The sequence below is a fragment of the Coptis chinensis genome, chromosome 2 (assembly GCF_015680905.1).
Source record: "Coptis chinensis isolate HL-2020 chromosome 2, ASM1568090v1, whole genome shotgun sequence".
Classification (NCBI taxonomy): Eukaryota; Viridiplantae; Streptophyta; class Magnoliopsida; order Ranunculales; family Ranunculaceae; genus Coptis; species Coptis chinensis.
In genome coordinates this window covers 87,750,900-87,811,847 of record NC_141457.1, presented here as the reverse complement: position 1 = coordinate 87,811,847, position 60,948 = coordinate 87,750,900, and the positions used below count along the sequence as shown (strand labels likewise).

At 37.2% G+C, this 60,948-nt stretch overlaps 2 protein-coding genes and 2 long non-coding RNA genes across 5 annotated transcripts; 2 read left to right on the top strand and 2 right to left on the bottom strand.

Moving 5' to 3' along the window:
• Positions 1 to 447: 447 nt before the first annotated feature.
• LOC147518644 (uncharacterized) lies at positions 448 to 1,266 on the top strand. The gene has a single exon (XM_086593971.1). It carries the CDS (start codon positions 448 to 450, stop codon positions 1,264 to 1,266), a length of 819 nt encoding a protein of 272 aa, XP_086450097.1.
• A 98-nt stretch (positions 1,267 to 1,364) lies between these two features.
• LOC147518643 (uncharacterized) lies at positions 1,365 to 2,063 on the top strand. Its single transcript, XM_086593970.1, has 2 exons — positions 1,365 to 1,662; positions 1,795 to 2,063. The coding sequence occupies exons 1-2, from the start codon at positions 1,365 to 1,367 to the stop codon at positions 2,061 to 2,063; spliced, it is 567 nt and encodes a 188-aa protein (XP_086450096.1).
• Positions 2,064 to 24,828: 22,765 nt separating this feature from the next.
• Positions 24,829 to 27,949, bottom strand: LOC147518642 (uncharacterized). The gene is made up of 4 exons (XR_015214098.1): positions 27,624 to 27,949; positions 27,377 to 27,495; positions 26,280 to 26,322; positions 24,829 to 25,719 (listed from the first exon to the last, which is right to left on the bottom strand). It is a non-coding gene; the product is annotated as an uncharacterized LOC147518642 (long non-coding RNA).
• Positions 27,950 to 52,646: 24,697 nt separating this feature from the next.
• Positions 52,647 to 57,578, bottom strand: LOC147518641 (uncharacterized). Of its 2 annotated transcripts, none has more exons than XR_015211848.1 (3): positions 56,852 to 57,578; positions 56,603 to 56,668; positions 52,647 to 53,535 (listed from the first exon to the last, which is right to left on the bottom strand). It is a non-coding gene; the product is annotated as an uncharacterized LOC147518641 (long non-coding RNA). The 2 variants fall into 2 exon arrangements; XR_015211849.1 differs by having other exon boundaries at positions 56,616 to 56,668; positions 56,852 to 57,565.
• Between the last annotated feature and the right edge of the window lie 3,370 nt (positions 57,579 to 60,948).

Here is a 60,948-nt window from a genome sequence, read left to right as displayed (position 1 = left end):
CAAGAAATGCCAACTTTGACAAAGCCAGATGAGGGAGAAAGTTTGCTTCTTTATTTGGCTGTATCAGATTTTGCGATAAGTTCTGTCCCCATGAAAGTAGAAAATGGATTGGAAAGACCAGTGCATTTTCAAAGTAAAACAATGCTCGAGGCTGAGACTCGATATTCGATGATAGAAAAGTATGCCTTGGCACTTTTATTCTCATATCAAAGATTAAAGCCATATTTTCAAGCACATTCGGTGATCGTGATGACGAATCTCCCATTAAAGCAAACTTTGGCGAAAACTGCTAAGTCATGAAGGATGTCTAAATGGTCTGTACTAATAAATGAATTTGGAGTCGAGTATCGAAACCGCGTATCAGAAAAGAGTCAGGTACTAGCTAACTTTTTGGCTGATTTTCCATCTGAGGATGCTAGTTGGGGCATGGAATAAGAAGAATTTGCAATGCTGCAAGAGCCTGAAGATGTTATCGATGCAGACAATCCATGGGTTGGAACAAATGGTTGGAGACTATTTGTCGATGGATCCTCTGGAAGAAAGGGGTGTGGCATTGGAGTGGTGTTAGTTACTCCTGAAAATCAAAGACTCAAGACTGCAATAACATTGGGTTTCCATGCGTCCAATAATGAGGCTGAGTATAAAGCCTTAATAGCTAGTCTCGAGATGGCTAAATCTTTCAATATAAAAGAGTTATCGATTTTTAGTGACTCGATGCTCGTGGTAAGCCAGATCAATGGGGGATACTCGGCAAAATTTGAAAATATGGTCGATTATTTGAATTTTATAAAATCCAAGTTGAAAATTTTCAGTAAAATAAGACTGCAACATCTCAATAGAAATGAGAATAGGCATGCGGATGCCTTGGCATATGTTGCAACGATGCTGGAAAACACAGAGGGTGGTACTATACATATCGGAGTTCAAGAGAAGCCAAGCACCGACATTGACGACTCAGCAATCATGGAAATTGATACACTGGGGGCGTCATGGATGGAAGCATATATCTCATATTTAGCTGATGGGAAAGTAGTGGAGGACAAAAATGAGGCCAGAAGAATCAAGTCTGGAGCCCAAAGATATGTATTGGTTGATAATGAATTATATCGAAAGAATCCTGGAGGCCCACATTTGAAATGCATATTGTATAAGGAAGCGCAGCTAATCATTGTCGAGCTTCATGAAGGCGAATGTGGAAACCACTTAGCTGGTAGATCGTTGGCCAATAAAATCACGAGACAGGGATATTTTTGGCCTCAAATGTGAAAGGACTATCTTCGATATGCGAAAAAGTGTGTACAACGCCAAGTTCATGGGAAAGTCATACATGCTCCTGCTGAAGAGTTACATTGTGTCTCAAACCCATGGCCTTTTGCTTTATAGGGTATGGATATTGTCCGTTTGCTTACACCTGGGAGAGGCAAAAGAAAGTTCATATTGGCAATCCCAGATTATTTACAAAATGGGTAGAATCTATAGCTCTGCAGCATATCAAAGAAAAGGATGTCATAAATTTCCTTTTTGAACGAGTCATATGTCGATATGGATTGCCTTATACCATTATATCATATAATGGTCCGCAGTTCGAAAGAGGAAAGGTGAAAGCTTTCTTGGAGTCTTACAAGGTTAAGCACTTCACATCTGCGACATACTACGCTCAAGGTAACGGGCAAGAAAAGGCAACAAATAAGACCATTATGGATAATATTAAGAAAAAATTAGAAGACAAGAAAGGTCTTTGGGTGGATGAGCTAAACAGCATTTTATGAGCTTATAGAATAACACCTCGAACAGCTACAGGTGAATCACCTTTTACTTTGGCATATGGTATGGAAGCAGTAACTCCATCTGAGATGGTGGTATCGACATCCAGAACAAAGATGATAGAGAATGGCCAAAATAATGAAAGAATGGCTTCAGAAGTTCTTAATCTCGAGGAGACAAGGGATCAAGCAAGGCTAAAGCTCGACACCTATCATAGGCAGCTTAGAAAAGCTTTCAACAAGAAAGTAAGAGAAAGGCATTTTCAGGAAGGTGACTTGGTATTGAAAGTGGTCACTTAAGCTACTAAAGAAAAAGGGGCTGGCAAACTAGCAACAAGCTGGGATGGGCCTTATATCATTCACAAGGTCAAAATCAATGGAGCTTATTACTTAAAAACGGCTGAAGGTGTAATATTACCAAAGCCTCAAAATGTAAGCAATTTGAAAGCATTTTATCAATAAAGAATATTTCAAGTATCATGGTGTAATTTTTGTTATCAAGGTTATACATTCAATAAAGATATTGTCATTATCGAAATCAATAGTCATACATGTATAACAAATATTTGTATCTCTAGAATTATATGATTGATAATAGGTCAAGCAAAAGCCTGGTGATCTGTAGATCTTCATCTTGGTACTAGATCAAGAAAAATCTTGGTGATCTGTAGATCCTCATCTCGATACCAGGTCAATAAAATCCTGTTCTTGGCAGAAATGCAAGTTCAGGTCAATAAAATCCAGTTCTTGGCAGAAATGTCAAGTTCAGGTCAAAAAATCCTGGTGATCTGTAGATCCTCATATCGATACCAGGTTAATAAAATCATGTTCTTGGCAGAAATGCAAGTTCAGGTCAATAAAATCCAGTTCTTGGCAGAAATGTCAAGTTCGGGTAAAAAAATCCAAGTGATCTGTAGATCCTCATCTCGATACCAGGTCAATAAAATCATGTTCTTGGCAGAAATGCGAGTTCAGGTCAATAAAATCCAGTTCTTGGCAGAAATGTCAAGTTCAGGTCAAAAAATCCAAGTGATCTGTAGATCCTCATCCCGATACCAGGTCAATAAAATCCTGCTCTTGGCAGAAATGCGAGTTCAGGTCAATAAAATCCAGGTTCTGACCAGAATCAAAATATTCAATTCCTGGCAGCAATGAGAGGTGAATTAATAAAGGTATGTATTTATAAGTGATATTTTAATACAAGGTTGATGTCAAGATATATTCAAATATATGTTAAGTATCGATACTGCTTTTAGTTGGAGTGGTATCGAAACTCATTTTTTATATTCAAATATATGTTAAGTATCGATACTGCTTTTAGTTGAAGTGGTATCGAAACTCTTTTTTTATATTCAAATATATATTAAGTATCGATACTGCTTTTAGTTGGAGTGGTATCAAAACTCGGTTTTTATATTCAAATATATATTAAGTATCGATACTACTTTTAGTTTGAATGGTATCGAAACCCATTTTTTATATTTAAATATACATTAAGTATCGATACTGTTTTTTAGTTGGAATAATATCGAAACTCGTTTTTTATATTCAAATATATGTTAAGTATCGATACTGCTTTTAGTTGGAGGGGTATTGAAACTCATTTTTTATATTCAAATATATATTAAAGTATTGATACTGTTTTTTAGTTGGAATGGTATCGAAACTCGTTTTTTAGATTCAAGTATATGTTAAGTATCAATACTGATTTTTTAGTTGGAGTGATAGCAAAACTCGTTTTTAAATTCAAGATTAGGAGTGGTATAAAAAATGAGATTGTCTCTTGTTTAAGTATGATAAATATCAGATGTATTGCATACACAATGAGATTATAAAAAGCAAAAAGATTTATTTTCCATAATTCAAAAAAAGTGTTAAGCATTTACAAGTTTTTTTTAACCAACATCAATATTCAAAATTCAACATCAAGATCATTGTCAAGAGATAGCCAAATCATTGTATCAATATTACAATTACAATGCCTTAAGATAAGGAAACTAGAGCTGGGTAGAGAACTCGGTATTTGTATCAAGTGTTTTCGTCTCAAGAAGGGTATTGAGACCAGCTCGAATCTAATGATCGTCCAAGCAGCTACGAGTGCTAATGAAGGAATCAGGATTGAATACTGGGGTAGACATGTTAGCCTCGACAGTCCCAGCAGCAGGGGTTGCAGAGTCAACAACATCGGTATCCAAGTCCTAAGTAGCAATACCGGAGGGCACCTCGCTCTCGTCATCCGAATCAAGGTTAGATTCTTTGATAAGAGCGGCAGGTACATATGGTCTGAAGCTTTTCATGGTGTCCACACAATATTGCATGTTATCAACATAAGTAGGCACTTGGAGATGGGCCTTCTCCAATTTAGCCTCCAATTCATGGTGTCCACACAATTGAATGTTATCAGCATAAGTACCCATTCCGTTTTCTCATTGGCAAAGGTGGTTCGTGTTTGGGCAAGTTCCTTCTCCATAGCCTCAAAAGAGCTTTGCAATTTCTTGTGCAGCGCCGTGTGTTCGGGGAAGTATTTCTTCATCTCGACAACATGGTCTTGCTGAATTTTCTCAAGAGTTTGTTGAAGATTTTCTTTGTCTTTCTTCAATTGTTGGTTCTCATCTCTATAACGACGGAAGCTGGCCATTTCGCTATCAAACTACCCCACAGCAGCAACTTTAACCTGGGATTGACATAGATATAGTTAAATTAATACAAAACAAGTAAATTGAGATAAGAGTAAGGGAAATGATAGATACTTACTTTTTTAATAGAAGAACACAGAAGTTAGAATCGTTCATTGATAAGAGCCCAAAATTGTAGTTTTAACCCATTAACAATATTACTTTTAAACCAATTATGTGATTAAAACTGTTATCGTGTTATTATGTATTTCAGGCATTGGAGTCGAATATGTGTAGAAATACGTCCCTTTTGCGAGATAAAAGAGAAAAGGTTGGTTGCTAAGAAGTTCTATGATTAAAGACCAAGATTCAAGGATAAAAAGCATTTTTAAAGCCCGGTCAAAGCTGAAAAGTCAAAGTCAACGCGGGTAGAAATAGTGCATAAAAGTCAGTAGAACTTCCGAAAGCTATATCTTTGGACTTAGATCTCGAAATTGGGCCTACCATATGTCAAAACGACCGGCTCGGAAAGAGCTTTCTAATGGTCCAAGCTTTGACCCAATCAAAGGAGCAAAAGTTGACGAAAATTCTGTTGAAATTATTTCCAACTGAAAACCCCCTTTGTGGACTGAAGTAATGAGATTTTGGGCTCGATTTTCCGGCCCAAAACATAGCTCCCAAGCCCATGCACGAAATTGTGGATCTAGTCTCTTCTATATAAAGAGACTAAGACTTAGCTCTTAAGCTACTTAGTTACTTAGTTAGATAATTCATAGAATTAATTTTTTTACATTCCAATAATTAGTTTTGAGAACAAAGAAATGAATTTTATTTAGAATTAGATTTAGTTTTATAATAAAGAATTAGTTTTTCATTTCAACTTAGTTTTATGATTCAATACTTAGTTAGCTTTAGGTTGTCTTAATTTCATAATTAGTTATTCAATAACCTTAGTTTTAAATTCAGTTTTATTTCATTTTAAATCATTATATTATTGTTCAATTAGATTGATAAAGTTTAATACTTATTCAATAATGACTTGTTTTTGTTCTTGTGTTAGAAATGATAGCTTAATAATTCAAGGCTAAAACCTCCATTAGAGGGGTTTGAAGAAGCCTTGATGAAACTTGATTGGATTAGTGTAGAAATGGTTGTAGTAATCTATTCCATTCTAGAAAGTAATTAGTTCTCCATGAGAATGGGTTTGATTGTTCCACAATGCTGATTGTTAGTTGGTAGAGATTACCATGAACAATTAGGGATTAGAAAGACACAATTGTTATGCGAAAACATTGCAATTCGGATTACAATAATTCTTCATTAGTTTATTAAGTCCAATCAAGGTGGAATCAAATTTCCCTAATTCATTCTCATATTGTCAATTTGGTATTGAATTTCCGTCATTTCATTTATCGCATCTTGATTAGTTGATTCACCATCGTAGTCAATTTCAATTGCATTACTCTCACGACTTTGTTAGCTTACACGAACTAGGAAACTTCACATCTAAACGACTAGGAGTGGAACGAATTCTCTACTCTAAACATATTGCATTGATAACGAGAGTAGAAAACTTTGATACATAAGCATTAAAATAGTTTTAGTTTTACTTACATTTGAGTTTCATCACTTATTCGTAGGTAAAACTATCGTTTTTCCTTTTATCAAATGGCGCCGCTGCCATCTTAGTTGTGTTTAGTTATATTTCCATTAGTAGTGTTAATCCTACCAAAGTCCCATTAAACCCACCCACCTTTGTTTGGTTCTACCTGTGGTTGTTTGCTTCAGAACTGATTTTTTCTCGTAGAAATACACTGAGCGTGCCACGCGCCTCTTTGGCCTATTTTCCAAGCGTGCCCCGTGCTAAATTGCCTGGACATCGTCCAAGGCAAGAGTGCACCACGTGCCTTTCCAAGGCAAATTCAGAGCGCACCCTGCGCTAAAGTGTCTGGACTTCGAGTCAGGCAAGAGCGCGACCCGCGCCCTACCTAGGCAATTTCTGAGCGCACCACGCACCCTCTTCTGAGCAGCCCGATTTTCACAGGTTAGTCCAAATTTCCATTTCTTCAAGTTATTCAGTGTTTCTAACTTGTTAATTACACTGAGCTCATGTATACAAGACGCTATTCATAAGTGAAGCCAAAGAAGCATTCAGGTACTTCTTTCTTCCATTCCTCGTATCTCCTGTTAGAGGATTTATACTAGTATATCATGGTTGTTTTGGTTGTTGCCGTGTTTCTTTAATATTGGACTTAGCCTTGCATGAGATTAAGGTCAGGTAGAGAAAAAATTACTAACGTAATCTATCGTGAACGTCAACACACGCACACCTATCTAGTATACCACACACTACACCTGAAATAATGGCTGAAGAAAGAGAGTCTCCTATCTCTAACTTTTACAAAGCCCTGAACAATAGCCCAAAATCTTACATCATTCTTGCAGACCCAGTGGGGGATTTCCGAATCCCCCCGAATATATTTAATTTGTTACCAGCTTTTCATGGGTTAGACCATGAAAAACCTTATCAGCATATGCGTAGGATTGAACAAGTTCTTACCACATTCCATCATCCTATGGTAGGTGCAGAACAAATTAAACTGAGGGTGTTTCCTTTCACCATAGCTGATAAGGCGGCGTCTTGGTTAACTGCCCAAACACCTAATTATGTGGACTCCTGGGCCAAACTTGTTCAATTGTTTATGGAACATTTTTACCCACCACTGAAGATAGATGAAATGCTTTCCAAGATTCATTTTTTCTGCCAGAATCCTCATGAATTCTTTTTAGAGGCTTGGAATTGTTTCACTGATCTTCTTATAGAGTGTCCACATCATAATCTTGCGAAAGACACGTTAGTTCGTGCCTTTTTCAAGGGACTGTTACATAACCATAAAGAGGTCCTTGATATAATGAATGGGGGTAGTTTCCTCAGTAAAGGAGTCGCAGAGGCTTATAGGTTTTTAAAAGATCAAACAAAGCATAATAATAACTGGGGGGTAGTGACGATATCCCCCGCTCCGCTAGTTCTTCTTCAACAGTTAGGGCTGCCGGTATATTTGAGATTAAACCCGATCATGAGCTTAAAACTTTAATCGAATCTCTCACTAAAAGGGTAGAAGCTATTTCTATTCAACAAAAGCCTATCCCCATCATGAATGTCAACTCTATTCCATGTAATTTCTATTTGAATCCAGAGCATCCCGACTCCTATTGTCCTCTCGCCTATGAACAACAACAATTACAACCAGATAATGTTTGCTCCATTAATAGCTATCCTATTCCTAACGCCCCTTGGAGACAAAATCCCAACTTCAAATGGAGAAATAATCAACAAGTTACACCTCTAGGGTATAATAATCAAAATGTTAGGCTAGCAAACAATTACAACCAAGCTCCACCACGACAAGGACAAGGACAAGGGAATTATAATAATTATAACAATAATAATTATAATGCTAATAGAGGTATCGTTCCGGTAAATAATAACTATCACAACCTACCCATTAATAATCAACGTGACATAGTTCCTGTCACACAACCTGCAACAAACATTCCTCCACTACCGGATCATTTCGATGCCTTTATACAAACCCAACAACAGATTTTACAGTCCATCCAACTTTCCTTACAGCAGTTAACACAAGAGAAAGTATAACCTAAATGTGTGTTTTCAGGTTAAGCGATACCTAACCCTAAAACACCAAGCACAGCCTTTGAGGTAAACGATAATACTAGTAATGAAAATGGAAACGTAGGTGAGCTAAATGCCATCACCACTCTCCATTCTGGCAGAGTGGTTAATAACGCCGTAATTATGTCTGTAGTTACCCCACTAGTAGTTCCTACACAGAAGATTTTACTAGATACCGAAGTAATAACTAAAAATCCTACCCCAGTAGAGGTACCAGTTAAACCACAACCTAAGAAACAAAAAGCCAAGGTTAAACATCCTGTTGATCCATATGCTAAATATAAAGAGAAACCACCGTTTTCCCAAAGATTAGCCATGTTAAGCAAGGATACGAATTTCGATGAGATTAGGGAAGTCTTCAAAAATCTAATGATAAACCTACTTTTTCTTGAAGTGATTAAAAAGTTACCTCACCATGCTAAGTTTCTTAAAGAGTTGTGCACTACTAGGTGTAAAACAAATATTCCAGAAGACGCCTTTCTAACTGAACAATTTCCAACTTTATCCAAACATAACGGAATCGGTAAGTACAAAGACCCTGGTCGTCCTACGGTACAATGCACCTTAGGAGATTTCCACACGACGACCACGTTATTAGACCTAAGGGCGAGTGTTAACTTACTCCCTTATTATTTTTATAAACAAATAGGTCTACAAGAGATGCAACATACTAAAATGACGTTGCAATTAGCTGATTGGTCTATTAAGTATCCTAAGGGTGTGGTTAAAAACGTGCTTGTTAAGGTTCAGGATTTCTACTATCCTGCAGATTTTGTTATTCTCGATACAGAAGTCGCTAACGACTCTGTTCCGATCATCTTAGGGCATCTTTTCTTGGCAACTGCCAACACACTTATAAATTGCCGCGATGGTTCGATGTCCATGTCTTTTGGCCACCTTTCTGTTGAGGTAAATGTTTTTAAAATGATAAAACAGTTACCAGACTCGTCTATAGATAGGGAGGTTAGCATGATCGAGAGCTTAGCTCAAGACTATTTTAATAACACATTTCCAAAAAATCAGATGCATAAATTCCTTTCCTTTGGAAGTTCAAATTTTGCCGATGACTCCTACTTAGAGGAAGTCAACACCATTTTCAAGTCTACTCCTATCATAGATCCTTCTGTTGCTCTATCTACCGAGTATGAAGACCTACTACCTAAACAAGTCTTCACTACTCAAGATGAGGAACCACTAAAAGCCTTTATCGACATACCTCCCACCCCTGAGTTGAAGTATATTCAACTTGATTCGGATGGTAGTCATCCGGTAATTATATCTTCTCTGTTGTCTGCGGATGAAGAGGCACGGTTGATTAGGGTAATTAGGGAACATCGTTCAGCGATTGGTTGGTCCCTAGACGACATTAAGGGGATTGACCCTAATGTTTGCACTCATCGTATCCATTTGGAGGATAATGCAAAGAGTTCTCGTGAACCTCAACGTCGCTTGAACCCTGTCATGAAAGAGGTGGTCAGGAAAGAAGTCTTACGGTTACTCGATGCGGGTATCATATACCCAATCTCCAATAGCAAATGGGTAAGTCCCATTCATGTAGTTCCTAAGAAATCGGGGGTTACCATGGTACTTAATGCTAAGGGTGAATATGTTTCCACACGTGTCCCTATAAAATGGAGGATCTGTATTGATTACAGACGTTTAAATGCCATGACACAAAAAGATCATTTTCCTTTACCCTTTATAGATCAGATGCCCGAACGTCTAGCTGGTCACGTTTATTATTGTTTTTTAGATGGCTACTCTGGCTATTTTCAAATTATTATCGATATTGATGACCAAGAAAAGACTACCCTCACATGTCCATTTGGAACATACACCTATAAACGAATGCCTTTTGGCCTTTGTAATGCTCTTGGTACTTTCCCGCGGTGTATGCTTCATATATTTAGTGACATGGTAGAGCGCTTCATGGAAGTTTTCATGGATGATTTTTCTATCTATGGAGATTCTTTCACTGACTGCTTGAATAACCTGTCTAAGGTTTTGATACGGTGTGAAGAGAAGAGTCTGGTTTTAAATTGGGAAAAATGTCATTTCATAGTGAAAAAGGGAATAGTGATAGGTCACATTGTATCTAGTAATGGCATCGAAGTAGATAAGGCCAAACTAGACAAGATAGCATCTCTACCTATGTCACGGAATGTCCGTGATATTAGAGCCTTTTTAGGCCATGCAGGTTTTATAGGTGTTTCATCAAGGATTTTTCAAAAATAGCTAGGCCTTTAACTAATTTGCTTTTAAAGGATGCCATTTTTTATTTCAATATAACTGTAAACAGGCTTTTGAAACTTTAAAAGCCGCTTTAATATCTGCACCCATTATATAGCCTCCCGATTGGTCTAAACCTTTCGAACTCATGTGTGATGCTAGTGATTATGTCGTTGGTGCTGTGTTAGGTCAGAAAGTAGATAATAAGTCCACTGTCATTTATTATGCTAGTAAAACTTTAAACGATGCTCAAAGGAATTATACAACTATGGAAAAAGAATTCTTAGCTGTCGTTTATACTTTAAATAAATTTTGTCCTTATTTGGTTGGTACTAAGACTTTAGTTTACATGGACCCTGCAACCCTTAGGTACCTTCTCGCAAAGATGGATGCTAAGCAGAGATTGATCTGGTGGATTCTTCTCCTACAAGAGTTCACCTTAGAAATTAAGGACAAAAGAGAGGTCTAAAATGTAGTTGCCAACCACTTATCTAGACTAACAAATGACGATGATAGTGATTCTGAGTCCATACCTGACTTTTTTCCTGATGAGCATCTGTATGCTATTTTTTCTGCACCATGGTATGCTGACATTGTTAATTATTTAGCTTCTGATATTATTCCTGATGTTTGGTCAAGAAATGAACGTAAGAAGTTCTTGGCCAGAGTTAAGCTATACTACTGGGATGAGCCCTACCTTTTTAAGTATTGTGCGGATCAAATTATTCGTCATTGTATTCCCCAGTGGGAATACAATGAGGTTCTATCGTTCTGCCATGACAAAAAGTGTGGTGGCCATTTTAGTAGTATGAAAACAGCTGCAAAAATTATTCAATGTGGGTTTTATTGGCCTATCCTTTTTAAAGATTCCTAAGTGCATTGCAAGACGTGTGTTCATTGCCAACAACTTGGGCGAATCACTAAGCGTAATATGATGCCATTAAATCCCATCATAGTAGTAGAAATTTTTGACGTATGGGGCATTGATTTCATGGGTCCTTTTCCTGTTTTCCACCACTTCATTTATATTCTAGTTGTCCTGGACTACGTGTCTAAATGGATAGAGGCCATGGCTTGCCGTAGCAATGACCATAAGACAGTGGTGTTTTTTGTTAAGGAATATATTTTCTGTCGATTTGTCATTCCTAAAGCCATCAATAGTGATGGCGGAACACATTTTTGCAACAGAGTTGTTGTGTCCCTAGTTAAAAAGTATGGAGTTACACATAAGGTGGCAAATCCTTATCATCCACAAACTAGCAGGCAAGTAGAAGTTTCTAATAGGGAAATCAAAAAAATCTTAGAAACAACTGTAAATCCTGATAGGAAAGATTGGTCTAAGCGTCTAACTGATGCCTTATGGGCGTATAGGACTGTTTTTAAAACTCCTATAGGTATGTCTCCCTTCAGACTTGTATTTAGGAAACCTTATCATTTGCCAGTTGAATTTGAACACCGTGCTATGTGGGTTATAAAAAGCCTTAACTTCAATTTTGATGATGCGGGTGTTAAGCGCAAGTTGCAATTGAATGAGCTTGAAGAAATCCGTGGCAATCCTTATGATCTCGCAAAGGATTATAAAGCTAACATGAAACGTGTTCATGATAAGCAAATCTTGCGCAAAGAGTTTGTGGTTGGTCAAAAGGTTTTTCTTTATAACTCCCGTTTGCATATTTTTCCCAGAAAATTAAAAACCCGTTGGTCTGGTTCTTTTTTGGTTACTGAAGTCACCCCTTACGGGGCAATCACCTTGGTAAATCCTAAGGACAACAATACCTTTCAAGTCAATGGCCAACGGTTAAAATATTTTTACGAGTTAATGTCCCCTAATGTGGAGAAAGTCCTTTTACAGGACCCTGTCTATGAGAACTGACCTTTGTTGTTTGGTGTACTTCCTTTCACTTCCATATATTGGTAAGTGGACCATTCAGGTAACCGGGCCCTCCTATTAGAGTGTGTGGCTGTAAGTACCGGATTCTAAGTCCACGTTTAACGTAATTCACGTTTTCCACTCTCGCATGTTTTCTCGGTTTTTGAGTCATGTTTATCTATGGTGTGAATTATGTCCTTATTGCTTTATTGTTTTTTTTCCTTATATTAATCCGTATTCATAAAAAGTATAAAATATTAAAACCTTAAAAATAGTAATCTAGCAAGTCTCGGGAATTTGACTTTAAAAGACCCGCGTTTAAAATAAATTTTCTGAACTCTGTTCTATAAATTTTGTTTGGGGGTGGGGTGTTGGTCTTTCCATTCTTGATTGTTTCCATTTTTGTTGCTTATTTCGTTTAATCGTATTTTGATTCTGGTTAACTTTATCTATGAATTTAGATTTCATTTGTTCGCATAATTTACGTCATTCACGCACTTCGAGACATTTTCCACCGTTTTATATGTCAACCACGGTTAGAATAGAGTATTTAATGGATCATTGGATTGGAAATTCTCTCCTCATCATTTTCATATCTCATTCACAAAAATCGGACCGGTAACGAGTCGAGAATTTCAAATTTTAATTTTGCATACGTAGGGACAAAATGGGTATTTCCAAAATTGTTTGGGCTTGGGCCCAAGTCCACAGTAAAACCCAAGAACGCATCGCGTTCTTCTTCTCCACTCCGCCATCAGCTCCATTAACGACCAAACCCTAAAGAAAAAAAAAAAAAAAAGGAAAACCACTACTGAATTTAACCTCCACAGATTCTTCTCCACTCAAATCAACCACCCACACCAAATTTCGCCCCCTCCAGTTCACTCTCTCTCTCCAAAAAAAAAAAAAAATCACCCAAATCAAACGAGCAATCAAACTCCAAGTTCGATTCCTTGTTCTATTTACTCTCCCCCCACCTTATTCAAACCCACATTTCGAATACCAATACTCAATGGCCCAAAAACTCAAAATCCTCCCAGAACAATTTTTCAAGTCGGATCATTTTGCGCTGTTTTACGATGACGAGATGAAACGTAGGAGTTGGAAGAGGTTGTGGTATACGTAGAATGATTTTTACCATGAGGATTTGGTTTTGAATTTTTATAAGAAGCGGGAAATCGAGGGTAGGAAGATTTTTGTAAAGTTGAATGGCGCGAAGAAAGAAGTGTGTGCTTCGATGTTGACTCATGTTCTAAACATTATGCCAAAATCCCAGCTTGTAGCAACCACGCAGGAATCCCGGTATGGGGGAGAGGCGTTGATAAGAGACAACCGTGTGTTGGAAGGACAATATAATACCAAGTCGATTGTGTCCGACAGCCGTCGCCTCGAGAACCAACCACCGATCAGTATCTCGATTGGGTTGGTAAGAATGTCATTGGGAAAGAGAAGTTGGTGACATAAGTCTTAAGCGGCCCCGCGTACGCACGGATATTACAAAGAACAAAGGTATGATTTTTGTATAATTGACTTCTTGTTAACTATGATTCGAGGAGTTGGAGTGAGTACCGCACCTTTTTCATGTTACGATTACTAAGATTATGATGTCTTATGGTGAGAAACCAAAAACTGAGCGGACTATGTTGAAGTTGCATGCAAATGCAATTGCTTATACGGAATGTATTAAGAAGGTGTGGAGATTGCCTGGAGATAGGGTTGTGGAAAATGTTAATTCGGAGGAGGAGGAGGAGGACACATGTTTTGATGCCAATGCCTTGGAGAGGTGTAATTTGGATATGGTTCTCATCTCTATAACGACGGAAGAGACGTTGATAAGAGACGTTGATAAGAGACGGTAGAGACGTTGATAAGAGACACTGTGTTGGAAGGACAGTATAATACCAAGTCGCATTGTGTCCGACAGTCGCCTCTGAGAACCAACCAGCTGACTGTATCTCAGTGGGTTAGTAAGAATGTCATTGGGAAAGAGAAGTTGGTGACATCGCCTTAATCGCCGCGACGCATTCACGGATATTACAAAGAACAAAGGTATGATTTTTGTATAATTGACTTCTTGTTAACTATGATTCGAGGAGTTGGAGTGAGTACCGCACCCTTTCATGTTCTGATTACTAAGATTATGATGTCTTATGGTGAGAAACCAAAAACTGAGCGGACTATGTTGAAGTTGCATGCAAATGCAATTGCTTATACGGAATGTATTAAGAAGGTGTGGAGATTGCCTGGAGATAGGGTTGTGGAAAATGTTAATTCGGAGGAGGAGGAGGAGGACACATGTTTTGATGCCAATGCCTTGGAGAGGTGTAATTTGGATATGGTTCTCATCTCTATAACGACGGAAGAGACGTTGATAAGAGACGTTGATAAGAGACGGTAGAGACGTTGATAAGAGACACTGTGTTGGAAGGACGAAGATAATACCAAGTCGCGATTGTGGTCCGATGCGCCTCGAGAACCAACCACCGATCAGATCTCAGTGGGTTGGTAAGAATGTCATTGGGAAAGAGAAGTTCAGTGACATCAGTCTTAACTGTCTGCACGTACTCTGGATATTACAGCAACAAAGGTATGATTTTTGTATAATTGACTTCTTGTTAACTATGATTCGAGGAGTTGGAGTGAGTACCGCACCCTTTCATGTTCTGATTACTAAGATTATGATGTCTTATGGTGAGAAACCAAAAACTGAGCGGACTATGTTGAAGTTGCATGCAAATGCAATTGCTTATACGGAATGTATTAAGAAGGTGTGGAGATTGCCTGGAGATAGGGTTGTGGAAAATGTTAATTCGGAGGAGGAGGAGGAGGACACATGTTTTGATGCCAATGCCTTGGAGAGGTGTAATTTGGATATGGTTCTCATCTCTATAACGACGGAAGCTGGCCATTTCGTTATCAAACTGCCCCACAGCAGCAACTTTAACCTGGGATTGACATAGATATAGTTAAATTAATACAGAACAAGTAAATTAAGATAAGAGTAAGGGAAATGATAGATACTTACTTTTTCAATAGAATAACACAAAAGTTGGAATCATTCATCTATAGTAATCTCAGTCATGGCTGTCCTATCTCGAGGAAGTATAGTATTTAGCATAAGAGCCTCTCCCGAGGCCTGGTAGTGGAGGTTCAGAAAATAGAGATGCAGTTTTGGGGACTTTGGTTTGATCTCAAAGGACGAGTTTCACCTCGAAATCACTAGCTGAAGAAGAGGAATCAGAGGCAGTAGTTTTTGGATTGGCGGGAATAGTTGAAGATTTGGATGGCATATTAACAGGTGCAATGGTAGTAGTTTTGGCAGTTTTGCTCGGTTTCGAGGCTAGTGATGCTGGAATATAGCAGGGTTCTTTTCTTTTCTTTGAAAGAAGTCCGGTATCGACATTCTTATCTTTGGAAGAAGTGGGAGCTTGGGAAGAACTGCCATCTGTTGGTTTTCTGTTGTGCAGAAACTTATTCAGAGATTTTGATGATTTGACTGGAACTTGGGGAATTCGAGATGCCATATCTGTGAACAATAAGCAGTGGTGATCAAGCACATCGTTCAAAAGAGGATAATTATAGAAATCGGGAATTTCTTGTTTGATTTTAGGAAAAAGATCTTCAGTCATTTTAAAACCATTAAGCATATATTCAAAATAACATCGAGGAGTATTAGAAGGTAATTCAGTGGAATCAAAAGTTTTTCTTAATACTTTTTCAGAGGAACAAGGCTGTAAGGGACATGGAGTAGTTTTACATGGCATAATAGATTGGGGAGGTAAAGAATCTTGACCTCGAAGGACAGTACTTTTTAAGAAATATAAGGGAGCGACATAGTTGTCAATATCTGGAAGGTCGACAGTCAGTTTTGGATTCCCATATTTATCAGCGCCAATTCGAGTAGTGATTTCTTCATCAGTGCCTCTTAGAAGATCTGTTACTCTAGTGGATTCTCCAAGACTTTTCATTAAGGCTGGTTTTGGCACTGAAACAAAGTCGCAACGACAGACCAATCAGATAGCAGCTCTGAGATGGAGGAGGGATGGAATGTTGTAAAATAACGTACCTCTACTGTTAAAGACAGGATGTATCAAAGATGGAACAGCGATCACAACAGATGATTCCCATTGCCCAGATATGACGATAGGGTATAATGGCCATCTGAAATTGCTATCTCGATTTATCCTTATGATGCCTGCGCTGTTCATTTGTTTTTTGGGATAAAAATAACCATTGGGTTCTTTTATACCATGTTTATTCTTCTCATTACGTTCAATAAAGGAGTAATGTTTTTGGATGTCGATAAGACGAATTCTTTGGGATGGCCGGACATTGGGTGCAAGGTGAGAATTATATAAATTACAAATGTACAACAATCTCCAAAAATTGCCTGTGCCTTGGCCAGGAGAAATGGCCAAGTAGTTCAGTACTGCTCGATTGAGGTTAGATAGGGGAAGGCGCAAGCCAGCAGCTAGTTGCCCAACAGTAATAATGGTGGTTTTGAGATCACCACTTTGGCATCGAGTTCCTTTGATACCTCCAGCATAATGTCGAAGATGGACAGAGTCTAGTATTTGGTAGGCAGCTTTAACTATGTCTAAGTTGGGTCTTTTTGGAAAACAAGGGTTCAAACCACTACTCTATATGCTATGATCGTCCATAATTTCATGGTCAGATTCAGATTCCACAGTCTCGAAGGGATGGCAAGGTAAGCCATCAGCCAGATACGTGGCATGCCATTCTGGTTCGTCAGTCTCGGTCCTTTGTGATGATGAGGCTGAAGAGGACGAGTTGGTTCGAGTTGCAGATTCAATACTTTCGGTCGACATGTCGGTATCACTAGAAACAATAAATTTTTTATTAGAATTGTATCATTTATCTGAGCCACTATCGCTATATATAAGATCTTATTAATTAAACACGTATTGAGGTTTCTTGGGGATAATGTCAGGTTTCGAGGTGAAGAACTATATGTCAAAAGCATACGTTCTTGACGTTGAAGCCAGGATTATTTCGAGAGGGTGCGTTTAAAGTTAACACAAGTTTTTCTCCTAGCCATACTGTCAAAAATTATAATTCAAGGTCTAGTTAGTATTGAGATACACAAATAGCACGGTTAAGATCAAAACCCTAACCCTAATTTTTAGTAATTTAGAAAGAGAAACAGGTGTAATTTTTCAAGAAGATTAAAGACAACGATGAGTTTATTGCAGAAAATCCCATATTAAGTGTTTATGTTGACTAATCTGACAAGTTTGTAGAAAGTTTTGATGATGGAGACAGCTGAAAAATCCAAGTTGAAGCTTTTTCAGTTTGTTAATGGTGGTGGGGTTGGAGTGTCTCAAACTCTTTGTGAATAAGTGAAGAGAGAGAAAGCGATTGGAAGCTTTTATATCTAATATTTCGTGATAACTGTTCATTTTCTAGATGTAACCGCTTGATATTTTGAAATTTTGAATTTTGAAAATTTTAAATTTGTGTTGGTTTTCGAAACATTCAAATTTTCATAGTCGAAATTTGAAAGTGTCGAGAGGGGGCGATGTCGTGGGCAAATATCGTCAACCTGATATTCCAGCCCGTATATCGTGACTAATAAGAGATATCGATGTAATAATTGATATTTCGCAAATATAGTTTGTGTATTGCAGGTTTAAGGCGGGAAAATGAGGAAGAAAAAGAGGATGGACACGCCGATGATTGGACAAAGCTAGCCTTACAACACTATATAAAGACTGGAAGTGGGAGAAATGGATTCATTCCAATTCATTATACAAAATCTGTAAACTTAGAACAAGAGAGAGAGAGAGAATGTTGTAGCCGATACTTTTATTCAATAACAAATTTCTCTCGATTCAATCTTTATCATTTACCTTTAGCAATTCAATCTTGTTGATCGTAGTTAGTTTCTCTGATCACTACAACCGCCACCTGGCACGATTAAAGCGAATATCGATGTTTGCTCAAAAGTCAATCCTGGAACTCGGGTTGGGGCTATGTTCTGAGAGATCATGAAGGAAACTTCCTTGGTAAGCCTGCTGGTGGGTTAGGTGTAACGAGATTAACTACATCGCAGAAACAGTGGCAATCATTCATGCCATTCAAAAAATAGTGGAGTTGGGGTGGGGTGGACAGAAATATGGATAGAAACGAATTCCACAACAGTAGCTAAAGCTTTCCAAGGAAACAAGGTTTGTTGGAAGGCTAGGTCGGCATGGTTATTACTGAAGACGAGACCTAGGTGGATCAATGTCATGGCAGCATGGAGATAAGTAAACACAGGCGCAAACAAGTGTGCTAGGCATGGTGAGAATCTAGGTAATGGGGTCAATGAGTGGTGGGACGTACGACCCAGATTTCTGGCCAATCTTGAGAACTAGCATAGCGCTTACTACCATTTTGTTAACTAAGTTGCGCAGCTAGCTTGTTAGCTTTGCACTACATGTACTCTTTTCTTTTCTTGTAACCTATATTAGTTTTTAATAATATCAATTATCTTACAGCAAAAAAAAAAAAATACTTTTGCTTTCTCATATTTCGACCAATTTCTCTTTGTGGAAAGCATGAATTCACAGAGAAATATCTTGATTGAATTTGAAAAAACAATTCGTCTTTAGGAACTTGCCTTGCCTTCTCTTTTGAAAAATGTTCGGTTGTACGTAGTTGAGAAAATTTAGGCTCCTAGAGCAACATTATATTAATCAGATTCACTCTTTTTTTTATTTAAAAAGTGAAAATTGAAATAAAAGTCCAAAGTTCTAGTCCTAAAAATCCATGGTAAAGCTTATTTGGACAGAAAATAAAATCTAAGATAGTGATTATCTGACAATGCTGGATTCCAAATAAAATTTGAAGAACTCCATAATAAATGTGGAAAGCTAATTTAAGCTTCCAAATTTTTGAGAAAAATTTAGGCTAATAGCAGTAACATTGTCAAAACAAATTACCGTACCGCTCCTATACTAGTATACTGCTCATTGTTTTATTAAAATAAAATAAAAATAAAAGTCCACAGCATTAGTCCTAGAAAACCATGGTAAAACTTATTTTGGGCAGAAATGTAATCTAAATAAAGTAATTATCTGACAATGTTAGATTCCAAATTAAATTTGACGAATTTCATAGTAAATGTGGACAGCTATTTAAGCTTCCGAATATTCAAAGATTGATACCATTTTTAGCTCTTTCATTATTATTATTATTAATTTTTTGTATTAAATAGATTTTTGTATTATTAATTTGCTGCCACAGGCCCACAGTGAGCACATTACACCTCATATATATATAGTCCCGATCTTAGAAGTACATATTTATTTTAAATTAAAATAAGTACGCAAGTAAAATTTCACTAAGAAAATGAATTCAACCATAATTTTTTGTAGATATGACCTACTCACCATAAATATCATCGCCACAAAATTTCATATCATTTGGAAACCTCTAACCTAAGCAAAAGATGATTGCACAAACTCGATATTTCTTGACCGTTGGATTTCTTTTTAAAGATGACAACAATTTTTAGCTAAGTTAGAGGTTTTCAAATGAGTTCAAATATTGTGGAGATGATCTTTATGATGTGTAGGTAATACCCACAAAAAATTAGAGTTGAATTCATTTTCTAAGTGATATTTTACTTATGTACTTATTTTAATTTAAAGTAAGTATATACTTTAAGATCGGGACTATATATATACAGAAATGCTCTAGTCAGGACCAGTCCACACAAAATAAAGTCAAGACTTAAAAACAACACGTGACTTCCCCTATTCTCTCTCTTATTTTCTCTCTCTCCACTAAAAAATAGCCGAACTCCCACTTTCTCTCTCTTCCTCCACCAAAATTTATATCATAAACAAATAATATCATTCCCACTTCTTTGTCTTATCATTAATTATCTTGTACTCCACAGCCATTAATGGTCACTAAGGTAAGGAATATCATACTATTATAGTTTGATTCTTACCAAAGAAACTTGACGAGATATTCACAGTAAAAGAATCAACTCTTGATTTGCAATTTCATTTAGATTGGAATAAGCAAACCGAACTTTGAAACCTTTTTTTTTTTTTTTTGAAGGGCAAGTTTGAATCCATTTACATAAACTATGAATAATTTGACCAACACTAAGCCAAACCATAAAGTAAATTCAAGAGATCGAAGAAGAAAAATAAAGCAATGCAAACTTGCTCCCTTTGCTTGTTTCAAGCCCAATTAAATTAGAGTAATCTCTTTTATCTCTTTTCCTTTTCTTCCATAGATTTTAAGAAAAGTGGGCATGGAAGTGACAAAAGAGACAAAGATTGGAATTACCAAAATTTATCTCTAAATTTTCGCTATTATTAAATTAGAGGAAAAAGAGAGGATAAGTTTTCACTATTATTAAATTAGAGGAGAGAGAGAGAGAGGAGAAGAGAGAGAATAAGGAAAGTCACGCTATTTTTTATGAACCTGATTTTAACAAAGTTAGGCTATTTTTTTAGTAGAGAGAGAAAATAAGAAAGAGAATATATAGGAGAAGTCACATGTTGTTTTTAGGTCCTGACTTTATTTTGTGCGGACCTGAATAGAGCATTTCTATATATATATATATATATATATATATATATATATATATATATATATATATATATATATATGCACGTGCCTACAAGCACGGATGTCATTAATGTTGCTTTTCATAGAATTATATCAATCGTTAATGGAAAAAATAAAGAATTATATCAATCAAATATTTTTTATTTGAGTCATATATATTCGCGCACTATGACAATCAAACCATGCATGTGATCGAGTGCTTAAACATACTCATTCCTACACGGAGAAAATATAGATATTTTTAATAGTAAGTACGACACATCTTCACATGTTTACAAATTGTAATACTATGATATAATAATATTGTAACTTTATTAGAGATACTATGAAGTTGTCTATAAAAGATAATACAGTTAAAGCATTAGTGCCATGGAACATGCGACATAGTATGCTTAGAAGAGAAAGACATAACATATGAAATATAATCACAAACATATGATTGAAAATATGAGAATGAACATGTTGCAAGGCTATACATATGGCAATAGTTCTCCTTTACATTACAATATCAATAAATAAATAAACAATTCACCAAGAGAAAAAATAAATAAATAAACTACAAAGATAGAGAATTTTATCTATCTCATACATGTTTTGATGGAGATACATTCATTCCCCTCTCTCTTACTTCTTCATACATACCCATCAACTTAGTCACTGCCTTCTCTATCTTTTCACTTAATTTCATGTAACCATGTGCTTGAACAAACAGAGGCCATTTCGCAACACCCACTTTCCACAACAATTTTATCAAAGTAACGATGTGCTTGAACTAACAAAGGTCATTTCGCAACACCCACTTTCCACAACAATCTTATCACTTAATAATAATAAGTTTTTCGCTCTATAACAACTCTACACTGCAAGTGGCCAAGTTATCATGCATTAGTACACCTACAATTATCATTGGCAAAGTAATGTGGATGTCTTGGGGATTCATTGCATGCAAGAATAGTTTCGGAAACATAAATTGATTGTCAGCCGATAGTCAACCAAATTGCAATGAAATGTATTTAATGCATATTCGTCATGCTTGCTATGTTGGTTAGCATCCTCATTCGACACTTTCCTGTGACAGTTTACATTTCCGAATGATTCAACTATCTCGATATGAATGGAAACATTTTATTGGTTAATTTTTGCATGAAAGATAATTGATTTAATTTTGCACTAACCCAAATGGAAACGTTTAAAGATGATTAAATTTGTCTTAACCCAAATGGAAACGTTTTATTGATTAATTTTTGCATTAAAGATAATTTATTTAATTTTGCACTAACCCAAATGGAAACGTTTAAAGATGATTAAATTTGCATTAGCCCAAATAAAAACGTTTTATTGATTAATTTTTGCATTAAAGATAATTGATTTAATTTTGCACTAACCCAAATGGAAACGTTTAAAGATGATTAAATTTGCATTAACCCAAATGGAAACGTTTTATTGATTAATTTTTACATTGAAATTAATTGATTTAATTTTGCACTAACCCAAATAAAAACGTTTAAAAATGATTAAATTTGTATTAACTCAAATGAAAACATTTTATTGATTAATTTTTGCATTATAGATTATTGATTTAATTTTGCATTAAAGGTTGAGAAGAGATCAATGCAAATCTCCACGCACATCTAACTTAGATCCCAAGATGATCTCCACCACTCTTTGTCCTCCCATTTTGTTTTATTATAATAGACTAGTTGTAACCCGTGCCTACGGCACGATTGGTTATGAGGTGCATATTATGTTGTTCGTGCTATACATCTTTCTAAGTATTTTAAAATTTGTACACATTTTCTTTTACCTACATGCCTACAAATAATATAGCTCGAATTAGTTATATATTCATATTCTCCCATGTATTACCTGAATCAACTCTTACGTCCATCGAGACTTACAAATATAATTTAAGTTCAATGTCCATTATCATTTAGTAAATATGTCTGCCTTCTGGGCGTTAAGGTCTTGAGATGTTTTGGTTCAATGCTAGTGTGTGCATCTTATTTAATTTACTTATAATTTCCTACTAAGTGTACCATCATCTTCTGAACATATATGGGAATCATTAAGTATAAAAGTTTTAAACAACATAATTTATTTATTGGAAAAACCAAAATCATTCTTTTTTTTTTTCTAAATATTTACCCTCTTTTGCTGGCCATAATTAAGGTATAATATGGTTATATATATGAACAATAAAATACTGCAATATTCATATACGCTAATGAAGATAAATAGAATAAAATAACAAATATAACAAAAAAAAAAGTGTTATATATAAACCACTGATCAAATCATTCTTCTTGTTAACATTAAAGATTGGATTGATTATTATTTATAATCCACCAAAACTACTAAAAGAAAAACTGGGAATGAACTCCAACTTGCAACATCTCTTAAACTCTTGAAGAACAGAAAAATTGACGGAAAACTTACAAATTGAATAGGATAACCTGGTTCTACTCTCTCAATTCCAATTCGTAAAATTCAAAGAATCTTTTTCCATGCAACACAATGTCAATACCATGCTTCAACAAATAAGCTATTCTTTGAGTACATTCACACAACATATCCAGATTACTTCACCTCTTTTCTCTAATATATGAAGAAAAAACTCAATAAGTGTTGTAAGCATTTAGCGCTTCAATCCTTATTTACTTTACTATAGGAAAATCTCAATTGGATCCAAATTGTTGGCTCAAAAGTTTGGCTTAAACCTTTCTAATGGACTGGATCAACCATTTGCAAGTAACATTGCATAATTCTTGTACATCAAATGAAGAAAACCATGGCACACATGAAATTCTTTTACATTAAACAAATCATGATGCCTATTAAAATAGAATATAAAATTTGTAAAGACTTCGACATGGATGACATTTCTAAGTCTTTGTGCTCTATTAGCAAAAGTTTAGTATGCACATTAGTCTGCCAATTGGAATGATACGATGTTCCATTATGATTCTAAGTGTAACCTATGGCTCCATTACTCCCAAACAAATTATTTTGTAGAACTATTAGGTATCTATATCCATGGTTAATTGTAACCTATAGTTCCTGGCACTATTTTTCTCACCTTCTAGACAATTATAAAGTTTAAATTGGATCCTACCCAAAAATCAAATAGTCATCCTGCAATTATTGAGCTCACAATGCCTTACAAAACTTTGATGTTCATACAAATGAGACAAATTTTCTACAAATTTCAATATGCCTTTGGCATGCATTCAACATATTAAGAGCGAATGCTCCTTCGAAAATTTAACATTTTGAGTGAGTAGATCAATTAAGCAAAATTCAAAGAAATTAAAACTTGCCAAGGTTAAAAATAGAAAGAACCTGAATAGGTGGATTTTTCTCAAATAGCATTGTCTATACGACTATACCTTATTTCCAAAACAATTACAATCCAATTGGAGACATCTCACATTTAGTGTAATCATTAGACATTAAAACACAAAAAAGTTACAAATGTTTTAACAATAACATAACTGTTTCGTTGCTTTTAGACCATTAATGTAAGGTCTTCAGAACTGAAACCAAAGTAATAAAGTACACATACACTTTCATAGAAAATTAAAAAAGTTCTCTGTAATGGTGGCAAGAATTCACTATGTTGGATCTTGCAAAGCTATTTGACATGAAGACTCCCAAGCAATACTGGTTGTTTGCCTTACCTAATATGTGAGCGATAAAGTTAAAATACATGAACTACATTCTAAAATAGCATATATGGTGTAAAATACCCAATTCGAATATGGATATGATATATATTATTAAATACAAATTCAACTTAGTTAAAAAAAACTAAAATTGGGGTTATGAACTCCCAGTTCTAGTCGTTGGATGAAGAACCTTTGACTGTCAGTACTTATTTGCAAAGTTACTATCACAACAGAAAGCAAAATATGGCAATAAAAATGTAAAATGCAAGTCTATCAGTAAATATAGGTAATTTTATACGCTGAAAATTTCACGTGCTGTTTTTTTGTTGAGATTCTAATTTCAAAAAACAAATTGTTTAATTACTCGCTTCACATGTTGCCAGAGATTTGCAGTGGGTGGTACTTGTGAATACTGGTTGAACCGCACTCCATGTCATTAAGAGACACCACTAACCGATCAAGCATGATTCTTTAGTAGATATTGGTATCCTAGAACAACAAAACCTACATGATAAGATGAGCGCTGCATTATTTGTACAACCAAGGAACATTCTTCTTTCTAGCTTTGCCTTGCACCGACTTGGTTGCCTCTTCATTCGAATCTAGCCATTGCTTTGGTGCACTCTCTGGCCAGTCCTTTGCCTTAGACGATTAACATCATTATAACAGTTGATTCATAAACACCACTAAACAGTTGGTGACTTTTAATAGATTGCATAAGTTGAAGAACCTATATAATCTTAGCCGAAACATCGCGCTTGTAAATTTTCATATGTTTGACTACCCCCAAAAACTCTAAACGTTGGGATAAAATTAGAAATCCATATTGTACTACACACGTAGAATAAAATTCCACAACCTCGTTCTCCTATCATAATGAGGCCTGAACGGTGGCATGTAAACCTTGCAACTGCTGCAGTGCCTGATTCAACTCGCCATTATTAGGCAATTCCTTGTTTGCACATTAACTACTTATGCACATTACCTTACTTCCTTAACCAAAAAATAATAGTCATAGGAGAACATAAGCTAATTATGAGTACCTAGCTTGAATGGATCTATACATCTATACAGACTGGGAGCAAATTCGACTCGGATGTGAACAAATTCTTAAAAGAAAGCGAGTGAAAATGAGAGACATTTTTATAAACAAACTGAAACGATGAACCAAATTGAATCACATAGACTATAAAACTGGTAAAGTAATGGAAGTAGTCTCAAGAACCATTATTGTTGCAAGCTTTGCATTCGAAAGCAGAGTTGGAGAAGAAACTTCCTCAAAGAGAGCAATCTGTAATATAATGAAGAAAAGAAGAAAGTGTTATTATTGTCTTTAAGAACCAATCGGTTCCGAATTGATTTGAGTTCCAAAGGAACCTCATATCTACATATAACAAATCTGATTTGAACTTCCAAATATTTCAAAACGGGAACCAAATCAATATGATCATAATAACCTCGGTTTCCTCAACAAGTGTGAAGTTGTTGCCAGCTCGTGCTTACCAATCAATCAAGTTGATGCATTTTTAAATCATTAAACCTCTAAGAAATAAAATTAATATTTAAAATAGTTTTGGTAAAAAGAATGTATATGTGATACAATAGCAATAGCATTATAGAGTGAAGAAAAGGGAAAACCCCACCGACTCAACTTCAAACTCAATCAAGCTAAGTCGATTCAATTAGAGAAATTCCATATGAATTCGGCGTTGTGTTTATGACATTTCAATACAAATGGCCCTATCCCTATAATTCATGCAATATAAATCTCATGAAAATGCATATTGATTTTACATTTCTTCTAGAGAAAATACATCAAATGAAAGAAAGAGTTCGTGAGAGTGAGATTACTTGAGAAGGGATGATTTCACTTAGGTAGAGATTCTCTGCACAACTACAAATAAGAAAAGAGATGAATAAACGGACAAAGTAAATATCAAACTTTGAGTTGAGGAAGTGAGGGAGATTGTTGTTTGTACTTTGCCAAGCCAATGTAAGGTTTCAAGGCAGTCCATAGGTCTTCATGGTATTAAATACAAATGTTTTTGGATTTCAGATTGAAATCATTAAGTACAACAATTCCATCATTTCCATATAGAAGAAGCTAAATCAGTGATCATTAACAAAATTGAAACATTAATGAGGTTGATCAGTAATGCATTAGAAACATGAAAACTGGAATTTAAACTCTAAAAAGATGATGAAAAATTGAAAAAATCCTAGATGGATGACAAAAACCACTGTATTTCACTTCTGCAATAACAAAAGGTATTGCACATGTGAAATATCTCAGAAGTACCATGGTTCGTAACTAATTACATGGAGTGCTATGTAAAGAAGATGTCCTTCTGGATATGGAATATATAGAGTTCGATCCTTATCAACATATTTTCTAATCAAAATATGATATTCTCAGTAAGCTTATAATAATAATACATTAATGTCGCCGAGCACATTGTTACTTCATATATATGTCAATGTACGTACAACCAATATATATATATATATATATATATATATGGAGGATTTAATGTTGATGATTTAATTTGTGATAACAGATAGTCATCTTCTAATTCCAATCAAATTGCAAAACGGTTGTTCAATTCTTCAATGGAAGTTAAAAGCACAAATTGGCTTCTTTCACCGAAGTTTATAGATGTTGTAGCTAATCCAATCAATTCAACCCAAAAGGTCGTCAATAATCATGACTCACCCGTGTTACCTTTTCTATGACTTCTGTTCTGCCTTCCGAAGTCTTCTATGACATTAATTGTGCTAATCAGTACCAACATAGAAGTTTTCCAACTAAATATCTTACAGGTGATGGTTTTGTCTATGTTAAGCTAACCTCGGAGTAGGAATTACATAGCATAAAATTTTGAAAAATGAAATAGAATCAAAGCCCTAATAAAGAAGTTGATAAATATTCAAAACTCTTAGTCACTTACCCGAAGAAGGAGGGTGACCTTTTACCATCCAATTTTTATCTTTGCAGACCCCAAAAAATTGGAGGGCTTTGCACTCTCATCAATCACCATTTTGCCGAAAATGCAACCAATTCCATGGACTGAAATTGAGAGATTATTGGAAAAAAATTGAAAACAAAGTTATATGAGATTAGGAATACTGAATAAGAAAACATGATATAATAGAGGACAATGACAAAAGCAAGGGGGAGAAAACGAAAAAAGGGACCTGAGATCTTCTTTCTTATAGCAATTGAAAGAGCTATGTGTATTAGAGCTATTTCGTTTTCCATTTGGATCGTTTTTTTGCTTTGAAAGTTTTAATACAATCCAGGGTTAAAGGGAAAAAATTAATGGAAGGGAATGGAAGTTGGATCGTTTTCTTACAATTTATTGTGCTTTAGAGTGTAAGGTGGTAGAAACCCAAGCCCAAGCCCAAGCCCATTCAAAGTCTTTACGGTATCTCGAGTTCTCGACCACCCACTGCAGTTGTCGGTCTCCCACCAATTAATTAGAATCGGATGTCATTGTTTAAAATGTATTTGAGAAAAAACTTTTGGGTTTCAAATCGTAAACCATTTAATTCATTTAAAAGCCATTCAAGCTCATGAAGTAAATAATTTAAATGCTATTGAGAAAATTCCTCAAAGGTGTTTTACTTTCTATTAAATGCAATAAATAGGAAAGAAGAGCAATTTGATTTATGCCTATTATTTTTTTTATTAATTGAAAATTTTGATTATATTAGGAATCCAATGTACAACCAATGCATGCATTGAATTTGTATTAAAAAAATTCTCTCATTAATAAGGGCTACACAAAGCCCCATGCACATTTAACTCAGATCCCCACAAAATCTCAACCACCCTTTGTCTACCCTTTGTCTGCCCATTTTGTGGCATTAATCTTGATACATCCAAGTATTTTCAAACGTGTGGTCCATGTGAGAATTTGTAGACATTTTATTTTGAAGTGGTTGTTTATTTTGTGGATGTCAGTATGTGGTGGTATCTTAGACTAAAGCATTGTGCCATTTGATAGTTGGAGCCTTGGAGGTATTTTACAATAAAAAGTTGATCTAGTTATTCAATTTCACTTTTTTCTAAATGCATCTACTCCTTCATTTCTGATTACAAAGCTAAATTGTAATGAACTGAACATTTGAATATTGATATGTGCAAACTAATTTGATCAGTCAGACATGAATGATAGTTGGGTATGTAAATTGTACCTATCAATATTATAGAATCTAATCACAAATTATTGGGAAAAAAATGAACAAAAACAACTGAAAGTATATTTAGCAAAAAAAAAATGACATGGATGTTGTTCTCTACCACGCCTTCAACACTTTTTGATGAACTTGTTCATAACTTCATAAGTTCATATGAAGCCATATGAAACATTGTCCAGTACATCAATCGTGGAAAAACGTAAAATAATCACCGCTTTCTTGAGCAATAGACACATAAATATTGATTTTCAAAACAATCTTCTAATCTTCAAAATAAATTTACATTGAGTAGTCTGAGCACACTGTGAGCCATATTCTCAAATAAAATTACACACTCACATAACCAAACAATAGGCATGAATAAATTACTTGATTGAGGCAAAACCTTAAGACTATAAAAGGAAGCTTGTTTAGTTGTTTTTAAGGCTATCCTTCATCAATAACTATAGAGTATTACTTTTCATGAGATAAAATCTAGTAATTGCAGTTTTGTCTTTATAGTATGGACCTCATTGAAATATTGAATTAGTGAAACTGGTTCTTTTTGTCGCATGTTTTCAGATGTGTTTACCCAAAGTAAAAGACTATTGTACATGCCATAATAATGTTGCAAAAAAAAAAAAAAAAAAAAAAGTCATTACGGAATTGACCATAGATAAAAAATAATTATGAAGATTCATTATATCTTAACTTTCTTTGGTAATTGAGATAACAAAGCCTCTTTGCCAAACAAACTTTTCAACAAAAACAAACTACAACGTCGAACACATGAATTTACTTCTCAAGTCAGTTATAATGCAAAACCTTTGTTAGATATATCTACTGAAACATCAATCAATATTTTCACCAAGATAAATGAAATATTTTGAAGCATTAGTAGATATCTACTGAAACCTTTCTTTGATAAATGAAATATTTTCACCAAAAAATATCAAAATTAAGCATCAGTAACGGATAATATGTGAAAGTGAGCTAGAGGAATACTTTCCAACCAAGTTCACGTAGTCCTTCAAAACACTCCTTGCACTTGGAGTCTGGAAATATACAAAATGGCATGCAACTATATCAGAATAAAGAAAAATCAATTCAATGCATATGAGAGAGAGAGAGAGAGAGAGAGAGAGAGATGGGATGGATTAATGGATCACCAACATTTCATGGTTTTCACTGAAGCATCCGACATTGTATATACACTGAAAAATCTATTCATGTCGGTTGGCATCAGCACAATCTCTAGTGAATTTGAAACAACAAAAAAGCTAAACTAATTAGTTGTCATTTCTTCTAATATACTCGCAAACCGAGTATATTTAACACCTCGATGACCTGTGGTTTATAGAAGTAAGATGGAGCACACATACTGCATCATCAGTTCTCAATATTGTACTGACAGATAATAACACAAAAAAAAATCTACAGAAACCTTTAGTTCCTATAATGATCTGGACGAAATGTACGAAATTAGAAAACACAAAACAATCTGTATCAGTTTATTAGTTATCCAAGTTGAACGATGCAATCTAAAACCATTTAGCAACTTGAAATAAGGTTTGCACAGTTTCATTCAAACTAAAATAGATGAATTCAAAATGAAAAAAAAAATGAAATGATCAAAAATGAAAACTTATCAAACGTGATGGAATTCGTTGAACTTGTTCAATTGTAGAGATCAGAAAATAGAAAAACTGGTAAATGAATTGGAATTGTATAATTGTATTGTTAATAAAAATAAAAAATGAAAAATTCTGCAACTAATCAAGATTCTCCCAATGAACAATGACTGTAAAAAGTTCCAAGAAATTGACGAAGACAAGAAGATTTAGATAATGATATTGGAAATTGCAATTGTGTTATACCTTATCGAACCCTTCTAGAGTTATGGGGGATGGTTATAGCAAGTGAGTTTGAGCAAATTCAGGAATGCGATCTTGGGAGAGAGAGTGGGGGAATTGGGTTTTTATATTGGAGTTGTGGTTCTATTGAATAATTGAATTGAATGGGAGAGGAAAACAAAGAAACGGAAGAGGGAGGAACGGCTATACTAATGGCAGTCTTGAATAATCCAATTAATTTTCTGGTGAAGAGAAATGAAACTTTGGATTTAATAATGAGGGAGAAGAAGCTGAAGGAGTAACAACTGCGTCTAATGGGAGTCTAGAAAAATCAAATAATTTTCCTCGTGAAGAAAAAGGAAACCTCAATGATTTCGTTTAGAATACAAACTGCACACGTTTGTGTATCATTACTATCAAAGAATTGAGTGTTTGGTCTTATTTCTAAAGTACTCTACCGTTTCAAATTTCGTTATTGTAAATTTAGTGATGCTAAGGTCATAGGGTTTCAAAATTAAATATAGGGTTAACTAGTATTACCCCCCCACTAGATGAGCCAATTAGGATTCCCCTAGATGGGAAATTAGGGTCTCCCCCCTAAATACACACACACAAAAAAGTCAAAGTGGGTTGACCGAAATTTTTTTGTGTGTATTTAGGGGGGAGACCCTAATTTCCCATCTAGTGGGGGGGGGGGGGAATCCAAATTGGCTCATCTAGTGGGGGGTAATACTAGTTCACCCTTAAATGTATTCATTTATGGCCTACTCAAAGTTTTTCTCAATACAACCTTCCGCACGGAGGTACTTAAGGTTAGTTATGCACTTAGCTTATGCATAATCCGGGTAAGAAGTGGGGCTTTATTTTGGTATTATAGATTTTTCTTTCTTTCTTTCTTTCTTTTTCCGTTTAACAGTTGATAATGCAAAAGCTATGTCTTAAATTTAAATATGAAGAAGTTTACACTTGAAGATAGCATGAAGAGAGATAAAATAGTTGGAACGATGAGAGTAATGAAAATCTACTCTTGGAATAAACAATTGGATACGTACAAATGTTTATACATGTGTAAATAATTGACCTACACAATGCTAACACATTAGTAGTCCTTCCATGGTTTGAACCCTAATTTTTTCATATCTGCCTCCAATCATCTACTTTTCAACTTGGTAGCTTGAAGTTGATTTGGTTAGCATACTCACCCGGAGCTTCAGTTGTTTTCATTTGTGTGGCTTTCTCAAGGAAAGTTTTTGTTGTATGACTTAATCCTTTAAGCAATTGGCTTGAAGTGTAGTTGCAGGTTAAATCACATACAAAAAGAAAGAGCGCCTTAAAGTTACTTACACTACAGCCTTAACAAACACGTCAAAGGCAGATGGAAATGTGTGTTAAGTGTTGCACACCTAATAGCATACAAATAGTATACCAAGCATATCTTGGCATGATTTTCAGGCTTGTTAAAGATCATGAATTAAGTGTCTGGAAAAGGGTCAACAAAATCTATCTTGTGCATGCACATCATTTGTATGCTACACCGAACAAAAAGTTGATATTATACCGAACATCATTACCTATACCGAACAAATAGTTGATATTATATATATATATATATATATATATATATATATATATATATATCGGTTTGTCTAGGGTGCCACTCTTAGAGTGCCACCCTTATCTCACTCTTCATTTGAGCCGTCCGATCGAGCCCTCTAGATCTTCAGATCTAATTCACCAAATTTACTGATATTTACCGATATTTCGATATTTCATCATCTTCTCTTAAAAAAAAAAACCGATCTTCTCTTAAAAAAAAAAAAACCGATCTTCACCAAAGAGTTCAAACCGATCTAACCAAAAAAAAAAACCGAAATTAAATTTCTCTCTCTCGACGGCTCGGCTCTCTCGGCTTCTTCTTCTCATCATTTGGCAATTAGGTTTCTTCACTTGGTTTCTTCTTCTCTGACAGGTATCATTTGGCACTTCAACTATAGTCCACATTTGGTTATGGTGCTTGCCTATTAATAATGCTTTAATTGACACTTGGATTGTCATTATACCATAAAACCTTGAATTTTGATTTAATTTAGGTTGCTATGATTATAGTTATGATTAATACCCTCGTTTAAAAGCGGCGACAATTTCGGTGGACTCGTCATGATTCGGCCGAGTTCGGGTGAACTCGTCAGATTCTTTTCGTGATTCGTCGGGAGTTTTGAACTCGCCGAGTTCGGTGAACTCGTCGAGTTTTGAACTCGTCATGATTCGTCGGGATGAAACTCGCCGAAGTTGGTGAACTCTGTCGAAGTTTTGAACTCGTCCGTGATCTCGCCGATGAAACTCGCCGAGTTGGTGAACTCTGTCGAAGTTCGGTGAACTCGTCGAAGTTTTGAACTCGTCGATTCGCCGATGAAACTCGCCGAAGTTCGTGAACTCGTCAGATTCTTCATGCCGATTCGCCGAGTTCGTGAACTCGTCGTATTCTTCATGTCGATGATACGTCGAGTTTTGAACTCGTCGAGTTCGGTGAACTCTATCGAGTTTTGAACTCTTTTCGAGTTTTGAACTCTGTCGAGTTCGTTGAAGTAGCATATTCGGTGAACTCGCCGAGTTAGTTGAAGTAGCATATTCGGTGAACTCGCGGGGTTTTGAACTCGCCGATTTCGTCGAGTTCAAAACTCTTTTCGAGTTCGTGAACTCTGGCCGTATTCTTCATGCCGTGATTCTCGCCGAGTTTTGAACTCGCCGAAGTTCGGTGAACTCTATCAAAGTTTTGAACTCTTTCGAAGTTTTGAACTCTGTCGAGTTCATTGAAGTAGCATATTCGGTGAACTCGCCGAGTTTTGAACTCGTCGTGATTCGTCGCCGAGTTCAAAACTCTTTCGAGTTCGGTGAACTCGCGTATTCTTCATGCCGTATTCTATCGAGTTTTGAACTCGCCGAAGTTCGGTGAACTCTATCAAAGTTTTGAACTCTTTTCAGAGTTTTGAACTCTGTCGAGTTCGTTGAAGTAGCATATTCGGTGAACTGCCGAGAGTTTTGAACTCGTCGATTACGTCGAAGTTCAAAACTCTTTCGTGAGTTCGGTGAACTCGGCCGTATTCTTCATGCCGTATTCTATCGAGTTTTGAACTCGTCGAGTTCGTGAACTCTATCGAGTTTTGAACTCTTTTCGAGTTTTGAACTCTTTCGAGTTTTGAACTCGCCGAGTTCGATTGAAGTAGCATATTCGGTGAACTCGCCGAGTTTTGAACTCGTCGTATTTTCGCCGAGTTCAAAACTCTTTCGAGTTCGGTGAACTCGCCGTATTCTTCATGCCGTATTCTATCGAAGTTTTGAACTCGCCGAGTTCGTGAACTCTATCAAAGTTTTGAACTCGTCAGATTCGCCAGGAGTTCGTGAACTCGGTCGTATATTCTTCATGTCGATACGTCGAGTTTTGAACTCTGTCAGAGTTCGTGAACTCTATCGAGTTTTGAACTCTTTCAGAGTTTTGAACTCTGTCAGAGTTCGTTGAAGTAGCATATTCGGTGAACTCTGTCAGGGTTTTGAACTCGTCGATTGATGCGGCGAGTTCAAAACTCTTTCGAGTTCGTGAACTCGCCGTATTCTTCATGCGTGATTCTCGTCAGAGTTTTGAACTCGTCGGAGTTCGGTGAAGTATCATATTCGTGAACTTTGACGCCGCCGAAGTTTTGAACTCGTCATATTCTTCATGCCAGATTCGCCGTGGAGTTCGGTGAACTAACATATTCGTGAACTTTGTCGAAGTTTTGAACTCTGTCGGAGTTCGTGAACTAGCATATTCGGTGAACTCGTCGAGTTTTGAACTCGGACGAGTTCGTGAAGTAGCATATTTGGTTAACTCTGTCAGAGTTTCGATGTTTAAGTTATTTACACTGTTTATGTACATTGGGATTTTTGACTGTTTAAGTTATTTATATTTTTAATTTTTTCGATTTATAGAAATGGAGACAGAGACATCAATCAATATCGAAGAAGACGAGTTGGTCTTCGTCTACTAAAGCCCTCGCTCAAGGCACGCAAACATTAGTCGCTTCCTTATATAGGAATGACTTTTACAAGTATTGACGAGGCAAAGACTTATTACAAAGAGTATGGTCAACAAGAGGATTTGAGAGACGTGTGTTCGGACGACTTCTAAGCAACAAAATCAGGTGGATTTGGTTAGTGGTTGTTTCTTGGTTTGCTCACGGAAGGGTTAAGACTCCTAAGAGAGATGAAGTCCGATCAAGAAATACATCAACTATCCGTGTGGTTGCCAAGCTAGAATTTCAGATAAGAAAAAAAGAATGCATGAAGAGATATATGAGGTCGGTTGTTGCTCATAATGACCATAGTCACGGTCCGGTGACCCCATCGAAGAGAATTTGCATGAAAACTAACAAACATATGCCCGAAGCAAATGGGTGCTTGACCGAGATATTTAGTGATAACAGTTTATCCGGTTGGGAAAGTGGCATCCTGTTTTCCATGGAGAGGAAGTTGGGTTTACACGTAAAGATTGTTGGAACCATTATTATGGTTTGACCAGAAAAGATGCCTAAAGAAGGTGATGCAACCGCCGCCGTCGCAATATTTTATCGTAAGAGAGCCGAGGATCCCGGTTCTATTACGCTTATTGATTTAGATGAAAATGGGATGCGGTGAACTTTTTTACGGGTTCATGGGAGGTCTCGATGCCAAGATGAATATTTCGGAGATGTTGTGGTCTTTTGATACCACATATCGCAATCAATGCATATTCCATGCCTTTTGCCCCTTTTATCGAGTCAACCATCATTATCGGTCGATTCAGTTTGGTTTGGCGCATTGTTGCTTGATGAGACGTAAGATACATTCATATGGCTATTTAAAGCCCGGCTTGCACCATGGGTGGTCGTGGCGCCAACCGCAATCATCGACCGGGATAGAGCGATGACAGCACCATTGCCAAAGTGTTTCCTAATACTCGCCATCGTTATCGCCTTTGGCATATTATGCAGAAATTCCAAGAGAAGATGTCATTTACCAAATTTGAGACATTGGTAACCGAAGTTGAAGAACACTATTTCTTTTTCAGATAGGATTGTTGATTTTGAGAGAAGATGGTGTACAATCATTGAGAAGTATGAGTTGTCCGAAAATCCTTGGTTGAGAGATATATTCAATGCGGGAGAAATGGGTTCCTTGTTATCTCTGGCACCTTTTTGTCGGTATGCACACGATCGGGGGAAAAGTGAATCGATGAATGCTCATTATGACCAGTTTGTCAATTCGACGACTCACTACTTTATGCAGTTTGTACATGGTAATGAGAAGTCTTTGACTTTGCTTGCTAGGAAAGAAAGAGATTCCGATTACCGCGACCGAAAGCATAGTTCACGGATTGTGCCTAACGATGCTTTCATCCTTATGCATGCCGCGAAGGTCTATACGATCTCAATATTCAATAAATTTAAAGAGCAACTAGAAAAGGCAAAGATGGAGTACAAAATTGATGGGGAACAAATTGACAGGTATGGAACCGGAAGCTACATGGTGAAATGGAGAGACCCGCTGAAGAATTCAGTTTGGAGAGTGAGTTTCGATAGAGGAACCTTAGAGGGAGACTGCGAATGCAAGTACTTTCAGTTTATGGGTTTGCTTTGTGGTCATATCTTAAAGGTTTTTATGCGATACGAGATTGAAGAGATTCCAAACCATTTTAGATTGACGCGGTGGATGCAAAAGTCTAACACTTATAGAGCGGAGTTTGATACTGGATTTGTGGTCGGGAATGTCTCAAATGAACCTTTGAGAGTGGCTCATTCTATCAAGGTTGCTTCTCAAGTGGCTTACGACGATCGCGATACTTTTGAGGGTTATTCATATTTTATTGAAAAGATTGGTGAAATGGCTATTGAAATTTCAAAGTTTAATGAGACTTCCTACAAAGGAGACGAGAAGTTGCAGAGCCTCGATTGCGAGCCCTCCAGGTTGCAAAGCCTCGAGTTGCAGAGCCTCCGGTTGCGAGAGCCTTCGATACCTTCGGTTAATACATCACAGGTTTTTTTTATTTGAATGTTTAATTTGATATAAATTTAGTGTTTAATTCGGTGTTTAATTTGATATAAATATTTATTTTAATTCGGTCTTTATTTCAGCTATTGATTTTGAATCCCAACATTTCTCAAACAAAAGGGAGGGGAAGAAGAAAGCGGATAGATGGAAATCCCCAAAGAGATAGCCCTAAACAATTCGGGAAGAAAAGTGTCAGTGATGTGGATGATTGCTAACCATGACTCGAGAAATTGTCAGGAGAAAAAAATAATAATGACCGGCCGATTGTAAGTATAGATTTATTCAAAACTCTTTGATTCTAAATGTTCACTAGTTCTAATGATATTTTTATCCGCTGGCCATGGACTTCATTGATGTCCGGACTTGTTAATAGTGGTTTAGATATGGCAGCCTTGTTAGAGTTTTATCAAGTGTTGTTAAGTTGAACTGCGGTCGAGGGTTGTGTTCTATTGCATCATTATGTCCATTGGATAGTATCTAATGTTGTCCGTTAGGCTCTAGATATGAAACATCATAATGATAGACCGGTGCTTTTTTGATAACTTCTTTCTCCTTTTTATTTTCAAATTTTAATATTGCCTTTGGTTTAGGTTACATTTGGGGAGTTTAATTAGACCGAAGTTCTAATCTCATTGATATTGTAGAAAAGAGAAGTATGGCTCAAGGAGAAATGGAGAATCGGAGGCAAAGCTTTGCTTTAGGTAAAAATATCGCCTTCTCATCCGTTTCGTTTCGCCCCTCGACTTTGCATCAATCGATCTTGGCTCTTTTTCATCATTCTCTGCGGTTATGTTTCTTATCGCATAGTTCCACAAGATGCCACAAGATCACCGCCACCTTGACTATGCACCATTCAAGAAAGTGCGCCAAAATTGAGTTATTAGCTATAACGGGAGAAATTGTCGAAAAGAAAAGAGAGAAGAAGCGTATGTTGAAAGAAGGTGGAGAAGTTGAAGAGAGCTGAAACTTGGAGTGAAAGGCTTGAACAAGCCAAAGCTAGGTGCAAAAGCGTGCTATACTTGTTGCTAATTCATTCCGATGTGCTTAAATGTTGTAATACGTAACAATAATATTTGGGATTGCATAAAGCATTTTGATGTGCTTATTATAAATGTTATCTTTGTTGTTTACAAAGGCGTGCCACTTGCAATTTTGTTCCGTAAGTTGATATGATGTATTGATGCGATACTATACCACCAATATAATGCCAACGTTTGTCAACAACAAATTTACCTCAACTCATATGATCATCAATGAACATCAACACAAACAAACCAAACTGATAAATTGCCAAAACATCAACATCAACGATATGGACTTAGTACGGCGATATCGTTTGGATTTGAATTTGGATAAAAAAAATGGCGTGTCTGTTTGGACTTTGTCCCAAACGGCATGGCCACACCGTTTGGCCTTAGTACCAAACGGTGTGGCCATGCCGTTTTGGACAAAGTCCAAACAGACACTCTATTTTTTTGCAAGTTCAAAGTCCAAACGACATGGCCAGACCGTTGGGCCTTAGTCTCAAACGGCATGGCCACACCGTTTGGAATTAAGGCCAAACGGTGTGGCCATGCCGTTTGGACTTTGAACTTGCAAAAAAATGGTGTGTCTGTTTGGACTTTGTACCAAGCGGCATGGCGAACCGTTTGGACTTTGTCCAAAACGGCCCGCCACACCGTTTGAACTAAGGTTAAACGGTGTGGCCATGCCGTTTTGGACAAAGTCCAAACGGTCTGGCCATGCCGTTTGGGACAAAGTCCAAACAGACACACCATTTTTAACGCAAGTTCGAAGTCCAAACAGACACGCCATTTTTGACGCAAGTTCGAAGTCCAAACAGACACGCCATGCCGTTTTCTAATGCAAGTTCGAAGTCCAAACGCGGAACCCACACGCCATGACGCAAGTTCAAGTCCAAACAGACACGCCATTTTTGACGCAAGTTCGAAGTCCAAACAGACACGCCATTTTTGACGCAAGTTCGAAGTCCAAACAGACACGCCATTTTTGACGCAAGTTCGAAGTCCAAACAGACACGCCATTTTTGACGCAAGTTCGAAGTCCAAACAGACACGCCATGCCGTTTTCTAATGCAAGTTCGAAGTCCAAACAGACACGACACGCCATGACGCAAGTTCGAAGTCCAAACAGACACGCCATTTTTGACGCAAGTTCGAAGTCCAAACAGACACGCCATTTTTGACGCAAGTTCGAAGTCCAAACAGACACGCCATTTTTGACGCAAGTTCGAAGTCCAAACAGACAAACCATTTTTTTTGCAAGTTCAAAGTCCAAACGGCATGGCCACACCGTTTGGACTTTGTCCCAAACGGCATGGCCACACCGTTTGTCCTTAGTACCAAACGGTGTGGCCATGCCGTTTGGTACAAAGTCCAAACGGTCTGGCCATGCCGTTGGGGACAAAGTCCCAAACACGCCTTTTTTTTGCAAGTTCAAAGTCCAAACGACATGGCGGACCGTTTGGCCTTAGTTCAACGGCATGGCCACACCGTTTTGGTACTAAGGACAACGGTGTAATATGCCGTTTGACTTTGAACTTTGCAAAAATGGTGTGTCCGTTGATTTTGTACCAAACGGCATGGCGCACCGTTTGACTTTGTACCAAACGGCATGGCCACACCGTTTGGAACTAAGGTAAAACGGTGGTTATGCCGTTGACAAAGTCCAAACGGTGCCGCCATGCCGTTTTTGGGGACAAAGTCCAAACGACACGCCATTTTGACGCAAGTTGAAGTCCAAACGAACACGCCATTTTTGACGCAAGTTGAAGTCCAAAACAGACACGCCATTTTGACGCGAAGTTCGAAGTCCAAACAGATTAACGCCATGCCGTTTTCTAATGCAAGTTCGAAGTCCAAACAGACACGACACGCCATGACGCAAGTTCGAAGTCCAAACAGACACGCCATTTTTGACGCAAGTTCGAAGTCCAAACAGATTACGCCATTTTTGACTTAAGTTCAAGTCCAAACAACCACGCCATTTTTGACACAAGTTCGAAGTCCAAACAGACACGCCATGCGTTTTTAATGCAAGTTCAAGTCCAAATGCGGAACGCGACACGCCATGACGCAAGTTCGAAGTCCAAACAGACACGCCATTTTTGACGCGAAGTTGAAGTCCAAACGGAACCACGCCATTTTGACGCAAGTTCGAAGTCCAAGCGTATTACGCCCATTTTGACGAAGTTCAAGTCCAAACAGACACGCCATTTTTGACACAAGTTCAAGTCCAAACAGACACGCCATGCCGTTTTCTAATGCAAGTTCAAGTCCAAAATGTATTAACGACACGCCATGACGCAAGTTCAAGTCCAAACAGACGCGCCATTTTGACGCGAAGTTCAAGTCCAAACAGACACGCCATTTTGACTTAAAGTTCAAGTCCAAACGACAAACCATTTTTTGCAAGTTCAAAGTCCAAACGGCATGGCCACACCGTTTGGACTTTGTCCCAAACGGCATTACACCGCGTTTGTCCTTAGTACCAAACGGTGTGGCCATGCCGTTTGGGACAAAGTCCAAACGGTCTGGCCATGCCGTTTGGGACAAAGTCCAAACAGACACGCCTTTTTTTTTTGCAAGTTCAAAGTCCAAACGACATGGCCAGACCGTTTGGCCTTAGTCTCAAACGGCATGGCCACACCGTTTGGTACTAAGGACAAACGGTGTGGCCATGCCGTTTGGACTTTGAACTTGCAAAAAAAATGGTGTGTCTGTTTGGACTTTGTACCAAACGGCATGCCCAACCGATCGAGCCCTCTAGATCTTCAGATCTAATTCACCAAATTTACTGATATTTACCGATATTTCGATATTTCATCATCTTCTCTTAAAAAAAAAAAAAACCGATCTTCTCTTAAAAAAAAAAAAACCGATCTTCACCAAAGAGTTCAAACCGATCTAACCAAAAAAAAAAACCGAAATTAAATTTCTCTCTCTCGACGGCTCGGCTCTCTCGGCTTCTTCTTCTCATCATTTGGCAATTAGGTTTCTTCACTTGGTTTCTTCTTCTCTGACAGGTATCATTTGGCACTTCAACTATAGTCCACATTTGGTTATGGTGCTTGCCTATTAATAATGCTTTAATTGACACTTGGATTGTCATTATACCATAAAACCTTGAATTTTGATTTAATTTAGGTTGCTATGATTATAGTTATGATTAATACCCTCGTTTAAAGACGGCGACAATTTCGGTGGACTCGTCAGATTCTGGCCGAGTTCGTGAACTCGTCAGTATTCTTCATGCCAGATTTCGTCGAGTTTTGAACTCGCCGAGTTCGGTGAACTCTGTCAGAGTTTTGAACTCGTCAGATTTCGTCGGATGAAACTCGCCGAAGTTCGGTGAACTCGTCGAGTTTTGAACTCGTCAGATTCTCGCCGATGAAACTCGTCGAAGTTCGGTGAAACTCGCCGAGTTCGGTGAACTCGTCGAAGTTTTGAACTCGTCGTGATTCTCGCCGATGAAACTCGTCGAAGTTCGTGAACTCGTCGTATTCTTCATGCCGTAGATTCGCGGAGTTCGTGAACTCGTCGTATTCTTCATGTCGATTCTCGTCAGAGTTTTGAACTCGTCGAAGTTCGTGAACTCTATCGAGTTTTGAACTCTTTCGAGTTTTGAACTCTGTCGAGTTTCCAAGTAGCATATTCGGTGAACTCGCCGAGTTCGTTGAAGTAGCATATTCGGTGAACTCGCGAGGGGTTTTGAACTCGTCATTGATTCGTCGAGTTCAAAACTCTTTCGAGTTCGTGAACTCGTCGTATTCTTCATGCCCGATTATTCGCCGAGTTTTGAACTCGCCGGAGTTGATGAACTCTATCAAAGTTTTGAACTCTTTCAGAGTTTTGAACTCTGTCGAGTTCATTGAAGTAGCATATTCGGTGAACTTGCCGAGTTTTGAACTCGTCGTGATTCGGCCGAGTTCAAAACTCTTTTCGAGTTCGTGAACTCGTCCGTATTCTTCATGCCGTATTCTATCGAGTTTTGAACTCGCCGAGTTCGTGAACTCTATCAAAGTTTTGAACTCTTTTCGAGTTTTGAACTCTGTCGAGTTCGTTGAAGTAGCATATTCGGTGAACTCGCCGAAGTTTTGAACTCGTCAGATTCTCGCCGAGTTCAAAACTCTTTCAGAGTTCGTGAACTCGTCGTATTCTTCATGCCGTATTCTATCGAGTTTTGAACTCGTCGGAGTTCGTGAACTCTATCGAGTTTTGAACTCTTTCGAGTTTTGAACTCTTTCGAGTTTTGAACTCTGTCGAGAAGTTCGATTGAAGTAGCATATTCGGTGAACTCTGCCGAAGTTTTGAACTCGTCGTGATTACGCCGAGTTCAAAACTCTTTCGAGTTCGTGAACTCTCGTCGTATTCTTCATGCCGTATTCTATCGAGTTTTGAACTCGCCGAAGTTCGTGAACTCTATCAAAGTTTTGAACTCGTCAGATTCTCGCCGAGTTAGGTGAACTCGCCGTATTCTTCATGTCGTGATTCGTCCGAGTTTTGAACTCGTCGAGTTCGTGAACTCTATCGAGTTTTGAACTCTTTTCGAGTTTTGAACTCTGTCGAGTTCGTTGAAGTAGCATATTCGTGAACTCTGTCCGGGTTTTGAACTCGTCAGATTTGCCGAGTTCAAAACTCTTTCGAGTTCGTGAACTCGTCGTATTCTTCATGCCGATTCTCGTCAGTCGAGTTTTGAACTCGCCGAGTTCGTGAAGTATCATATATCGGTGAACTTTGACGCCGCCGAAGTTTTGAACTCATATATTCTTCATGCCGATTCTCGCCGAGTTCGGTGAACTAACATATTCGGTGAACTTTGTCGAAGTTTTGAACTCTGTCGAGTTCGTGAACTAGCATATTCGGTGAACTCTGTCAGGAGTTTTGAACTCGGACGAGTTGAAGTAGCATATTTGGTTAACTCGCCGAGTTTCGATGTTTAAGTTATTTACACTGTTTATGTACATTGGGATTTTTGACTGTTTAAGTTATTTATATTTTTAATTTTTTCGATTTATAGAAATGGAGACAGAGACATCAATCAATATCGAAGAAGACGTAGTTGGGTCTTCGTCTACTAAAGCCCCTGTTCAAGGCACGCAAACATTAGCTGCTCCTTATATAGGAATGACTTTTACAAGTATTGACGAGGCAAAGACTTATTACAAAGAGTATGGTCAACAAGAGGGATTTGAGACTCGTGTTCGGACGACTTCTAAGCAACAAAATCAGGTGGATTTGGTTAGTGGTTGTTTACTGGTTTGCTCACGTGAAGGGGTTAAGACTCCTAAGAGAGATGAAGTCCGATCAAGAAATACATCAACTATCCGGTGTGGTTGCCAAGCTAGAATTTGTTATTAAGAAAAGAATGCATGAAGAGATATATGAGGTCAGCGTTGCTCATAATGACCATAGTCACGGTCCGGTGACCCCATCAAGAAGAATTTGCATGAAAACTAACAAACATATGCGAGGCGGTGAAGTGCGTTTGACCGAGATATTTAGTGATAGGTTTATCGTTGGGAAAGTGGCATCCGTTTTCCATGGAGAGGAAGTTGGGTTTACACAGAAAGATTGTTGGAACCATTATTATGGTTTGACCGTAAAGATGCCTAAAGAAGGTGATGCAACCGCGTCTGCCGCAATATTTTATGCGTAAGAGTCCGAGGATCCCGGTTCTATTACGCTTATTGATTTAGATGAAAATGGGATGCGGTGAACTTTTTCTCGGGTTCATGGGAGGTCTCGATGCCGATATGAATATTTCGGAGATGTTGTGTCTTTTGATACCACATATCGCACCAATGCATATTCCATGCCTTTTGCCCCTTTTATCGAGTCAACCATCATTATCGGTCGATTCGGTTTGGTTTCGCATTGTTGCTTGATGAGACGTAAGATACATTCATATGGCTATTTAAAGCCCGGCTTGCGGCCATGGGTGGTCGTGGCGCCAACCGCAATCATCAACCGACCGGGATAGAAGCGATGGATGACAGCTGAGCCATTGCCAAAGTGTTTCCTAATACTCGTCATCGTTATCGTCTTTGGCATATTATGCAGAAATTCAAGAGAAGATGTCATTTACCAAATTTGAGACATTGGTAACCGAAGTTGAAGAACACTATTTCTTTTTCGTATAGGATTGTTGATTTTGAGAGAAGATGGTGTACAATCATTGAGAAGTATGAGTTGTCGAAAATCCTTGGTTCGATGAGATATATTCAATCGCGGGAGAAATGGGTTCCTTGTTATCTCGGTGGCACCTTTTTTTTGGTATGCACACGAATCGGGTCGAAGTGAATCGATGAATGCTCATTATGACCGGTTTGTCAATTCGGACGACTCACGCTTTATGCGGTTTGTACATGGTAATGAGAAGTCTTTGACTTTGCTTGCTAGGAAAGAGAGAGATTACGACGCGCGAGCATAGTTCACGGATTGTGCCTAACGATGCTTTCATCCTTATGCATGCCGCGAAGGTCTATAACGATCTCAATATTCAATAAATTTAAAGAGCAACTAGAAAAGGCAAAGATGGAGTACAAAATTGATGGGGAACAAATTGATGTATGGAACCGGAAGCTACATGGTGAAATGGAGAGACCCATTGAAGAATTCAGTTTGGAGAGTGAGTTTCGATAGAGGAACCTTAGAGGAGGGCTGCGAATGCAAGTACTTTCGGTTTATGGGTTTGCTTTGTGGTCATATCTTAAAGGTTTTATCGCGATCTGAGATTGAAGAGATTCCAAACCATTTTAGATTGACGCGGTGGATGCAAAAGTCTAACACTTATAGAGCGGAGTTTGATAATTGGATTTGTGGTGGGGAATGTCTCAAATGAACCTTTGAGAGTGGCTCATTCTATCAAGGTTGCTTCTCAAGTGCTTTTACGATCGATCGTCGATACTTTTGAGGGTTATTCATATTTTATTGAAAAGATTGGTGAAATGGCTATTGAAATTTCAAAGTTTAATGAGACTTCCTACAAAGGAGACGCGAAGTTGCAGAGCCTCCGATTCGCTGAGAGCCTCCGGTTGCAAAGCCTCGATTCTTGAGAGCCTCGATTGCGAGAGCCTCCCGATACCTTCGGTTAATACATCCGTGAGTTTTTATTTGAATGTTTAATTTGATATAAATTTAGTGTTTAATTGGTGTTTAATTTGATATAAATATTTATTTTAATTCGGTCTTTATTTCAGCTATTGATTTTGAATCCCAACATTTCTCAAACAAAAGGGAGGGGAAGAAGAAAGCGGATAGATGGAAATCCCCAAAGAGATAGCCCTAAACAATTCGGGAAGAAAGTGTCACAGATGTGGACAGATTGCTAACCATGACTCGAGAAATTGTCCGGGAAAAAAAATAATACGTAATCGTCGATTGTAAGTATAGATTTATTCAAAACTCTTTGATTCTAAATGTTCACTAGTTCTAATGATATTTTTATCTGCGCGTCATGGACTTCATTGATGTCTGGACTTGTTAATAGTGGTTTAGATATGGCAGCCTTGTTAGAGTTTTATCAAGTGTTGTTAAGTTGAACTGTGTCGAGGGTTGTGTTCTATTGCATCATTATGTCCATTGGATAGTATCTAATGTTGTCTGTTAGGCTCTAGATATGAAACATCATAATGATAGACCGGTGCTTTTTTTGATAACTTCTTTCTCCTTTTTTATTTTCAAATTTTAATATTGCTGGTTTAGGTTACATTTGGGGAGTTTAATTAGACTGAGTTCTAATCTCATTGATATTGTAGAAAAGAGAAGTATGGCTCAAGGAGAAATGGAGAATCACGGAGGCAAAGCTTTGCTTTAGGTAAAAAAATCTTGCCTTCTCATCCGCTCGTTTCCACCCCTCGACTTTGCATCAATCGATCTTGATCTTTTCATCATTCTCTCAAGGGTTATGTTTCTCATCGCTCTGAGTTCCACAAGATGCCACAGTATCAACGCCACCTTGACTATGCACCATTCAAGAAAGTGCGCCAAAATTGAGTTATTAGCTATAACGGGAGAAATTGTCGTGAAAAGAGAGAGAGAAGAAGCGAAGTGTTGAAAGAAGGTGGAGAAGTTGAAGAGATTTGAAACTTGGAGTGAAAGGCTTGAACAAGCCAAAGCTAGGTGCAGCGGAGGCTATACTTGTTGCTAATTCATTCGATGTGCTTAAATGTTTGTAATGAACAATAATATTTGGGATTGCATAAAGCATTTTGATGTGCTTATTATAAATGTTCTTGTTGTTACAACAAGCGTGCCCACTTGCAATTTTGTTCCGTAAGTTGATATGATGTATTGATGCGATACTATACCACCCGATTATAATGCCAGCGTTTGTCAACAACAAATTTACCTCAACTCATATGATCATCAATGAACATCAACACAAACAAACCAAACTGATAAATTGCCAAAACATCAACATCAACGATATGGACTTAGTACGGCGATATCGTTTGGATTTGAATTTGGATAAAAAAAATGGCGTGTCTGTTTGGACTTTGTCCCAAACGGCATGGCCACACCGTTTGGCCTTAGTACCAAACGGTGTGGCCATGCCGTTTTGGACAAAGTCCAAACAGACTTCTATTTTTGCAAGTTCAAAGTCAAACGACATGGCCGCACCGTTAGCCTTAGTCTCAAAGCGGCATGGCCACACCGTTTGGAATTAAGGCCAAAAACGGTGTGGCCATGCCGTTTCGACTTTGAACTCCAGTAAAAAAATGGTGTAATCTGTTTGGACTTTGTACCAAGCGGCATGGCGGAACCGTTTGGACTTTGTCCAAAACGGCCCCGCCACACCGTTGGAACTAAGGCCAAACGGTGTGGCCATGCCGTTTTGGACAAAGTCCAAACGGTCCCGCCATGCCGTTTGGGACAAAGTCCAAACAGACACACCATTTTTAACGACACTTGGCGCATAAGGGAAGTACTTTGGAATGATTTGATTGGGACGCTAGTGAGTTAATGAGCACTGTTTGCATGGTTCCATCAACGCTTTTTTCTTGTGTGTTCGAATCGAATTCATAATCTATAAAGCTATAAAGAAGAGATGCCCCCGTAGAAGACTCCGGGCCACCGAAGCTAACAAAAGGCTAAGGATACCCATTTAGTTGTTTGTTCTTATGCCGACTAAAGCTAGTCGCGCATACGGCTTGAATCTCCCTAGAAATCCCCACTCGTAGCCCTTGACTTGGGTGTGTTAAGCATACATCGGTTTCTTACCAAAGCCTTGGTTGGCTCAACTTTTTCTCTATCTCTAATTGCTAGACCAAAATCCCCACTTAAGCCCTAGAATCTTGCTTCGGGTGCCCCTCTAGAGAAGTCGCTTTAAACCCCATCCCCTATAAGAGGTCGAATTGCTTTTACTGACTAACCCACTACCTCTCAAAGAAATCGAGTACTTAACATTTTCGATCCCATATCGAGGAAGTGAGCCAAAATGAGCCATCAATACAGTATAGAATATATAGGACTCCCTTCTTTTTTCAGCTTAGCCACGTCGACCGGATCAATCCACTTTAGCTCAAAACTCTAATAGAGTTCAAAACTCTGACAGAGTTCACCGAATATGTTAATTCACCGAACTCTGACAGAGTTCAAAACTCTGACAGAATTCACCGAACTCTGACAGAATTTAAAACTCTGACAGAGTTCAAAACTCTGACAGAATTCACCGAACTCTAACAGAATTTAGAACTCTGACAGAGTTCAAAACTCTGACAGAGTTCAAAACTCTGACAGAATTCAAAACTCTGACAGAATTTAGAACTCTGACAAAGTTCAAAACTCTGACAGAATTTAAAACTCTGACCGAGTTCACCGAACTCGACGAATTTAGAACTCGATGAATTCAAAACTCGGCGGTAATTCACCGAACTCTGTATCTACTTGCATAAAGTGCTTAGTAGAGTCCTTGCCTTGCTTGCTTCGGGTATCCCTAAGAAAGACGATATCAACAAAGGTGAGACTGATTGATTGAATTAATCAAATAATTCAATTAATTAGGGCTTGCTTCGAATGAGCTATCGGGTCTTATCGCTTGCTTGGTCCCCACGCCCGGGTGGGAGGTAATGTCGAGCTCTGCTCCTAAGCGGAAGGAGTAGCTAGCATTTGTTGCTATGCCGTGTTTTACGATTGTAGCCGGGTTGGGTTTAGAATGAATAGCAAAGGGAATGAATCAAACAAATTTCCGGCGAAGAAGGCCTCGATCGAGGTTGAGTTTGAAGTTCGATTGATAAAAACATACGGGGCATAGGATGGATAGGCCTCAACCGAAGACAAAATGCAAAAGCCCGATTCTCAAATGCGTCAAGGTAGGGGTTCGGATCTCATCATGCCTTGTTGCTTACTTTAACCGACCCCACTCAATCGCCTCATTCATTAACATTTGCTTGCCACTCCACTACTTCTCAGCGTGATTAGAAGCTATTCGAAACTATTGAACTAGCTCCTCGCTTTTAAGATCTCAAAGTAGCCTCACACATAGTAAGTCCTTTTGCCTATCCGGCTAAGCTAAGGTCACCAACGCTTTCTTGAGCTAGCGACCTATCCTATAGCGACCGGCCGGTAGGTCCTTCCTTTTAGTACTCCGGTTTGCAATTGAATTAGACACTTTGACTTGCGGATGGAGTCGACTTGGCACTTTCAGATTCGGGTTGGGAACTAGACACGCCTTAAGGAAATGAAGTCCATCCGGTGGCGGTACTACATGGCGGGAAGACTCGAGTGAGTACAATCGGATGCGGGAAGCCAGCCCATGAGCTTCACAAGTCCTATGCTTCAAGGTGCCAAGGTATCTCAAAACTAGAAGTAAAACTACTCCTCAAAACTAACGGATTGTGAGCAAGCCTAAGCCGATAGCTCTGTGGCTCATGCTTCTTTCTTTCGGACCCTTTGTTATCATTCCGTTCGGCAAAGATCCGTAGTTTCCTCCTCCGTACTAGCGTAGGCCACTTCAAGCCTTCTCGAAATGAGAAAGTGCACTACTGAAGAAGCAATGGAAGGGACCCCGCTTCAAGCTCACAGCCAAGCTCACACCACTAGGCCCCTTCTCTCTAAAGTCTGGCTCAACGGAATCGATAGTCTAGTCCTCTACGGAATGAAATGCATATTCAACTAGAAAACATCCTGCATCAAAACACGATATCCTTCCTACCCCGACCCCCCTAAAGGTTCATTCCCCTCCATGCAGTGTGGATGGTCAAGACTAAAGCAAACCGCTTCCTTTAAGCCCTCCCTCTAGCGGTTCTTTGGTCGGGCTCTTTGGCCAACTATGGCTTTGAAGCCTACTTATTTATCTCCGAACCTAGTAAACTCAAGACGCCATTAGCTTCTTAATAGGTTCCACACCGACTCCGTTTGTTTGTAATGGCCCCTTTTCGCCCCTATTGTTTTCTAAGCCTCTGTTTGCTTGGGCTAGTGTAGTTTCTTTTCGGAATCTATATTAGGTTGGTTTGCAATCTGGTGCAAGACATCCCATCCGTAGTTTTCTAGGTGTAGGACGGCTTCAAAGCCTCTGTTTGCTCCCTCTTATGCCTTCTTTGCCTATTGCCTGGTATCGAGTCCCTTCCCTCTCTTCCCAAGCTTCTTTTTTTATGCCACAAAGACTCCTAAAGTAGAAACAGATTCTTGTATAGCGATTGCTATTTTTACTTGAGTCAATTCGCGTGTTTTTTTAAACCCGCCGGTGAGATACGTGCAAGATCATTATATCATAAGAGAAGAAAGAAAGGAGTAGGTTCTACCACCCTTAGTCTTCCTGTTGCTATATTTACATACTATTTCCTCATCCCGCTATTCCTGACTTTAGGAAGGAATGGGCTGCCGAAGGGGAAGGGTAAAGATCCTCCCTCCATTTGCATATATAGGATAAATGACCCCAAACTACCACCGATCGAACCGGCGATGGCATTGATCGAACACCTTTACCTTGGTGGGATAAGATCTAGGAACCTTAGAAAGGTCTCCGTTTACATGATCGATAATATAATGAATGAATCATAGAAAAGATTAAAGAATGAATTATACTCTTACGTCTAACAATGAACCATGGACGCTAAAGGAAAGGCATTGGAACTCTGACAGAATTTAGAACTCTGACAGAATTTAAAACTCTGACAGAGTTCAAAACTCTGACAGAGTTCACCGAACTCTGACAGAGTTCACCGAACTCTGACAGAAACCTCAACAAAGTCCTAAGAATTGTATTATTATTAATTGTATGGGCTTAAACATGCAGTTAAACTTATCCATCTACTTCTTTACCAAAAAAATATCAATCATCTTAATACCTTGATTTTAACTAATCATTGTTTCCTGCCGACTCCTTCCACAGTAGGATTGTGTAGTTTGTTGAGTAGTACCAACTACTAACTGTAGGTCCTATGTATGGAATTCGATTGGAGGATGTATTCTTAATATTGAAACGAAATGTCCGTTGGATGGCAGAGTTAAGGCTTAGCCATAATTATCAATTTATAATAGATAATGTGAAGATGAGTATAGCATTAGTGACGAAAGTGATGAAGCGTACAAACCTTAACATTTTTTCTTTTCTTTTTCCGAACAAAACAAAAATCCAAAAGCAAAGGAAGAAAAAATAAAATGCAGCAAATTGGTTAGCATTCATAATATACTTTCATTTTAAAATTTGTCTTAGTAGCGAGGAGTTTACAATGCAAAATCCTCTCGCGATAACTTCTTCCGTTACGCTAAATTATTAATTCAAAATCAATAATGAAAATAACCATGATTTATTCTCTCTAATAGTAACTTAACTCAACATCTATTTTTAGCTAAACTGTGTTTTACTCTTTTGTATCTTGTCATGTAATTCATCAACGGGGAAAGTATTACAAAATGGGTGTCTAGAATTCAAAAGAATTGAATCAAACATAACATTATATATATATAAAAAAAAGATAGAAAGATAGAACGATTTACAAAACAGAGCTATATATTTATTTTGAATCAAGCAAGCAGTACTCCAGTCGATATGGCCTCAAATAAAAATCTAGTGATATCAACAGGAGAGACAATAAGTTCATAACTTCATTGTTTGATTTAATGATTTATTTATTTTGAACTTGGATAAACATAACATTGATGTCTATGTCTCCATTTCTATAAATCGAAAAAATTAAAAATATAAATAACTTAAACAGTCAAAAATAACAATGTACATAAACAGTGTAAATAACTTAAACATCGAAACTCTGACAGAGTTCAAAACTCTGACAGAGTTAACCAAATATGCTACTTCACCGAACTCTGTCAGAGTTCAAAACTCTGACAGAATTCAAAACTCTGACAGAATTTAGAACTCTGACAGAATTTAGAACTCTGACAGAGTTCAAAACTCTGACAGAATTCAAAACTCTGACAGAATTTAGAACTCTGACAGAATTCAGAACTCTGACAGAATTTAGAACTCTGACAGAATTCACCGAACTCTGACAGAATTCACCGAACTCTGACAGAGTTCAAAACTCGACGAATTCATCGAACTCGGCGAATTTAGAACTCGACGGACTTCAAAACTCTCGACAGAATTCACCGAACTTCGGCAGAGTTCAAAACTCGACAATTCAAAACTCGACGAAATTCACCGAACTCGGCGAAATTTAGAACTCGACAGAGTTTAAAACTCGCGGCAATTCAAAACTTCGGCAGAGTTCACCGAACTCGGCGAAATTCACCGAACTCGACAGAATTTAGAACTCGACGAGTTCAAAACTCGACAATTCAAAACTCGACAGAGTTCACCGAACTCGGCGTAATTTAGAACTCGGCGAAATTCAAAACTCGGCTGTAATTCACCGAACTCGGCGAGAATTTAGAACTCGACAGAAATTCATCGAACTCGGCGAGTTCAAAACTCGACAATTCACGAACTCGGCGAGAGTTCATCAAATATGCTAACACCTAATTAAACACATTTAGCTCCTTGAACTACTAAGCATAAGAGTAGTGCCGCATTCGCGGCGGCCAGCTTAAAAACGACTCTAAAGCTAATACAAATATGGGTGGTGTGGTGAAAGTATTCAAGGATATTGGATAGGTTAGTTGTTGCTTCTAGTCATATTGCATTTGGATCTTCCAAATAATACTGATAAGCAAAATGCTCGAATCAATATTTCTATCGGTTATTAGTTGTTGCTTCTAGTCATGTGACATAGATGCAAGTTAAATCACATCCACTTCATAAGTAAATTTACATTCTTAAAACAAAAAGAATATTCTTGGTTTAATTTTATTACGAATAAGGTTGAGTTTAATATAAGTTAAAGATATATGAAATGCTATCGGAAAAAGGAAGTATCGATTACCAACCTTTTGATTTCAACAACTTGAAGTCTTGAGCCACCAAATATACGTACGCACAAAAAAATAACCTTTTTAGAACCTAACAACATAAGCGGAAAACAGATCTAAATTAGATGTGGTGAATTAGACCCGATAGAAGTTCACATACCGCATGAGAAAAGAAGAGATGGAAATCAAATCGACAAAGCAATATATGGTTGTTTTGTAGATCGCATTTCGGATTAGTCGATCCCTCTCTTTTTGGTTAGATCGGTCTCTTTTTTTGGTTAGATCGGTCTCTTGGTCTTAATTTTTGGTTAGATCGGTTTTGAATTTCGGTTTTTTTTTTTGTTAGATCGGTTTGAACTCTTTGGTGAAGATCGTTTTTTTTTTTTTTTTAAGAGAAGATCGGTTTTTTTTTTTTTAAGAGAAGATGATGAAATATCGAAATATCGGTAAATATCAGTAAATTTGGTGAATTAGATCTGAAGATCTAGAGGGCTCGATCGGACGGCTCAAATGAAGAGTGAGATAAGGGTGGCACTCTAAGAGTGGCACCCTAGACAAACCGTATATATATATATACACACAATAAGTGTTACTGTTTTTATCAAGGAAGTCTTATACATCATAGAACACAAAAGAATCCTCCTCTGACGTACATGATCGTATGTTTTCCTACACACAAAGAGATAACACATGCACTATATCACCAATGCTAGTGGGGTGATCCGTCTTTATGCACAATTGTTTAGGAAAAAAATCCAGCCCTCCTAATACCCATAAGAGATCGTCAGAAGGACAACTTATTAGTAGACTAAATATTCATGAAAATTCAGCCATTTAACAACATAGTTCATAATTTAGCCTATAACAACAACCAAATCACAAAATTGAACTAAACTAAAATTTGAAGATACAACTTTGTTCTGCCATACCAACTGATATATCCACATTGTGGTGGTACTTAAAAGATGCATGATATCGCCATGTAGCACTATCTGGAGGTTCACACACTAAGAATTCATCATGACCGTTTACACTTGAACTCTATACCCACCAAAATAAGACACATTAGATGGCATCCCCAGCTGAAACACCAAATAGTTGTCAACTCTCACAATGCATATTCGCTGAAATTCATCTTTATCCCCATTGTATCTGACATCTGAAATTGTATATGCCTCCACAACATATTTCGGAGCTTATTTGACATTCTATGGCAAGTAAACTCTGAAATTCTGATTCCTTTGAACAATCTGCATTTTATCATTCATAACCATACACAACAGCTTGGTGACAATTATTCAAGATTGCATTTAGAAACCTATGCGCTCTACACAATAGTTTGGTGAAAACTTGCAATTGAAAATTTGAAGCACGCAAACCAATATGTGAGCAACATCATCAATAAACAATCCCAAATATCAAAAGGTTGTCCCGCTTGACCAAAGAAATTTTGAGCAACAAAACCTAAGTAGTATAGTCATCCACAAGACGAAGAAATGTTAGTAGTATTGCACTAATGAAAAGTCCATCATGGAAGATTTCATCAGACCTCAATAAAACTGAAAAAATTGTTGGTGTGAAAAGAAAGCTTGTATATACAAAGAAAAGTACCTTCACCATCAAATAGATGCTCCAAGTCCGAAATAACATACCTTAATCATATAAACTTCCAAAAGGCTAAAGCGAAATGGAGAAAGTTCAGAGGATATATAGCCGGTGTAAAAAATGGATGAAGTTGGTCGTTTTGCAAAGAAGAAAAATCAAACAAAAATTAGAACATGTATATAGTAAAACACTAACCAAGGCACAAGGAAACAATCTTACAAATTCATTGTTTTAAAAGATAAACAGACTTCTAAAGAAGGCATATACAATTTAGAGGTCAGATACAATGGGGATAAAGATGAATTGAATTGAGAAATATGAACTACCAGCACAAAGTATTTGAATTGAATTGAGAAAGATGATAGGGATTTACACAAATGTAACCCAAAAAACATGCAAAATTGCAAACCTCAATGAATAGTCTTCACGTAAAAAAATGTGTTGGGTTTAATAATCGTAAGAGGAGTCTTCACGCCAGAAATTGGGAGAGAGAGATTTGCGAGTTGGGGTTTTATAGAGACAGTTGAGTGAAGTTGATCAGATACGTCATTACTTAGTCGTGCTCTGCTTTAACTCTATTGAGTAATTGCAATGAATGGTAGTGGAGCAACGTAAGGTAATGATCACTGGTGCTCTAATGGTTGTACTAATGGCTGTACTTAATGTCCAATATTGAGGGCAACCATTAATATTACCTTAATAAGTAATATAACTTTTAAGAAGTGTGGGAGAGGAAGAGGGAGTAATGTCCGTACTAATGCTGTCTTAAATAATACGATTAATTTTTTTTGGTGAAGAAAATGGAAACGGACTTTGGAGGTAATAATGGGGGAGAGGAATTGCCATTGGATGGTAAGTTCGTTTTTTTTACGTAACGGAGAGTCTATTAGAGGCCCAAGCCCACAAACCGTTTAATGTGCTAACTCACAAATTGTGTTTTCTAACTCAGTTTCCCTAAGAGATTAAGATCCAAAAAGATTACTTAAGCAAAATGTATAATGACATTGGGTAGAAACTCTAAGCTCATTAATGACAATGAATCGAATCACTGATCCATTGATCTTCAACACAACCCAATCTCACTTTGACATACAATCCTAAGTTCTAAATAAGTTGCAATTTACAATATAATATAATTAATCCACAACTAAACGAGAGAAAATGGACTAATATTTTTTACCTCCATGACCATAGTGGAAAGATCAAGGATAACGAAAAAAGAAGGAAAAAGCCGGTGTCTACTGGGGATAGGAGAGAAACATGCTAGGGTTGTCTTGTCAGCATTAAAACGAATGGGAGAGAGATCATATTGTGGAGAAACCAAAAACCAACGTTACTGTATTGTTTTTGCATAGTTGCAATGGACCTTAAAAAGCACATAAACAACTTATACTTGCAGAATATAAAGTGCACAGATGATACCATAACTTGATTAAACCAAAAAGCAAAGGGAAGACAATGAAACACCTTGTTAATAAATTGTAAAAACATAACCTAAGAGATGCATATAGACTTCTTAGATACTGGAGACACATTGCAATACTCACATTCAACCACTAACATACAACCTAAGCACAAATTTTTTGAAATGTCCTCTATAAAGAATATTCTTATTATAGGAAAAACAACGCCTAAAACTTCGATGATTTACATTTACGCCAAATATGACATCAATGGTTGGCCTCTATGTTGAGAAGTCAATTTGAATGGTCACAAAGGGTACACAGATCTTGCATTGCCATCGAAAAAAGGTCTAAAATAGTTTCTACAGTGGTTCTAAGCAATGAAAACAAAGTTGAACCTATAAAAGTTGGGTGCCAAGAATTCAACCCAAAAAGAACCAAATAGAATTTGAAACCAATGACAGTACTGAAAATACCCAAAACCTACCAATTATCAGAAGCTTCATAGACCTTTCGTATGCCTTAATGGGTTGCACTGGAAAGCAAGAAACTTACGGTGATTTTCCCAAATGGTTTTGAACTTTGGATGGCTTGAGAAAATGGTTATGAAGTTGCAATCCAAGGGACAAAAGCATCAAAAGTTCAAAGTCACACTGTTACAAATACAAACTGAGGGTATACCAAGTAGGAACACTTCAATCCTAAAGATCCCTTCACCTCCATTTTTGTTTTAATAGAATCATGGAGGCGTGAGAGGGCGTAATTCAGAGATCAGCATTGTATATATAGTACATCTTGGAGAATGCAAACAACCGAACAGAGATGATCCATTGACCCCTAATTAATGGCTAGTAATATTAATTGTGTTAATTTATTTATCTAATTTTCTAATCACTTACGCTGCATTCGAGGCATGAGAGTCAATCACAGCCACCACTCAATGGACACACTTCTCTTATGACTACCAATGTTTGACGGAAAGGCCAAGTGAGGGAGGATTTCAACAAACCTAACCCCCTGTAAAGGAACAACTCCTATTTCGCACAATCGAACTTGTTTAGTCCTAAACCACCGCAATGACCCCAAAAGAGCACACCAACCAAATTTATGTTGGTCCCTAAATAAGGCTTCCAATTGGCCATCAAGTCCTGAAATCTATAACCTCTATTCTTAACGACTTCGCTCGTTGTAGTCTCTAAAGCCGAGCTATAAATGAAGCCCTCATATATTCATTCGCTTGGATTCGTCTGACTTTATTTGATTCACTATTTACACCGGACCGCTCATACATGTACTTGATTCAGATTACTCAAAGATTTAAGCCATATTCGAATCAGTATATACAACAAATGTATTCAGCCATGCATCAAAGACAACAACAATGACAAATACTGTGGAATTTCTAACATAAACTTTGCCTAATTTTACATGGCGGCTGGCATATACCCAATCAGCTGAAGCAAAAATGAAGTTAACAATAATAAGCCTTTCTAAACAAAAGGAGAATACTACCCTCATGGCACTGCAAATTTACAGTAATAAGTATGTGCAAATTGGAAAAAAAATAAATATAATTAATCTATCTGGATATAAAAATTTAAAAATGATCACAATGATGAAACCTATTCACGCTGATTAAATCATCTAGATAGGGATATCATTATATATAGTTATCATTATTGTTCATCAAAGCAAGAAACATATCAACTCAAATTGGAGAAAATTATTAGACCAACCTTATATAATCACCTTATTTATAGATGATAAATTTGGAAGACGAACATCTGCGCTAGAAAAGAATCCTGCAAAAGATGGTAAAGATTTTAAAAGGAGAGTAATTAGGGAAACCATATTCAAATGAGAACATTCTCAAAGAAGAGTCATAGTGGTGGTATGATAATGACTACTATCAGTACAATGAAAACAAAGGAATTTTATAAATGAGAATTGAAAAACTAAAGAAACCATTATTGAATAGAACTTACATGAGATTCAAAAAGGACCATTTTTGCGAATTTGATTGCATTTTTTCTTTCATTTAATGTGGGAGGAGGAACCTTGATGCCATAAATTGGGAGAGAGAGTAATGGAAGAGGAAACTACTTTGGGAGATGAAAAAAGGGAGGAGGAAATAAGACGTACTGATGGAGAGAAAGAGAAACAAGTGGTAAAGGACGGGAGAATATCTAGCCCATATTAAAACAACCCGCCGGAAAACTAATTTAATCATGTAAAATCACATTTTTAAATCCTGACAATAAGATTTAGGGAAGCTGACGCCGGAAATCTGGAGCGAGAATTTAGCGAGTTGAGAGAGAGAGAGATACCCAGGCTTTATACTGAGAGTTGAGAGTGTTGTAGAAGATGGTTAGAGGAGCAACGTAAGGAAGAACTCATTGTTGCTTTAATGGCTGCTCTAATGGTAGTCAAAGTTGATTATTTTGGAAATACTCGCGCAGCCAAATGAAGAGAGGAGTTATGGTATTGAAGAGGTAAAAGTTGTATTGTATTAAAGGAATTAAGTGTAAAATTAGTAACTCCATCCATTTCTTTGAGAGTTTGGAAGTTGGAAGTTGGGAATGAATGAGAGAGGCGAGCAGAGGCGGTGCAATTTTGTGTAGAAAAACGGTAGAAACGCACATAGAAATAAATCTGTATTAAATTGGTATATTTAGAATGGAAAGCGTTTCGTAGCTGTGCATAGTTTAATCCAATTGCCAAATATGGAAGATGGCATAAATATAAATGTGTATTAAATCAATAATTAAAGCTAAAAAATAGATCAACACAAATCCCTACACACATTTAACTCACATCCCCATATGATCCCCACCACCCTCTGTCTACCCATTTTGTTTTATTATAATAGACTAGGTATCACCCGTGCCTACGACACGATTTGTTATGGGGTGCTTATTATGTTGTTTGTGACATTAATCTTGATACACTCAAGTATTTTTAAATGTGTGGGATATGAGGGACTTTGTAGATATTTTATGTTGAAGTGGTTGTTTATTTTGTGGATTGCCAATATGTACTATGGTGGTGTCTCAGACCGAAAAATTGTGCCCTTCGGTAGTTGGAGCCTTAAAGTTGACCTAGTTATACAATTTCACTTTTTTCTAAATGCATCTACTCCTTCACTTTTGTTATTTAACCAGAATGTGAACTCATCCTCTTCCTTCTCATCCTACAACCAATAGTACTACATATAAAAAGTTATTCACAAAAACTGTTTGAAATGAATAACTAAGAGAAATTGAGCTGAAAAACAACCTTGTAAATGAAACTTTCAGAGTTTAAACTTTTGAAGCAAACACTATCACCATTTTCTCTTTTCTATTTCGAATTCAACTGTCTATATTTAGTGCAAACAACAACTTTCGGCATCTTTGTTCCTTCGATCAATCACCTACACACATAAACAACGAATCTTCATTATTCATTATTTACTTTTTAGCAAATTTAATAGTAATGATATAAAAAGTTGTACTAATTAGTTCTCTATTTTTCATGTTTTTCACAACTTAGAAATTACAACCTAGATCTCCAATGTCCAATCTTTTAGGTATTACCAGATGGAATGTTCATCAAGTTTCTTTATTTGCATCATGTTAGAAAAATAAAAACAAAAATGATGTAAAGTTCATTTGTTTACTTGTATTTGCTCATTTGCTCATGTTCCCCGATTCAATATTAAGACATGAAATTGAAAGATAGGGTGAAAATTAACACTTCCACAAATGGACACCAAACCAAATCGATACATACATATAACTTTGGCCAATGGCCATACACTTGCGCTTTCAAAGCATAGTCTGTTACACTAATTACATTGTGGGGTATCCTCAAAACAGTACATATCCTAGTGGCATCGATCTATACCTTATTACTAGTGGTATAGCCCATAAAGCTTAATTACACCACTTTGGAGATACGTCTATAATATTGCACCGCAATTAAATATCATATAATGAAAGTGGAGTCTTCGTATGTCCATTGAGCTTGTTGGCCATGGCCATATGCATCCTAAGTCACCGTAACTAATATTCTAAGTCCTGAAATTAGAGCAACTTCAAAATGAGCCAACACGCGACGCAAGAAAATAGTTCGATCTCCAAAGCAAGGTGTGATAGTCGTAGGCCATTATGTGCTAAACATGGTCCAGCCCAAACCCAATGTGGTGTCTGAAGGCACACGTTCAAGACTCATGCTGCTTGTGCTTGTGCTTGTGCATTGGATAAGAATTGCTAATGCTTGAACATTGCTAAAGTAAGCAATTTTGATCCCTGATATCAAAAGGAAAAGTAAGCAAGCTAAAACGCATTATTAGAAACACAAATTGAAGTATGAAACTACAAAGCTACTACTCACAATTCACACCCATATTGCCGCATTGGATAAGAACTGCTAATGCTTACACATTGCTAAAGTTAGCAATTTTGATCCCTGATATCAAAAGGAAAAGTACGTAAGCAAGCTAAAGCGCATTATTATAAACAAAAATTGAAGCATGAAACTACAAAGCTACTAATCACAATTCACACCCATATTGCTGCATTGGATAAGAACTACTAATGCTTGCACATTGCTAAAGTAAGCAATTTTGATCCCTGATATCAAAAGGAAAAGTAAGCAACCTAAAACGCATTATTAGAAACAAAAATTGAAGCATGAAGCTACAAAGCTACTATCCTCACAATTCACACCCATATTGCCGCAATGGATAAGAACTGCTAATGTTTACACATTGCTAAAGTAAGCAATTGTGATCCTTGATATCAAAAGGAAAAGTAACCAAGCTAAAGCGAATTATTAGAAACAAATTTTGGAGCATGAAACTATAGAGCTACTAATCACAATTCTCAACCATATTGCTTTGAGCATGTTATTAGTTCAAAGATATGTACATGCACCCTCAAACAAATGACATTAAAGTAACACACCTTAAGCATATCATCTTTCAAGAAGAATAACGTACTGACATAGAAAAAAGAGAAAGCTCATGCGGTAAAGAGTAGAATAGCACCGTTGAAAAAAACATATCAATTAACAAGTGTTAATCTAAAATCTATTTCCACTTAATTACTTTGTTTTAACACGACAATAATTAAAATGTGAACAATAACACTACCATCTCACGCAATACATTATGTAGTCGATACAATTAATTGATGTATCTATTTCCATTCAAATGGCCTACTAATTTTTGATGCAAACCATAACCAACCAAGCCTAGTGCTTTAAACACATTATGTTCAAACATGGCACTATGGTCTATGGCAGTTTAATACTTGAAAGTTTCTAATTCTACTGGCAATTTTCAAAAAATAGGAAAAAAAAAATCAATACCCGAAAAATCAAAAAGATGAACTATATGACTATACTTGAATCGTAATTATTTTGATTCACATATTTGTAGAAAGAAATAGTTCTTCGATTAGATTTTGGGTTATGCTTGCGGTGATAGTTGGGTGAAAAATGTTTAACTATATGTTTTTTTCAAAAGAACACTTGAAAGTTAGAGCTAGCCCAGACGAAAAGGGGGTCTAGTACGTAGCCAGGTGGCTCGTATGCAACTTAGAAGTGATTGTAATTAAGGACTATAACTTGTGTTCCAACAGAGGTTTGATTTATACATGTACAGTTAATGATCTGCAATAGTTGGCAACCACTAATGAAACCATATATAACAAATCATGAAATTTACATGAAACTAACAAAATTATGAAAAGTCATTGAGGTGGATAAGAAGTAGGTACTTAAGTATGCATATAATAAAGTTCATCTCTTCAGGCCCGAATTCGATGCCTGATTTGCGCTTGGTAGTTCCACAGTTCAAACACTTGAATTTCAGTCAAGCCCTTGACATTCCTAAACACTAAGAGTAAAACAAATTACAAATACAATTTCTAAGTTTTTCAAGTATGCAGATCAAATGACCGAAAATGGTTACAATAATGCAATATTTCGAAGTGAGAATTTGTCTGAAGGTGGAGAAGTCGAATGATCAGAAATGTGCCACTCAAATAGTTCAAGCATGTAAAAAATGTGTGTCAATAAATCGCCAAATCTCGACATG

What these genes read in the sequence shown, in the direction of transcription:
- LOC147518644 (XM_086593971.1), top strand. Translation starts at nt 448, where the DNA reads ATGCTGCAAGAGCCTGAAGATGTTATCGATGCAGACAATCCATGGGTT.
- LOC147518643 (XM_086593970.1), top strand. Translation starts at nt 1,365, where the DNA reads ATGGCCTTTTGCTTTATAGGGTATGGATATTGTCCGTTTGCTTACACC. An exon ending in TGCGACATACTACGCTCAAG is followed by an intron (nt 1,663 to 1,794) that starts GTAACGGGCAAG and finishes CACCTCGAACAG; the next exon opens with CTACAGGTGAATCACCTTTT.